This window comes from Cibotium barometz, chromosome 3 (genome assembly GCF_041138505.1).
Source record: "Cibotium barometz isolate CiBa-2024 chromosome 3, ASM4113850v1, whole genome shotgun sequence".
Classification (NCBI taxonomy): domain Eukaryota; kingdom Viridiplantae; phylum Streptophyta; class Polypodiopsida; order Cyatheales; family Cibotiaceae; genus Cibotium; species Cibotium barometz.
The window spans coordinates 45,018,221-45,090,309 of record NC_141048.1 but is presented as its reverse complement, the minus strand read 5'-3'; the positions used below and the strand labels follow the sequence as shown (position 1 = coordinate 45,090,309).

The 72,089-nt window shown below is 44.0% G+C and overlaps 3 protein-coding genes across 5 annotated transcripts; 1 reads left to right on the top strand and 2 right to left on the bottom strand.

The window, feature by feature from the left end:
• The first annotated feature begins 11,760 nt into the window (after positions 1 to 11,760).
• Positions 11,761 to 15,556, top strand: LOC147640127 (pentatricopeptide repeat-containing protein At1g03540-like). Its single transcript, XM_086777389.1, has one exon. The coding sequence runs from the start codon at positions 11,849 to 11,851 to the stop codon at positions 14,336 to 14,338; it is 2,490 nt and encodes an 829-aa protein (XP_086633515.1). The 5' UTR covers positions 11,761 to 11,848; the 3' UTR covers positions 14,339 to 15,556.
• An 11,026-nt stretch (positions 15,557 to 26,582) lies between these two features.
• LOC147640125 (uncharacterized) lies at positions 26,583 to 59,227 on the bottom strand. 3 transcript variants are annotated; one of them, XR_015262478.1, is made up of 3 exons: positions 57,895 to 59,227; positions 57,294 to 57,552; positions 26,915 to 27,047 (listed from the first exon to the last, which is right to left on the bottom strand). XR_015262478.1 is itself a non-coding variant. In XM_086777367.1 (2 exons), the coding sequence occupies exons 1-2, from the start codon at positions 59,179 to 59,181 to the stop codon at positions 26,667 to 26,669; spliced, it is 1,668 nt and encodes a 555-aa protein (XP_086633493.1). In that variant the 5' UTR covers positions 59,182 to 59,226; the 3' UTR covers positions 26,583 to 26,666. The 3 variants fall into 3 exon arrangements, 2 of the variants coding, with proteins under 2 accessions (XP_086633493.1, XP_086633503.1); XM_086777367.1 differs by lacking the exon at positions 57,294 to 57,552 and having other exon boundaries at positions 26,583 to 27,047; positions 57,895 to 59,226; XM_086777377.1 differs by lacking the exons at positions 26,915 to 27,047; positions 57,294 to 57,552 and adding an exon at positions 27,213 to 27,361.
• Positions 50,063 to 52,214, bottom strand: LOC147640126 (uncharacterized). Its single transcript, XM_086781804.1, has 2 exons — positions 50,737 to 52,214; positions 50,063 to 50,122 (listed from the first exon to the last, which is right to left on the bottom strand). Exons 1-2 carry the CDS (start codon positions 51,562 to 51,564, stop codon positions 50,063 to 50,065), a joined length of 888 nt encoding a protein of 295 aa, XP_086637930.1. The 5' UTR covers positions 51,565 to 52,214.
• Positions 59,228 to 72,089: the final 12,862 nt, after the last annotated feature.

Sequence of the window (72,089 nt, the reverse complement as noted above, 5' to 3'; positions counted from 1 at the left end):
TGGCTGCAATATTTTTTAGCAGCCCATGTTAATACTGATTCAGGGTGCACATCTGATGGATGGTGCTCCAGGCCATTGACTATATTCCTCCACTGAAGCGAGGGCCTGAGAGAGAATGTTCTGGGCCATGGTCATCAGCCCTTTGTTCATGTGCATCTGCTGGGTGGGGAGTTGCGCCTCCAGTTCTCCGGGTAGCTTGGGGCTGTGGCTTGGTCCTTCCTGCATTTTTTATGCCAAAGTTGCCACCCAAGGTCGAAGTTCGGGTGGTATGAAAAGCTTGGCCCCTATAGACATCTTGCTCTTTTGAGCTTCCTCTTCTCTCTTTTTCTGTTGTTCCCCTTGTTTCTTCTTTCTCTCTTCCTCCTCCTTCCTTCTCTTTTCTTCTTCCTCTTTTTCTTTTTCTCTTCTTCCAGCTTTTTCTTCTTCTCTGCTTTTGCAGTGGCTTCTTGCTTTTGTCTCTCCTCCAGTTGCCTTTTTATTTCTTCTTTGACTTTCTGCTTCTTTACTTGTTCCGAGTCAGGCAACTCTTCGTCTACTCTAAGCTTTCTCTTCTTGCTAGCCTTCGCAATTTTCTACCACTCCTCCTCATCATCTACATCATCTTCAAAAGAACTAAAGGTCACACTGGTGGGCTTTGCAGTATTGTCATTCCATGTAGGAGTCTCGAGAACTAATATCCATGGACACGGCAGCCTAAGCGATGGCCCTTAGGTAAGCATGCACCACCATTGGCTATTTTTCCTTGGCCCATGTGGCTGCTCTCTTTGCCAAATTCTCTTTGTAGATGGCCGCCCAGTTGATCTTTTCGCCTGCTTCTACTGCTCTGGAGCAGCCTATAGCTTTGGTTTGACATATCTTCCAGCTTCCCCATGAACATCACATTCTGCAAGAAGAAGATAAACTATTCTTATCGGGTCTCATCTTCCACATCCTTTACCTGTGCATGTTGCCTGTTTTTGGGATCTCTTCCTCCACCCTAGGCTTCATGTTTGTGTCCAGCGCTCTGTCCATCGACGACCCTAGTGTGTGTGGTGCACTACGAGATCTGAGATCTTTATGGGCTCCTTTCTCTCCACTTGCACATATTCGTTTCCAGAAATTGATTAATAAGCTTGGCCCCATCCTTGGGGTCCTAGAGATCCTCCCACTGGCGATCCAATAGATTTTTGAAGCCACACTTCCTTGCCCACTCCTGGTGTTCTTTCTCCCTCACATCAAGGATCATCATAGGCTTGCAGAGGCTTTTCTCTATCGTCTTGTCTGGCCTTAGAGTTTACTGATCTTTGGCATGGCTTTGTCTTCTAAGAGAGCATTGTGAATTAGTGATAGAGGTGTGAGCAAGAAAGCGGGTTGAGAATGTGCTCGTTTTGGCTACTTGTGATCTTTTCTACGATGCTTTTTCCTTTTTCCTTCCTTTCTTAGAGTGTTGTTATTTTCGACTTCCCACTTCTCGATGTGATTTGACTCCTGATTCGTATCATCCCCATCGTCCTAGCGTAAAGGCATTAAAGTTTGCCCGTCGCCTCCCCGTCTTACCGTTGAATGTGGAGTTTTAATGATGTCGTGACAGGTGTCCTCCATGCAGTTACCTATGCTGACCTCGTGGCAATTTGCATTGCTCACGTGGATCTAGCATACATTTGGTTGCTTGCTTCTTTGTTGACCTGGCCTTGATTGGTTGTGGAATTGCGTTCTTTTGTGCGAACGGGCCACCCTTGTGGAATTCTTCCGTGTCTCTGTTGCTTCTTGGATTTTTCGTATCATTGTCCGCTAATGAGATTATACCACAATGAATGCTTCAGACCGGCTCCTTGTCCTCCGCTTGTTCTTCTTCTAGTGTAATTACCACCGGGTTGCCCATGTATTTTCTCATCCTGAAGTCGTTCTGTTTTGGGAAAAGGTATACCATCCAAGCTTTCTAATGTAAAGGCATTCTGACTAACTGAGTTTTTCACCATGAATGGTCCTATCCATCGGATTTTGAATTTTTTGAGGTGCGATCCCAAATTGGAGTTGTAGACCAATACCAGGTCTCCTTACTTAAAAATTTTATGCTTGAGATGCTTATCAATCCAGGCTTTTGTTCTTCACTGCACTATCTCTGCCTATAGAGAGCTAAGTTGTCTTTCTTCCTCTAAGACTAGGAGCTCCTATATTCTGTGCTCCCAGGATTTCTCCATTGGTAGCTTTTCTTGGATGGTCACTCTCAGACTGGGCCCCACAAATTCCATGGACATTATTGCCTCCAGTCCATAAACTAGTTTAAATGGTGTTTGCCCCGTTGTTTTGAGAATTTGTAAAATGTGCGAAATGCCCATAGGGCAACATCTAGCTTTTGGTCCCAATCATTTTTGTTGGTATTTATAATCTTCTTTAGAATTTTGGTCAAAACCTTGTTGTTGGTAGATTCCGCCTTGCCATTGCACTATGGGTAATAGGTTGAGGACTTCTTGTGATTGATGAGGTACCTTTCCATCAACCCTTTCATCACCATGTTCATGAAATGGGTGCCCTAGTGACTATTTCCACCGGCAATCCATGCCTAGCAATAATGTCCTTGAAAAGGAACTTTACCACCTCTTTTGCGGAATCGCTCTTTACAACTTTAGCTTCCGGGCACTTGGTGAACTTCATGAATGGGAACAGCGGTAGTATGGGCAAGATGGGCAATATATCAGAATCACGGGGTGGACTCATCCCCATTGACAGACATCACTTTGCTTTGCTTCGCTATTGGCATCCCTCATGACCATTGGCCACCATAGGCTTGCTTGCAAAATTTCTCTTCCCATGTGTCCTCTGGTAATGCCACAGTATGCTTCTCTTAATACTGCTTGCTACTCATGATCCGGGACACACTTGCATAGGATCTGGTCTATGTCTCTTTTGTAGAGCTGCCTAGAAATCATAGTGAAGTTTCTGGTCCTTAAAGCAATCCTTTTCTTTCTGTCAAGTGTGTAACCTTCTGAGAATGTTCCATCCTCTAGAAACTGCATCATATCATAATACTAATTCTCTCCCACTTCTGCAGCCCCTACTATGAATAGGTTAGTATCTGGGAGTTGGTCATCCACTCCATCTAGAGTAGGTTCTCTGGAATCCAATTTGAACAAAAAGCCCACCACCGCATTTTCTTTTTACAGGCATGTGCTGGATGGTGAACTCAAACTCTTGTAGTAGGAGCATCCACCTTGCCATCTTCCTCACCAGAAAAGCTGTGTTCACCAGATAAATCAAGGCCTGATGGTCCACATGGAAAACAAACTTGTTTCCCAAGAGGTAGTGTTGGAACTTGTTCAGAGCATAAATCATTAAGAGAGCTTTCCACTCTTTTGTGATGTACTTCCTTTCTGCCCTTGTGAGGGCTTTGCTAGCATAATGAATGGGTTGCATACACCCCTCTTGCTTCTCATGCATCAGTGCATTGCCCACTTCTTTGTCTGAACCATCTACATATACATGGAATATTTCATTCCAGGGTGGTTATCATTGGTGCAATTGACACCATTCTATTTAGCCATTCGAATGCTTTTTGACACTCCGGATTCCATTCATACTTTGCATCTTTCTTGGTAAATGCATACAGCTAAATATTTTAAAAATCTAGCACGCCACTTAACCTTACCAAGGAACCTCTCTAGTTGCTTAATATTATGAGGAGTGGACATTTTGGATATAGCCTCTGCTTTAGCAAGATCTATGACCAATCCTTGGGCTAACACTATGTGTCCTAACAGTGTTCCGGATCTTATTGCAAATGCACACTTGGCTAGATTTAGCTTAAGCCTTGTATCTATGCATCTCTGCAGACATGGCCTCAAATGATAGATGTGCTTTGTCTTATCACCAGACACACTGAAGTCATCTACAAAAGCTTTCATGAAGTCTGTCAAGTAATCATAGAAAATCTCTTACACCATTCTCGGTGCATTTGTCAAGCCAAACATCATGATAGTCACCACACGAAGACACCCCATTCAATGATGAAGATTGTTTTCTCCATGTCTTCTGGCACCATTTTTACCTAGTTGTACCCACTGAATCGATCCAGAAATGAGTACATTTCCTTCCCAGTTACCTTGTCCAGCAAAGAGTCTGTAAACGGAAGTGGAAAGGGATCCGAGGTAGTTGCGAGGCATTTAGCTTGCAATAATCCAAACAGATTTTGATCTTCATGTTCTTTTTGGGCACTACCACAATTGGGAATATCCAAGCAGCTTTCTCTAATGGCACAATGAAACCTACTCTTAGTAGTCTGTCAATTTCTTCTTTGACTTGTTTGGCATAGTTAGGGTTCATTCTGTACCTCTGCTGTTGTCTGCTGACTGGTATGGCTTCTTCTCTTAAATTGATGATGTGCGCTGGAAGAATTTAGGGTCAATGCCCTCCATGTAGTCATACGACCAAGAAAAGACATCTTGCTATTCTTTCAGTAAGGACACCAACTCTTGCTTGAACGCTTCTTTCATTTCTAAACTATTCTTTACAGGCCTTTCTTCTTTTTCATCTCCCAGATTTACCTCTTATAATTTGTTCGGGTTTACTTTTGCGGCATTTTCATTCTGGTTCTCTTTTTGTTTATGCACCCAGTCACGGATCTCTTGAATTTCTTCCTCTTGTTCCAAATTTCAGGCCCATTCAATCTCTTCCGAGACTTTCTCCTACATGGTTTTGCTCAATTTTGTTCTCCTTGATCCCTCTAGTTTTGTGGAAACTGATTCTTTTTTCATTTCTTTGGCTGCTTCTTCCACGTTTTCATCTTTTGATTTTGCATAGTGTCCCATCACTTCATCCATATGCAGGATGTACAAGTGCACCAAGTCAGGATGTTCGTGTGGCGTATTCTGTCTTCTTTATCATCATCAAAGCCTTCTGACATATTGAATGTCTCCACATGCACTGGAATTTGAGCATCTGTTATTGATCCCCTTACATCAAAAAGATCAACATAGACTTTTGCTTCCCCTTTTTACTTTCTTGGCTACACATACATATGTGTGTGTGTGTGTGTGTGTGTATACATATATACATATATGTACATATATATATACATACATATACATACTATAAAGATAGTTTTAAAAATCTATATATCCTTACTTTGTCAAAACATAAGCATACAAGCAATTAAACTTTTGCCTATGCACATAATCTCAATCGAAAAAGTTTTTTTCCATGTTTTTTTTAAAAATCGCATGTGTTTATATATACGTTGTTGCATACATGCACATATCATATCTCCCTACATATGTTATATATCTTGCTACATATGTATGTATGTATGTATGGCATGCTATCTTAGAGAGATGATTATATGGCATGCTAAGAGTATATATTGTTCCCTCTTTGCAACTACGAGGTATCTACATGTAAATGTTATATGCTATATGTTATATGTTGACTAAGATTTAAAAACATTTTTGGAGAGCCTTAAGATGTTCATTCAAATAATGTCTCACACTGGAAGTATGAAAAGAATATCAAACTTACATCAGTCATACATGCCTTTATTGTATGTTCTTCTATTTCCAAGGGGGTGAGGATGGTTGGCATGTTGGTATTCCTCTTCGTGGTGCCAATAGACAAGGTTTGAATGAGGATACAAAGATAGTGACTTAACAGCAATACTATGCATTTAGATTCCAGATGATACAAATGCATGTCTTCTACATGATGGAAGACTATTGCAACAGTACATGGTTGGTGCATATAGTAGCATGGAAGAATCAAGGTTAGCATGGATATGTCATAGTCAGCCAACTTTGCGTGCTATCAAGAACTTGCAAGGTGAGTATAAGTGAAGATGTAAGAACAATCTTTGGTGGTGCTATTGGACGTAGGATAGTTTTGCCATCTTCTTATACTAGGGGCCTCAATTTATGCATCAATTGTATCAAGATTCACTGGGAAATTATGAGGAAGCTGGGTGAGCCATACCTCTTTATTACTTTTACTTGCAATCCTAAATGGGATGAAATATCCAATGCTCTATTATGTAGGTAGACTGCACAAGATCGTCCTGACTTGTTGACTGCACATATTGATTAAAAAAAGGCTTTTTTGGCAAGGTTGTGGGGTTTGTTTCGGCTATTGAGTTTCAAAAATGGGGTCTGCCACATGTGCATGTATTGTTGATATTAGAAAATGAATGCAAGGCATCCCAAATTGTAGACTACAATAAACAGGTATGTGCTGAACTTCCTAAAATAAGGTGATGTTTTTCGAGTTGCACAATATTATTAGTCATTGTAATATTCATGGACCATGTGGGGCACAAAATATGAAGTCTCCTTGCATGGTTAATGAAAGTTTAAAGTGTCATTATCCTCAAAATTTCTCTGAAACAACTATTTTAGATACAATGTGTATCCAACTTACATGCAATGATATGATGGTAATAGCATACAAGTGAAGGGACATAGAATGGATAGCCATTGGGTTCTGCCATACAATCCTTTTCTCTCAATGAGATAAGGTTAGCCAGTACTTAGATGCTCAGGATGTGTCTGTGTCAAAGGTATGCTAGCGTATATAACAATATGATATGCATAAAGAAAAGTCGAATATATAAAGGTTGCAAGTTCATTTTCCTATGCAAAATAATGACATATTCAATGACCATGCTGATCTTCATGATGTAATTAATCGAGAAGCAAACCAAAAAACTACGTGCTCACAGAATGGTTTATTGCAAACCAATTGCACGCTGTGCAAATAGCTTGCTATACATGGATTTTCCATGCAACTGGGTGTGGAACAAAGGTTCAAGAACTTGGAGAAGAAGACAAAGGGGGAATATATGTTTTGTGAGCCCGTATATCCTGGTCAAATTTGGAACAAGCTTTCTGATGAATTTTGTGAGAATTTCTCTCATGGTTTACAATCAAGATGTAATAATGTTAGTTCTTACCAAAAATAAAGCTTTGGTACACTTACAAGGCCTTCTTCGCTAGCATGGAAAACGTCTTAATGACTTTGAAGGGTGCCCCTTCCTGATAGATCTAGTGTTGCCACATAACCAATGGTTTATTGATGGAAGAGATAATGTTTGAGCTTGTACAACAGGCTCTTAACAATTGTCAGCAAAGAGCATATGATATTATTCTCAAATCTATTTCTAAGAATAATGGTGGTGTTTTTTTTCTTAATAGTCATGGTGGTTCTGGAAAAACCTATCTTTATAATGCCTTGCTATCTCAACTATGTGGAAAGAATCATGTTTCTTTGGTATGTACATCTTCTGGTATAGTGCATTGTTACTATCAAATGGACATATTGCTCACTCATGATTCAAAATTCCATTAGTTTTGAATTCATCTTGCACATGTAGTATCAAGATGAACAACCCTTTAGAAGATGTACTAAAACTAGCTAAATTAATAATTTGGTATAAGGTGCCTATGACACATCTTCATGCATTTGAAGCACTAGACAAGACACTTAAAGACGTAACGCAAATTGATAGGATTTTTTTGTGGTAAAATCATGCTCTTAGGTGGTGACTTTAGGCAAATCTTACCAATTGTGCTTAAGGGATCACGCAAGGATATAGACGATGTAACATTATGTTGCTCATATATATGGAGATACGTTAATTTTCTAAAGCTCAACCAAAATGTGTATCTATCAGAGTGCTTTTGATCGCATTGAATAAGAATTCAGTAAATGGATTCTAGACATTGGAAATGTTACAATAGATAGGTCAAATAATGAAGGTATGGTGGTAATTCCACAACGAATGCTGCTTGATGGAAGCTCTTGGTAGAGTTTTCTTGAATGGATTTACAGAGATCTTATCCCGAAACCATGAGGTTGATGAGATCAACAATCTTGCCTTGAGTGTAATGTGGTTGGACAAGAAAGGGAGTAACTTAGTGCTGATTGAATGGCTTCTTCTAAACATAACAATCTTTTGTATACAGTTGAGTACCTAAATAATTTAAATTTGGGTGGTGGTTATCCTCCCCATCGCTTGCTTTTGAAAATAAATGCCCTTATTATCTTGCTGCGCAATTTGGATCCCTGGCGAGGACTATGTAATGGGACGAGACTAATATGCAAGCAATTTCACAAAACAATGATAAAAGCAGAAATTATCACGGGCACTCACATTGGTGAAAGGGTCTTTATCCCAAGGATAGCATTCAACCAACTACGCTTGAGCATCCTTTTGATATAAGGTTTGGGTGGTGGTTATCCTCCCCGTCGCTTGCTTTTGAAAATAAATGCCCTTATTATCTTGCTGCGCAATTTGGATCCCCGGTGAGGACTATGTAATGGGACGAGATTAATATGCAAGCAATTTCACAAAACAATGATAAAAGCGAAAATTATCACGGGCACTCACATTGGTGAAAGGGTCTTTATCCCAAAGATAGCATTCAACCAACTACGCTTGAGCATCCTTTTGATATAAGGTTTGGGTGGTGGTTATCCTCCCCATCGCTTGCTTTTGAAAATAAATGCCCTTATTATCTTGCTGCTGCGCAATTTGGATCCCCGACGAGGACTATGTAATGGGACGAGACTAATATGCAAGCAATTTCACAAAACAATGATAAAAGCAGAAATTATCACGGGCACTCACATTGGTGAAAGGGTCTTTATCCCAAAGATAGCATTCAACCAACTACGCTTGAGCATCCTTTTGATATAAGGAGGAGATAATTTGCACTAAGGCTAGCATTCGGTATGACTATAAATAAGTCTCAACAAGGACAGAAATTGAGTGTCTTGGGGCTTTACTTGGGTACCCAAGTTTTTACGCATGGAGAGTTATATGTTGTTATGTCACATGTTAGATCATCAAATGCAGTGAAAGTGTATCTGAGAGATAATGTGGATAATGAAAGTAGCAATGCAACTTTGGATGGAGTCTATACAATCAATGTTATGTACAAAGAGGTTTTGGATATGGCATCCAAATGAATACAAATGACACATGTCCCCAAAAGGTAGTGAATATGATATTGACACCTTTCCTTGCAATTGCTTTGGACTACTCATGGAGATCTTTATATGTGGCATCAACTTATGTTGTTAAAGTAAGTAAATCCAAGGTAAATGATTGCAAAGATATTATAACTTAAATACCCAAGATATTCTTTTCACTTATTAGCTCACCCAACAATTAATAAATTAATTATCGTAACAAAAGATTTGTTTTGACCTAGACTTATTCGTTATTATGTTATATGAGACAATTTTCATTAGGAGAAGTATGACCAATTTCTTTAGATTCATCACCGACACCGACACTATTGTTCTCGGGGCGATAACATTTTTCAAATGTATGTATTATTCTTAATTTTGGTTTGATAGCACATCTCAAGCTAAAAATATAGCCCCGTGTAGATCCTCAAATATGGAGAGCCCCTATTGCCACTCAGCTAGTTGAGGTTCTTGAAATTGTTGTCGGGGCTAGGTTAATTAAAAAGTATGGTTACTGTACAAGAAGGCATGCATAATTTTATGATGGAAGATATTGAAGTTTGTGTTTACAAAGACATTCCAAGTGAGCACGTGTTTGCAATGGTTCTCTTTGAGATTATAGATGACAATGAAGAGTGTCAATTTACTTGCCATGGCTATTACATGGTCGATGCTACTATGAGGACACGCAGACATCAATGGCAATTTTAATTTGATGTAACCTACTTGGATTAATCTCCTTTGGACGAATGGCAAGTGGTTGGCTGTGGAGTATATCAAGACCTTAAATATACATTTTTAGGCCCACAATCATTACCTGGAATGAACAATAACAAAAAAAAAGGTATACTAGTATTTCATCCCTATGAAAGTGAAAATATTTTAATATTCAATGAATTTATGTTAAGATTTTTAATGCATGATGTGATATTTGTGAATTGTGAAGTAGAGCATCACAAGGTTCTTCAAAAAGATTTAAAAGGGGTTTACTACCTCCACGTAAACTATTTAGAAGTAGAATAATTTCTTCAAAGGGCAATGCCTCCTACAAAACTAAATGATCTTCTTCTTTGACGTCTTTAGTTTTTTATTCTAATACAAGACATAAATTTATTTAAAATATAGATGTTTATGTATCAATTTAAAGGAGATCAAATTGTCTCTTTCAAGCACACACCCACACAGTTTTCTACATATTGGTTAACACATAAGAGAAGTTTAGAAGATTTTCCTTTTAATGGTGAGTGATATTACGTAGAATGTCATTGACAAGGAGAACATTTACCTTTATATTTGGTGAACGGGTAAGATATCCCAAGTAATGGTTATCTAAATTAGTAATTATGGTTATCTAAATTAGTAATTATGGTTCTCATTGTTTGCTATCCTCTAATTAATCTTTATTGTTCATATTATAGATCCTCCTTCTTAAGAGGGGCAAGCAAGTGTGATAAAAAGAAGTAAAGTGTAATATATATATATATATATATGCATTTACTTATGAACTTAGAGAGAGAGAGAGAGATTTTTCTATGTGTTGATTGACATATGAGAGAATTTTAGGAGGGTTTTCTATTTAACGAGAACACTAAGGATGTCATCAACAAGGTGAACGTTCACATTTCTATTTGGTGAGGGACAACAAATCCAAGGTATTAATTAATCAAATTAATCATTCTTTCATATTATTTGCTACAGTATATTATTTGCTACAGTATGGTTCTCATTGTTTTCTATAAGCTAATAATCCTTATTGTTTATATATTATAGATCCTCCTATGTGGGAAGAGCAAGCAAGTGCATCATTGTTAATCGATCTCTTAGAGTGTACAAGTGTTTTACGGTATGAAAATTTACATTCTACACATTTATTTTTTGGTATATGTCAACACTTTTTTGTGTATTTTTTTAGTGATTTATTTTTTAAACAAGGAATATCTTTATTCTTTTGAACCAAGATTGTTGTTAGGGTTGTATGGACGAGACCTTTGGATAAAAAGATTTGGCATCCTTGGACTATACAATTTGGGCCTGTAAATCATCGCTGATCAGCTCCATGTTATTGTCATGTTTATGGACTACCGAGGGCCTGCAAACATAAATCTTCAATGTATGGGCTCTGGATAATATGGTGCCTTTGGATTCAAGATTTATAGGCCTATCGCGTCGCCTATACATACACCTCCCTTAGCTAGTAGTAAGGTTTAAATTTCAATAAATTTTTTCATCCTAAATATTAAAGTCTTACAATCGTTAACATTAATTTTCTTGAAATATTGGTTGGGTAGGTCCACATGATGATTACACGCCTCCAAGGAGAAGGCACCCGCTTGCTTGAAGACTCTTCTGAAGGTTCGTCACAACACTTTTCTTAACGAGATGAACAAAAGTAAAGAGCTACATAAATATGACTTATAAATTTACTTATTTGCTGGTCAATGATGATGGAGCTCTATGGAGTGTTTTGTGCTATTTAAAAACTTGACACTATTTAATGTGGCTCATGAGGAATGATATTTTTGGTTATTTTTTTGGCTACATTTTTTTGAGACGATTTATTCAAGTAATCATAATTAGTGACATAGAGATAACAAATATGTGAATATGCTATTGGAGGTTGTTCTTGCTCGAGTGTTGAGAAGTTTGTGCAAAGATGAGTAGTTGACAGCAGAGGAAAACAAGTATTCTAAGTCTCATTCAATTCACTTAAATAATGTTTGTGTATCTATGTAATTACAATGTAGGCATGTATGTGTTTTTATGCATGTAAGAGTATCTCTTGCCCGAGGGATAGAACATCATTAAGAGGTTTCTTATGTGATTAGATCATGTTAACCCAACTTAGTGCAGATTTAGATTAGAGACATTTTCATTTCGTGTGCTGGTTGATGGCTGTGCTCTCAAAGCCAACGCCTCTATGGGGGCACTACACCTTCCTCGCCGTTTTGCAAGCAGTTCAACAACAGGCAGGAAGAAGCATCATTCTCTCACAGCGAGCAGCAGGCACTACAGCACGTGGGATGCTCTCTCCTCCGACAACAGGCATAGCAAGAGAAGCCCTAAAATCCCTCAGAACTCAAGAGTGCCGCCATGGCTGGACGATCCGAATAAGCCTGCGTGGGTAGACGCTCTGATAGCTACCCTAGATGGTGCCAATCATCAGCAAATGGCCGGCCGCCCAGGTACGCCCTACAAATCCTCTGCGGTATTAGGTCATGAACTCCAAACCCTATGTGCGCACGGACAACTGCACAGAGCCATGGATGTCCTTTCACACATGGAGGACCATGGCATCATGCCATGTGAAAATGACTATCACTACCTCTTGAAAGCTTGCAGCAAAAAGAAAGCCCTGGCCCAGACCAAACAAGTGCATGCACATTTGGTCCGTTATAGGTGTGAACTCTCAACCTTCCTTGGTGAATACCTAGTCATCACCCTGGTCAAGTGTGGCGGGCTTGAAGATGCTCTTCAGTTATTTGAGAGTTTGCCCCGTAGGACTGTTTACTCTTGGACCGCCGTGATTACTGCTTATGCTGATTCTGGTAAAGGTCAAAAAGCCCTAGAATTGTATCGGTCCATGAGAGACGAAGATGTAGAGGCCAATGAGTTCACCTTTGTAAGCCTCCTCAAGGCATGCGGTAGCATACGTAACTTGAAAGTGGGCAAGGCGTTGCATGCTGATGCCAGAAGAAAAGGTTTTGATTCTGACGTCTTTGTCGGTAGCACCCTTGTGAGCATGTATGGAAAATGTGGGGACATTACGGAAGCGGAGAATGTGTTTGTTGGGTTGTTGCATCGCAATGTTGTGTCCTGGAATGCAATGCTCTCGGCGTATGTTGATCAAGGTCAAGAAGAAAGGGCCTTAGAACTGTATGAGCAAATGAAGCAGGAGGGCTTGAGTTCCAAAGAGGCCACCTTTGTTATCGCCCTCCAAGCATGCTCATTGCTTGCAGAGAAGGAAGCAGCTGTTGTTGTGAAAGGGCAAACAATTAAAGAGCAGTCTTTAAAAATTGGCAAAGGTTTACATGCTGATCTCAAGAGGATGGACTTCCAATCACATGCTTTCGTTGGTAGCTCCCTTGTCAATATGTATGGCAAATGTGGGGGCATTGTGGAAGCAGAGGATGTTTTCCGTGGATTGTCTCAACATGATGTTGTGTCATGGACTTCATTGCTGTCAGCATATGTCATGCAAGGTCAAGGAGAGAAAGTTCTAAAGCTCTATGGACAAATGCAAGACGAAGGAACAAGCCCTGATGAGCAAACTTTCGTAATGGCCCTTCAAGCATGTTGCATTGTTGCAGACAAGGAAGAAGCTACCATAGTGGAAGGTCAAACAATCAAAATACAGTCTTTGAGAGCTGGCCGGTCATTACATGCTGATGCCCGGAGGAAGCGCTTTGATTCAAATGTCTTTGTTGCTAGCTCCCTTGTCACTATGTACAGTAAATGTGGGGACATTGTGGAAGCTGAGAACGTGTTCAGTGGTCTGACACAGCGTGACAATGTGGCATGGAATGCAATGCTCTCAGCATATGTTGACCAGGGACAAGGAGAGAAAGCCTTAAAGCTGTATAAACAAATGCAAGGGGAAGATGTAAGCTTGGGCGACGTCACACTTGTCTGCGTCTTGCAAGCCTGCAGTGAGACGGGGAATGTGGATGTCTGTGGAGAGATTCATTTCAGTATCATCACTGCAGGATGTCATCTGAGTCTTCTCCTTGCAGCTCTCATTCATGCTTATGGGAGCTGTGCAAGCATGGTGGATGCACAGGCAGTTTTCGATGCATTGCATAAGCCTGATATGGTTATCTGGAGTACATTGATTGCTGGTTATTGCAGAGAAGGAAACTCTGCAGTAATCTTGCATAAGTTTGAGGCTATGCAGCTGGCTGGTATCAAGCCAGATAGAGTCACATTTCTGTCCCTTCTCTCAGCTTGCAGTCATGATGGCCTTGTGGACAAAGGAGTTGAGTATTTTGAACTGATGAGCAGGGACTATGGCTTATCTTCAGAGGTTAAGCATTTTGTCAGCTTGTTTGACCTTCTTGGGCGTGCAGGAGACTTCAGAAGGTTGAAAGGCATGCTGTCAAGAATGCATGTGCAACCTGATGTGGCTCTTTGGTTGTGTTTGCTGGCTGCATGTCGAACTCATGGCAATGTGGAGATGGGAAAATTTGCATTTGATTGTGCAGTCCAGCTACAGCCCAAGGAGGCTGCTGCATATGTCTTGATGTCTAACATCTATGCGGATGCTGGGATGTTTGACTCTGCCAGCCAGGTGGATACGTCTAGGCAGAAAGTAGGTGCGTGGGGAAATCCTGGTCAAAGGTGGTTGGAGGTGCACTCATTTATGACACTACAGTGCAATATTCCACAGCTGGAACACCTTATGGCCAGCTAAAGAGGGGGATAACTTCTAGACAAGAAGGGGCTCAGAAAGCTTGACTGCACATGGTGGAAGACTGCCAGCTAGAGCCTAGGGTAGAGGGGCCAATAAAGTGGCACCTCCAAAACGATGGCAGATGTACCTTCATCTTTGTTGGGATGTACAGCCATCATCGCACTCTCCCAAGTGTTACATTTTTGCTGACGTGCCCTCCCAGGATTTGCTGAATTCATGACCCAAAACTGGACTTTGTGCACCTTTTTGTCCCCTCTTGCCCACCATTAAATTGGGTCACTGTGCTGAAAGAGCTACATGTGTCAGTTTGGAAATTTGGGTAGATAGCAATAGCAATCTTTTCCATACTTATCCCATCAATCTCCTGTAAAAAAAGGTTTGAAATCAGCTGTGAAAACTAGGTCTTCAACAGCCCGCACTCCACAGGAACATCTCTGTGGCCTGGTACAAGCATACAACTGTTGAAGAAATGCCAACATTTCACCTTCACGGAAGAAGCTCCTTTTGGCTCTTCAGATAAATGGACCATAGCTTTTGGGCTGCCTAAATGTGTTCACCTTTTAGACCATTTCTTGTGAAGGTAAAGATTGCGGATAAAAAATGGACAGATGCCCTTGAAAACCTTATACGCTCTTACCATGCCAGGGTCAAACCTTGGCCTGCACCTTTTGGAGCCAGGCTTCTCCATCCTAAACTTTCGAACCACATTCCAAAGCTGTTTTTATACCTAGAAGCCTTTTTGGCCCAATCTTCATTCTTATTGTGGCTGTTGGCAATGCCACAAAGACCAATTTCGTAGGCACAGGAGTCAGGACACATTATGGATTTTCAAGTACCTAGCCCTTCTATGAAGGTGAATTTTTCAACCACACTTCTTGTGAAGGCTTAACCCCCCTTTGAAGGACATGGCATTAAAGCTTAGAAGAGTGACAAATGGGCCATTATTGATGATGGTCCACGCTGGAAGGGGAGAATTGCCAATTTAAACAAGGCATGTTGCAACCATTCCTCCCCTTTCTCTGTTACCACTCTGTAGGGCTAGTGTGGATTGTTTTTAAGCATGGTTATTATACCAGCTTCCAAGCATTCATAACAAGGCATTGTAGTAGCCAGTAAAGGCTGTTGAACACTTTCCAGGGCGAGTGGATTGCAACTCCCCCATCTGTTGAACGTTTTAAAAAGACAATGTTGAATGCTTCCCAGGGCGAGTGGATTTCTGAGCTTATTACTTTTATTCTGCTTAACATTAACAAAGGATGTGTACTGATGAATCTTCTTTGACAGGAGATGTCAACAAGGAGTTGTGAAACACAGGAATCTCTCTCTCTCTCTCTCAGACAAACAACATTGTGCACCCTATGTATTTGGAGGCCTTGTTTTTTTCTTCCTAAGCAAGATGGAGGCTTGAAAGATGTGGTCACCTTTTAACAAGCTAACAGGCCGCATAAATGTGGTCTTTTTGACTTGTAGTAGGCTCATGGCAATAAATTTGGAGGGTTGCAAAATGGGTGTTCTCATCTTGTAAAAGTGGCTTGTTCTAGCTTAGAGTAGGGTTTGTTGTTTTAACTTAGAGTAGGCCTTGTTTAGTCTTTTCTTTCTCGCTCTAGCTTAATATAGACTTAGTTTGGTTCTTTCCTATGTTTTGTGATTCTTTGTTGTTATACCTTATGTCAAATCCCCACGGATCTCCTCGTGATCGTTCTTGGTACGAGACTCGAATCCTGCAAACAAACGAATAAACAACAAGGGGGTGCAGGCCTAACTCACCTCCCAACCATGACAGCCGTGGGCGAGCCCACAGTCTTGGCTGTCCCCACCGAGCCACGAGCTGAGCTAACTAGGTTGACGTACCAACCAATCTCCTCCTCGCGACGTCCCATACCGCCACGAAGCTGCCCTCGCGGGCCTCGACATTGCTGCCGGCCTCGGCTGCATAAAGCAAGTGCACGTCTGCACTAGATCCAGGCTCCAAGACCATAGAGCTCTCACAAACTCGCGAGACTCTCTATATATCAATAACTAACCTTGGCCACCCTTTTATAGACTCTTGGCCGGTCATCGGGCGTCCACACTTGGCCGCCCGTTCGTCCATACTTGGGTGCCCGTCCGTTAGTATATCCCTAACTCAGCTCATCAATCAGCCTACCTAGCTCCAAGCTTCCCCAAGCCTCGAAACTAGTGTTGCGTGCGTGTAGCACACGGTAGATACACACTGTGCACATGACATACTCCCCTTCCTCTAAGAGCTCACTCCTGAGCTCACTAAAAGCCAGGGTAATCTCTTTAAAGAGTAGTCAATGTCTCCCATGTAGCGTCCTCCTCAACACGATCCTTCCACTTGATCTTGTATTCCGTGATAAGCGTATTACGCAATCTTCTTTCACGAAATCCAAGAATCTTTTCAGGTTCGTGCGGAACAAATGTCATGTCTTTGACATCTATAATTTCTTGAGGAGTAACTAACTGATCTGTTCCACCCAGTGTTTCCTTAAGTCTACTAACATGAAATACAGGATGAACTTTCACATGAGAAGGCAAATCCAATTCATATGCAACTGAACTAATCCGTCTGTAATACGAAATGGTCCACAGTATCTAGGAGATAATTTCGAAGATCGATCTCTTCGTAAAGTCTCAGAATCTTTCGGAACTCGCAAATACACCATTGTTCCTTCAAAGAACTCTCTGGGTGAACGATGTCTATTAGAATAAAACCTGTCTCAGTCTTGAGCACTTCTAATAGATTCCTTCGTAACTTGTAACATTTCTTGCATATCTTGCAAAAAATTACGGGCTGCATCATGCTGAAGTCTTAAGAATCCTATTGTAACAAGTGATCTAGGTTGAAAACCATACATAAGCATGAAAGGACTAAACCTTGTACTCGTATGCTTAGTACTGTTATATGCAAATTCTAATATAGGAAGATAATCCTCCCATGAATCTGTCTTTTGGATACATATGCTCGAAGCATATCCTCCAACATCTGATTCACTCTTTCAGTCTGGCCATCAGATTGAGGATGATCTGAGGAACTTAAATTCAAAGTTGTTTCCAACTTCTCAAAAACAAGTTTTCAAAAATCGCTCGTAAACTTAAGAGTCCCTATCACTGACTATGTCCTGCGGTAACCCGTACAGTCTAAACAATTGCTCGATAAACTGCCGTGCTAATTGCGTAGCTGTAATAGTCTTCCGGGTCGGTAAAAATTGTCGAGCGATCTACCACAACCCAAATAGAATCGTGGCCTTGATGTGTTCTTGGCAATCCGGTAATAAAATCCATGGAAATACTTTCCCATTTATTACCTGGGATTTGCAAAGGATGCAACAACCCAACTTGTCTAAAGCGTTCGGCTTTATTTGCCTGACAAATCTGACACTTGAGAACATAATCTTCTACATACCCTTTCATCGTTGGCTAATAAAAAGTGTGTTTCACTAACGATAGTGTCCTGTGTATCCCAAGGTGTCCAACAGAAGTGGCGTCGTGACACTCCTTAAGAATCTTGGACCTAATGTCTGGGATCTGTGGTACACAAATTTTGTCATTACGGACCGAATCATCCACTGGCCTCCTGCAGCCTGAATGGTAGACTGCTCACTCATTGAGTCTTGGTCAATCAATGAGCTCCCGTCCTGGATCTTCTGCCAAAATGGACCAAAATAACTATCAGTCCTGCAAAGCCCTCTCAATGGCTGAAATAAATCAGTAGAAATCTCGGTGAACGACAAAGAATTCACCTCTCTAATTCGACTAAGCGCATCTGCAACACTATTCATGGACCCTTTCCGATAACGGATCTCAAAATCAAAATCTTGCATTAACTTTGCCCAACGAGCTTTTCTTCCTCTCAAATCATCCACATCACACACATACTTGATTGACTGATGATCAGTCAATACCACAAACTTGGAGCCATATAAATAATGTCTCCAAACCTTGAGAGCATGGATCACAGCATAAAGCTCCTTCTCAAGGGTTGGCCAACGAGACTGAGTGTCGTGTAGCTTTTTACTTTCAAAAGCAACCGGTCTACCATCTTGAAATAGAGCAGCCCCGATAGCATAGTCACTGGCATCAGTTTCAAGAACATAAGGCCGACTAGGATCGGGTAATGCTAAGATAGGTGCTTCCTTGACTTTATCTTTCAAAAGTCTGAAGACCATATCCAAATCGTTATTCCAAGTGATAGGTTGATTTGACTTACGTCCACGACCTTTCAATAAGTCAGTCTCATCGATAGTGTGAGCTGAGAGTACTCCCGTACAGATTTTCGAAGAAAAATAACAAAATCGAGAAAAGAACGAAGTTGTTTCACTGTTCACAGTATAGGCCAGTCCAGAACCTTCTGAACTCGGTCATAGTCAATGCTCAATCCATCTCGAGTGATCTTGTGTCCCAAGTAAATGATGTCAGTCATAAAGAACTCACATTTACTTAACTTAGCATATAGTCGATTCTGTCTTAAAATACATAAGACAATCGTGAGGTGTGTGACATGATCCTCAAGAGAGTACGACTATATATCAAAATATCATCCAGGAACACCACCACAAATTTCCCCAAATGTTCACGAAAAAGATCGTTCATCATTTACTGGAAAGTGGCTGGAGCATTGGTTAATCCAAAAGGTAATACGAGAAACTCGTAATAGCCATACCTAGTCCGAAAGGCGGTTCTTTCGACATGCCTTTCATGAATACGTATCTGGTGATAGCCAGTACGTAAATCTATCTTCGTGAAATATTTCGCTCCTGCTAACCGGTCAATCAGGTCATCTGATCTCGGGAGAGGATAACGGTTCTTAATGGTCAGCTTGTTCAATCTCTTGTAATCTATACACATTCTCCAGGTATTGTCTTTCTTTCTCCTAAGCAACACAGGTGCACCCCAAGGTGATTTACTTGGACGGATCTGGCCCATCCTCATATAATCTTGGAGTTGTTTAGCCAACTCATCTTCCTCAGCTTGGCTCATCCTGTAAGGTGGAATACTGACAGGATGAGCACCAGGGATCAAGTCAATACGATGATCTACTGCCCGTTCAGGTGATAAACCTGATGGCAGTTTCTTAGGAAATACGTCTTGAAACCAATCAAGTATCTTCTGTAATTCTTTTCTTTCAAACACACTTAATTCATTTACATCCAAGGAAGAGATGAGAAAAGAAGAAAGTGGAATCAATACACAATGGAAAGCGGTATACAAAGAAGAATCCATTATATTTCCAAAATCAATTGTATTCACAAGAGGTCCCTGAGAGGGATAAATACAATTACCTAAAATACTATACTGGGTGTCCTTATGCTGAAAAGAAAAAATGTGACTAGACCAATCTATGTGGACTTGAAGAGTCTTAAACCACTCAATCCCTAATAACAAGTCTATATTTTCTAGATGCATTACATAGCATTCCAGACTTTGTAGTCCTGAATCTGGATTGGAAGCATCTCCACCTTTCGATCCCATACTTGCCTTCCCGCAGGTAAGCGTACCTCTATAGGTATGATCGCTGGGTGTCGTATCAAGACTCAATTTCTGCACAAGTTTGTAGTTAACAAAGTTGTGTGAGCTGCCAGGGTCTAAAAGAATGTGAATTTTATGGCCATGCACTTCTCCATAAACTCGGAGAAGATCATGCAAGCCAAATACTTTAGAATTGAACAGACAATCAGAACAAGTACTAGGGCGAGAAAGTACAGTAATTGACGTATCTGTCAAAGACAACTGGTTAGCTGCCTCTATCTTGGGTCATGCGTTTATCTTGGTACCCTTTTGCTTTGGGCACTCGTTACGCATGTGTCCTTTTTCTTCGCAGATAAAACGTCCTTCCTTCTTGAGCTTTAAAGTCCTAAGGAGTCCTTTCTTCTTCGCTGGTGTCGAACTTGAATGCTTCGAAGGTTGAAGAAGCCCACTTAAGGGGTTTATATAGCCTGCCCCAAAAGCTTCTTGAGCTTTTGCTTTTGTGTTTATATATATATATATATATATATATATATATATATATATATATAAGAGTTCTGTTTTCTTAAAAAAAAAGAAAAAAAACACATTGAATCTTAGGGACCCTCCACTTTTGTAAAAAAAAAGTTTAATAAAAACCAAAAAAAACAAAACGCCGTGTCGAGTTGGGCGCTTGCATTTGCTTTTTTTTTTTGGTCCCGTCGAGAATAGCATCATCGCCACCTCACCTGTCGGCTGCTGTCGTCACATGTGTCTGTCGGTACCATCGCGCCAGCTTGCGCCTGCGTCAGCCTCACGTAGGCCTAGCCACAAGGCGGCGTAGGCCAACCGGCCTGGCCTAGGCACCTGCCCGCCTAGCCTAGGCGCCTACGTGGGCCTGGCTTGGGCGCCTGTCCGCTTGGCCTAGGCTGCATAAGCTTGGTTGCCTGGCCACCTGGCTATGCAAGCCCATGCGCCCGCCTGCAGGGTCGCCTATTATTACAGAGGCCTGCCCGGCCTGCCAGCTTCCTTCTGATAGCCAAACGTCAACACCCGCCAGAGCACAAACCTGCCAGCATATCCACCTTCTCACGCGCATGCTCTCTCTCACTCGTTCAACGAAAAGCTAACCTGCTTTTTCTGTTTTCTCTCTCTACAGTTCGTGCAACTGCACAAACGAATCTCTCCTCTTCTTTGCAAAGCAAACGACCCCACTTAGACTACCACCTCCCATCAACATGGGTTTCTTTGATGAAGAAAAACACATACTGAATCTGAAAACAGCAGTATGCATAGAAAAAACAGCAAGCTTTTTAACACATACCTTTCTTCGACCTCATCTTCTCTACTTACCGACTTGCTCGTTCACGAGGTATGCTCTGATACTACTGTCAAATCCCCACAGATCTCCTCGTGATCGTTCTTGGTATACGAGACTCGAATCCTACAAACAAACGAATAAACAACAAGGGGTTGCAGGCCTGATTCACCTCCCAACCATGACAGCCGTGGGCGAGCCCACAGTCTTGGCTGTCCCCACCGAGCCACGAGCTGAGCTAACTAGGTTGACGTACCGACCAATCTCCTCCTCGTGACGTCCCATACCGCCACGAAGCTGCCCTCGTGGGCCTCGAGATTGCTGCCGGCCTCGGCTGCATAAAGCAGGTGCACGTCTGCACTAGATCCAGGCTCCAATACCATAGAGCTCTCACAAACTCGCGAGACTCTCTATATATCAATAACTAACCTTGGCCACCCTTTTATAGGCTCTTGGCCGGTCATCAGGCATCCACACTTGGACGCTCGCCCATCCCATACTTGGGTGCCCGCCCGTTAGTATATCCCTAACTCAGCTCGTCAATCAGCCTGCCTAGCTCCAAGCTTCCCCAAGCCTCGAAACTAGTCTTGCGTGCGTGTAGCACACGGTAGATACACACTGTGCACATGACACCTTAGAGCAAACTTTGAGTGCTAGTCTCTATCATGGCTGAGTATACCCATCACCTTCGGAGAGTGATAGAAACCCAGTTCGCTGGTTTTATAAAGCGTGTTCTTTTGGACTAACCTTAAACATACCTGCACCTACTCTCGGGCATTGATAACGTGAGTAGGGATGTCATAGCTTATTGTCCACGCTATGCATGATAGAGTTGATGAACCCACGCTTTATATTCGGACAGACATTGGAGTTGATGAACCTACACTTTATATTCGGACAGACATTGGAGTTGATGAACCTACACTTTATATTCGGACAGACATTGGAGTTAATGGTTGCACTTTTGAGTCAAAGTCTTTTTAAAGTTTAGCTTAATGTTTGGTTATGGATCTTAGTGCTTTAGGTTTAGAGTTTATAGTTCTCTGTTTTGCTATTTTGTGTTGTTGTTTAGTATCTCAGTTCAAAAGATTTAAGTTCTTATTAAGAATAAGTGTGTGTATACTTTTGTGTTTTTTTTATTTTTTATTTTTTAAAGTTTCTTTCATTCATGTAATTGTTTTGTTTTGTTTTCTTGTTTTTTGTTTTTTGTTTTTTTTATTTGTTTGTTTTTGTTTTTTGTTTTTTTTTGTTAATGTCTTAATTAAAAATCTTCGTTTGATATTATCTTTTAATTTCCTCTCCTTAGTAGCTAGGTTTGTTGGTTTATTTATTTTTGATCTTTCAAATGCTTTGTTAGTTTATTTATTTTTTATCTTTCAAATGCTTTGTTTTTGTCTTTGTCCTTCTTCTCTATTATTTCTTTTTAAAATCTCTCAATTCGTGAGTTCAGATTTTTTTGACCTTATGAAGGTATATATATATATTGCTTTAGTGGACACATGCTTGGATGTCTTGCAGTCATGTTCTTCATGGTTTTCATGCATGTTGGGGTTTTGTATATGTGTATCAAATTAGCTAATTTGCAATTGTGTGCATTCGCTTGAGCTATTTCCCACTTCTCCTTGGAATATTATACCCTTTTAAAGACATGCCCATTTCTACCTGCAATATCATACCCTTTTTCAAGGGTATGCTTACAAACTTAGAAAGTATTAATTATTGGCTCAAAGACAAGCTGGAGACAAGGATTCAATGTGCCCTTACATACATAGGGATGTTATTTTTAGAATTGAAGCTTATAAGACTAGATTCAATTCACTTATCAAAGTAGAGCTTAGCAGACGAGATTTGTTTGGACATGGTTCCATGAGAAGCTTGCTACCATTGTCTTTTTAAGAAGCTATCTTGAAAAGAGAGATCACGTCTAGTGAGTTCCAATCTTTCTTGGAATAAAAGTGAGCCTTTGCTCATAAGAGTGCCAAGATTTAAGCCATTCCTTGAGATAGTGGGTGTATATAGATACAAACTTCATGGGCGAGCACACTTGGAATGGATTGACGTCACTATAAAAATTGCATCATATCACATGAGTGCACATGAGAGGGTTACTTATAATTTTTACATTTACATGAGATAATTTATTTATTGGCTTTTAAGGTTTAACTTATAATAGGGGTGTTAAATATTCACCTTGCAAGAATATTCACTGCAAGAATGGAAAACTTACAATAGATGATAGGTGCATCCTCGAAACATGTAAGATTCAAGGTTTATTAGCTTTTAAGGTTTAACTTATAATAGGGGTGTTAAATATTCACCTTGCAAGAATGGAAAACTTACAATAGATGATAGGTGCATCCTCGAAACATGTAAGAGACTTGTTTTTATGCTTCCTTTCCACATGCAATGGATACTATTTTTGTTACCTTCTATAGGCATGTGATATGGGAGTTTTGTTAGAAGTGATGCCCCTAGGACTAGCAACATTGTTTAAGCTATCGCCCACTATCAAATGCCTATAAAAATGTTGTATATTCTAGATGACGTCGTACATATATTAGGGATGTGAAAAATAGGGAGTATAACACATACAACCTTTAGATGGGTTGGGAATTGTGTACATCTTCTGAGGCCACACTAATAATCTCTTTTTGAAAATGCTAAGGTTTGTCTAATAGTCAAAAGATTATGTTTTTGGTTAAGAAATCTACTAATGGAGGTGTGATTATTTCCTATGCTATTAATATGTATAAGGGTCAAAAAGATTTAAGGAAAACTCTATTTTTGGTAAAGAAATCTACTGAAGGTGGAGGCGTGACTAGTTTCTATGTGCATGTGTTAAATTTCACAACAGCAATAGACAAGCCTAGGCATTTTCAAAAGAGATTACCTTGAAATGTGGTTTTAGAATAGGAAAGGATCTAAAAGAGATTTTTCATGCATAATATATTAACATTCAAGTTAGCATGATACACCTTAATACATGCAAGCCCTTGCATACAATGATCGATTTGCGGGTTGGAGGTTAAAGTGGTAATCTTTATCAAGGCACAGCATCTGCAGAGGTATCATGTGCGTGCTTCCTAAGTCCTCTTCCTCAAGGGTTCTCTTGTAAAGATAGTATAATGTTGGGTTTCCCAGGCACACAATTTCCTCTCCATCAGGGGTAGGCTAAGATACCTCTACACAAGGCTAAGGGCTTGGCTCCTTCTAACATGGTAGAAGCACTTTCAGCAAAACAGATGAGATGAAATTAATGCTCATCCCTCATTGGTTTAGTCTCTAAAATACTTAATAAATTCGATTGTTTTCAGCTACAAAAACTAACCAATCACGGAGTTACATGTATTTACACCTTAACCTATGAGGTTTTTCACATGGGACAACTCTTTACCAACAACCTTTGCAAAATAATTTCATCGTAACACAGACATCACAAACTACCTCAATTAGGGTTTGGGAAAAGATGGGTTCGTTTTATCTTGGAGCTTGCTCAACTTGTGGAGATCCTCCCTATAGAAGGAAAAATGTCATCTCCATTTTTTCAAGAAATAGTAGTAATTGTGGATGAACGTATGAAGAAAATGCTTGTTCAATTTACCTTTTCAAAACCCATGATGAAAAGGATTCATGTCAGGTTCACTCAAAAAAAAAAATCCTAAACAGTCACCAAAATTGGGAACCCCCCATGAAGTCTACAATCCAGGGCTTTTTTTGAACTTTGCAAAGACTTTGTCAATGGATAGATTGATGTTGGACTCTCTTTTTTTTTGGACCATAGCTACCTACATCAAAAGCTTTCTTCTCCTTCTTGGTGTTGAGCTCCCTAACGATTGATTCTTAGAGTTGGAGCATTTATTCTTATTGTCAATGAACAGTCTTTACGCATAAGAAACATAGTCGGTTGAAAACAAAGCCCTCTCACCTTTTTGCATGACTGCAACACTTGCCATATCTCATATTAAAGTGCATGAATGCAATCTGCATGCGCAAAGATGCTTTTCACGGACATGTCTGAATCTCCATGCTTAGGCATCTTTTTGTCACTCCACTCAAGTTCGATTTGTCATACGATCTTTCTTTAGGCCACATGGGTAGCATGCATAGAGGGGAGGCCTTCAATCAGACCCCCTCTTCTCCTGTTTTTTTTTATAGAAGGTTTATTATTATTATTATTTTCTGAATTGGTTGAAAATTTGAAAGTACACTACTCACACAAACTAGTTACCATAAGTTGCACAAGGGGAGATTTGACCCCATCACCTAGGGACTCTCAAAGTCCTTCATTAGCACTGCACTAACACGTGATTGGGAAAAGAGGTGTCCATGCACACACACCAAGAGAGGGGGGTCCAATCGAATTCGGGTCGTCCACAAGGCGTTGGGCTATTGTCCCCGCCCCCGTTTGACCGCTTCTTTGTCAGCACTTCATTTGCCAATCGAGGTTGAAATTTCCTACCTATTCAATAGCGCTCATTTTTTAGTCTAAGATGTGTTGCTTGTGTTGGGGCGGGCTGCTGACTTGTGTCCCTATCATCAACAATGTTAAACATTTTTACAAGAAGAAAAGGTTGTGAACTTCTAAAACGAGTTGAATGTATATTCCCTTGGTGTGCAAAGGTGGCCATTGTTAATGAACCACTTGTATTGTGACTTGAAGGACTAGTATGATAGGAGTATGGGGCAAAAACCTTCCTCGTTTGGTCTATCAAGCTATCGTTGGCCCTTGATTTATTAGAGATGGGTTGGCATTTCTAATCTACCATGACTTCTTTTGATGGCATTTCTCTTTGGACTCTAAAAGTCTATAATTGGAGGTTTTCCCTCGTAACTTATCCATGTATAAACATGATTATCCCAAATGAAGTTTTCGTGCCTGTCCATGTTTGAAGACCCAAATGACAATTCATAGCATACAAGTGTCAATCATGTTCTATCACTTGACAATTGCACTTTGCATCTTACATACGTCTAACACAAAATTGTTGAATTTCATCAACTGTTAAAAAATAGAAAAATTTCTTGTCTCTCCTATTTCTTCAAAAGAGAGGTGACTATTGCAGGGGTCATGAAAGAACTTTAACCTTCGAAAAACCTAAAAGTTTCTTCTTTTGAATATGTCCTATTCTTGAGTTGGTTTGATATTGCATCAGAAATCCCCAAAAGAGCACATTCTTGCACATCTTAGTATAGCTTGCACCATCCCTAATCTCCTTTAATCCTTCCATATACGATTTAGTAATGGAAGAACAAAAGCGAGGAGAGAGAGAACATTTAACAAAGGTTCTGGTGCATTTCCCAAGCAGTTAATTACTCATAATTGAAGTAGAAACTTCCTTCTATGGCATTCATATTTGGTGCATTTCCCAAGCAATTAATTACTCATAATTGAAGTAAAAACTTTTCCTTCTATGGCATTCATATCGCACACCAAACAGCACACACCATATTACGATGACATAAGAAAACTTAGCTTGCAAGAGAACAAATGCATTGCATTATAAGGATATCAAAGACTAAACTTATTTGCTATGCTACCAGGAGGGACCAAAAAACAGCCAATGCTTATATCTTATACTTCAACCTCAACTTCCAAGAATCTTCCTCCTCCCCACCGACAATGTTGGTTTCATGCCTATAGGCTATTACAACATCTGCTCCAAAGGCCGGCCTCCCATCAATAACTAGATGGAGTAGCAGTACCAGCTCATCTTGCTTAGGATTGTAAGGATCTTCACCTCCAGCATCCATTGTTTTCGTATCAATCATTGCTGTTTTGCTTCCAAGCCTAAAGTTATCAGCTTCAAAATCGAAATTCATAGTTAAGCTAAGCAGTCTGGTCACATCCATCCCTCTCATGGATGAGAAAAGCATTTGTTGACTTATCAAATGCACATCATCATCTTCACTTGGCACATCATCTTGATTTTGCTTGCCTTCACTAACCTGTAAAGAAAGAACCCCTCTCAAAAACAAGTAAACCCAACTGCTGAAAGCGGCAAGGCAAGACTTAGACCAAGTACAAAATTAAATAAATTTACAATTTTCTTCAGCGACCAGTATTCCTGCCTTCGTTCCTAATAGTAAAGCATAGACTCGGTAAGAGGGGTGCTTGCCATGCAAGAGAGGTTGCTTCGCGAGTGATGTGCAAAACAACTACCAAGGTTCTTTACAAACATGTGATTTCATGATTTGGATGCCCATTGAAATTAGTCCAGATCTCATTGCATGAGGTTGTTGCCTTTCTATTGGCAAAATTCCTTGTACAAGAGAACAACCAAGCAAAGATCACAAATAAGATGCTACAAGCTATATTGACCAAATTGGTAAAAGCCAGCTGGAATGATTATGAAAAAAAGCTTTCATGCCTGCCACACAGCATATAACGTTGCAACAGATAACACCTCCTTTAATCTTGCATTTGGATTCAAAGTGGTTAGTTATGTGTGGAAGCTTGTGGAACCTTCTACCTGACATGCAGAGAACATTCACAAATCTGAAATTATGCAAGAGTGAAAGGAGAGAGAGAGAGAGAGAGAGAGAGCACGAGAGAATCGTACACAGGATTAGGTCTCAATATCCCCCCACCCATAGGTGTATTTGCTTGTATTGCGGTATGAAGTAAACAACTGACCTGCAGGGCTGTAATTCCCTGTATGTGCTGACCAAAGCCACTAGCAGATGCTGGAGTTTGGAGCTGGACGCTGGCCGCCTTCCATAGCAACTGCTGGACAGTAGGATGATGCACGTTTTTCTGCCCACAGGCTGAAAGCACCTGCATTTAGCTTCACGCTGACTCGAGACTGCTTCTGGGCCTTGTTGTCTTGCATTGATGGCTGAGGTCTGCCTCTGGCAGGGGTATCAACCATAGCACCCTTTTGTAGGGGCTATGGGATGGCCAACTGCTGCAAAGCAGGCCGACTTAGAGCTTTGCTAGTCATGGAGGAATAAATCCCCTTTTAGCCGATTCAGATTGGGTGCCCACCTCTATGGGCCATGGGCGCCTGCCCATGGGCATCCTAAAAGGCCATAAGGCTGCCCAAAGCTCCCATACATGGAAACAACCATGTCCCCTGCATATGAGGTGTTACTAGTACACTACAGAGAAGTTTGCACACACCAAGATGCTGCGTTTGACTTTGACCTGAAAATGGGCACCCGACCAAAAGCCCTAATAAGTGCCCAAGACGACCTGACAATGTTACAACATACAAGAGTGTTACAATCAGTGTTCTGGAAACATTTTTGAGTGAACCTGACATGAATCCTTCTCACCATGGGTTGACGAGAAAAAGGCAATTTTGAACAAGCATTTTCTTCATAGTTTCATCCAATTACTACTACTTTTTTGAAAAATTGGAGGCGGCTTTTTCCTCCTCCTTTGAAGACAGAGGCGGATTTTTCAAAAGTTGAGCAGGCTCCAAGATGAAGCGAACCCATCTTAACTTACAATGGTATTCGGGATACAGAACATGCACGACTCTGACCCTAACTTCCCCTTTGGCAGTACTCTGGCAACTTGTCCTTGAACAAGGGCTCACAAAATGCCTCGTGTCCGAGCTTAGGGCCTTGCACTTGTGTTGGTGTAGTGTGTCCACGACACCTAAGTGTCTGATGCACATGACATGTTATGCCCATGGAATGTGGTTCAACAAAGAATTATTGTTGAGGAACGTGATGCCAAAGCATAGTATTAGGAGATTTCCACAAAATGGATAGACCGGAGGCCCTCCATTATCTTAAGGTTTTGGGGTCTAGATGGCTAGACCACTTTGTGGAAACCTCCAAGTTAAGCGCACATTGGGATGAACACAACTGGGATGAGTGATCTCCCAGGACTCAGCCAATTTCCAACATGGTATCAGAGCCATGTGTTAAAGTGTAACCTCTGAGCCACTAAAGAGTAGCCAAGTTGAGTCTTTGAGCCAAAAAATATGGGCAAGTTCAACCTTTGAGCTAAGAAAAAGTGGACAAGTTGGCACCAAGGGGGAGTGTTGAGGAAAGTGGTGCCAAAGCGTAGCACTAGGAGATTTCCACAAAATGGATAGACTGGAGGTCCTCCACTGTAACACGCGGAAGCTCTAGGGGTCTTCTTTCAGCCCTAAACACTCCTGGAAACATGCTGATGCAAAACGCAGACATGAAGAGAGAGTAGAGAGAGAGAGAGATATGCTGGAAAATTCAGTATATTAGTATGGTACAAAAAGTACAAAAAGGTACTCAGTCCACAGCCCTAGGCTGTCTTCATGAAAAGGGTGATAAACACCAAAATTCTGGTCCCTACTTGGACCCTAAGGATCCAATCCCTAAAGGACTGAATGAATAAAACTATGAGCACACTTTGCTATTTATAGTCTCTTAATCTTAATGGAGAGCTGGCCGACTGTTGTCGGCCAGCTGACTGGACAATAATTCATGGCTCTTGATGCGCATGTAGTCGCCTGTGTCTTGGTTCAGCTGACAACCTCCTGTAGTGCAGCCGACAGCTTCTTGCTTGATTCTGGTACAGCCGACAAGCCTTCCTCTTCAAGCCCTCCAGCCTTGCTCCAACTCCTACACTGCCAAACAGCACTCTGTGCTCCATGTCCTAGTCCTAATACTCTTTTTCTTGGCTGCCCCTTCTGGATTTAGCCCTGAAAATGTCCATGGCATTTATCATGCACATGGCATCCCCCTCTGCTAAACTTGATGACGGGATTCCAACCTGCTCTTGGATGACTGTCATCATCCCAAATCTTTTCCCGAAGTCCCTCTGTCATCCTTCCATCCCTGGCAACCCTTTTCTCTGAAAGCCCGGCACGGTCTCCAAAACCACTCTGCCTCTGAATAAGATCAATGCATCTGTTCCCTCCAGTCCCCAATCCATTCTTGCCCTGACTCTGAACACGGTCTTGGTCTTCATTCTTGAGAAATGAGTCTGGCACTCTCACATCACCCCTTGGAGGTTAATCCTCCCTTGGGACCGTTGCCCGAGAACCTATCTGGCTCACAGGACTGCCATCCCCTCTAGCTTTGTCGAACACCACCAACAAACCTCCTAGGAGCTCTTCCCGATCTTGCGTTCCCTGCCTTGGGCTTCGTATCCGTGTACTTTCCTGTATCTTGGACCTGTACACCATCATATGGGACTGAATCAGTGTTTAGCTTTGCTAAGCCTGATGCTCTGATACCAATGTAACACGCGGAAGCTCTAGGGGTCTTCTTTCAGCCCTAAACACTCCTGGAAACATGCTGATGCAAAACGCAGACATGAAGAGAGAGTAGAGAGAGAGAGAGAGAGAGAGAGAGATATGCTGGAAAATTCAGTATATTAATATGGTACAAAAAGTACAAAAAGGTACTCAGTCCACAGCCCTAGGCTATCTTCATGAAAAGGGTGATAAACACCAAAATTTTGGTCCCTACTTGGACCCTAAGGATCCAATCCCTAAAGGACTGAATGAATAAAACTATGAGCACACTTTGCTATTTATAGTCTCTTAATCTTAATGCAGAGCTGGCCGACTGCTGTCGACCAGCTGACTGGACAATAATTCATGGCTCTTGATGCGCATGTAGTCACCTGTGTCTTGGTTCAACCGACAACCTCCTGTAGTGCAGCCGACAGCTTCTTGCATGATTCTGGTACAGCCGACAGGCCTTCCTCTTCAAGCCCTCCAGCCTTGCTCCAATTCCTACACTGCCAAACAGCACTCTGTGCTCCATGTCCTAGTCCTAATACTCTTTTTCTTGGCTGCCCCTTCGGGATTCAGCCCTAAAAATGTCCATGGCATTTATCATGCACATGACATCCCCCTCTACTAAACTTGATGACGGGATTCCAACCTGCTCTTGGATGACTGTCATCATCCCAAATCTTTTCCCGAAGTCCCTCTGTCATCCTTCCACCCCTGGCAACCCTTTTCTCTGAAAGCCCGGCACGGTTTCCAAAACCACTCTGCCTCTGAATAAGATCAATGCATCTGTTCTCTCCAGTCCCCAATCCATTCTTGCCCTAACTCTGAACACGGTCTTGGTCTTCATTCTTGAGAAATCAGTCTGGCACTCTCACATCACCCCTTGGAGGTTAATCCTCCCTTGGGATCATTGCCCGAGAACCTATCTGGCTCACAGGACTACCATCCCCTCTGGCTTTGTGGAACACCACCAACAAACCTCCTGGGAGCTCTTCCTGATCTTGCGTTCCTTGCCTTGGGCTTCGTATCTGTGTACTTTCCTGTACCTTGGACCTGTACACCATCATATGGGACTGAATCAGTGTTTAGCTTTGCTGGGCCTGATGATATAATACCAATGTAACACACGGAAGCTCTGGGGGTCTTCTTTCAGCCCTAAACACTCTTGGAAACATGCTGATGTAAAACACAGACATGAAGAGAAGAGTAGAGAGAGAGATGCTGGAAAATTCAGTATATTAGTATGGTACAAAAAGTACAAAAAGGTACTCAATCCACAGTCCTAGGCTGTCTTCATGAAAAGGGTGAAAAACACCAAAATTCTGGTCCCTACTTGGACCCTAAGGATCCAATCCCTAAAGGACTGAATGAATAAAACTATGAGCACACTTGGCTATTTATAGTCTCTTAATCTTAATGGAGAGCTGGCCGACTGCTGTCGGCCAGCTGCCTGGACAATAATTCATGGCTCTTGATGCGCATGTAGTCGCATGTGTCTTGGTTCAGCCAACAGCCCCCTGTAGTGCAGCCGACAGCTTCTTGCTTGATTCTTGTACAGCCGACAGGCCTTCCTCTTCAAGCCCTCCAACCTTGCTCCAATTCCTACACTGCCAAACAGCACTCTGTGCTCCATGTCCTAGTCCTAATACTCTTTTTCTTGGCTGCCCCTTCTGGATTTAGCCCTGAAAATGTCCATGGCATTTATCATGCACATGACATCCCCCTCTGCTAAACTTGATGACGGGATTCCAACCTGCTCTTGGATTACTGTCATCATCCCAAATCTTTTCCCGAAGTCCCTCTGTCATCCTTCCATCCTTGGCAACCCTTTTCTTTGAAAGCCCACGGTCTCCAAAACCACTCTGCCTCTGAATAAGATCAATGCATCTCTTCCCTCCAGTCCTCAATCCATTCTTGCCCTAACTCTGAACACGGTCTTCGTCTTCATTCTTGAGAAATGAGTCTGGCACTCTCACAGCACCCCTTGGAGGTTAATCCTCCCTTGGGACCGTTGCCGAGAACCTATCTGGCTCACAGGACTGCTGTCCCCTCTGGCTTTGTGGAACACCACCAACAAACCTCCTGGGAGCTCTACCCGATCTTGCGTTCCTTGCTTCAGGCTTCGTATCCGTGTACTTTCCTGTACCTTGGACCTGTACACCATCATATGGGACTGAATCAGTGTTTAGCTTTGCTGAGCCTGATGCTCTGATACCAATGTCACACGCGGAAGCTCTGGGGGTCTTCTTTCAGCCCTAAACACTCCTGGAAACATGCTGATGCAAAACGCAGACATGAAGAGAGAGTAGAGAGAGAGAGATATGCTGGAAAATTCAGTATATTAATATGGTACAAAAAGTACAAAAAGGTACTCAGTCCACAGCCCTAGGCTGTCTTCATGAAAAGGGTGATAAACACCAAAATTCTGGTCCCTACTTGGACCCTAAGGATCCAATCCCTAAAGGTTTGAATGAATAAAACTATGAGCACACTTTGCTATTTATAGTCTCTTAATCTTAATGGAGAGCTGGCCGACAATAGTCGGCCAGCTCACTGGACAATAATTCATGGCCCTTGATGCGCATGTAGTCGCCTGTGTCTTGGTTCAGCCAACAGCCTCCTGTAGTGCAGCCGACAGCTTCTTGCTTGATTCTGGTACAGCCGACAGGCCTTCCTCTTCAAGCCCTCCAGCCTTGCTCCAATTCCTACACTGCCAAACAGCACTCTGTGCTCCATGTCCTAGTCCTAATACTCTTTTTCTTGCTGCCCCTTCTGGATTTAGCCCTGAAAATGTCCATGGCATTTATCATGCACATGACATACCTCTGGCCTCTTACATAACTTCTACTGACTTCTAGGATGATGTAATGATGAATGACTTGAATGACCTGCTGAAAACGCTGAGTATGCTTATGTATATGCTAAGGTGCTGGTCGGCCAGCAGGACTGCTTACGGTTAGATCTGGACATGAATATTCCTGAAATATTTATATATATGCCTGCGTTGACTTTCTGTTGTCCAATGTGGCTGGCCTTCAACTTGGTTGCTGCCGACTGTTGCCTAGGCTCTTTCTAGTTGCCGACTGATGCTTGTTGGCTGCCCTCCATGCTAGTGGTGATGATGATGATGTTGCTAATGCTTCTGATGCTAATAATGTTGATGATGGTAATGATGCTGAGGATGATACTGATGCTGATGCTATTGCTGATGGTGATGCTCTTACTGCTAATGATGCCCTAAACGCTGACTTAATCAGGGGTTCTACTCTTCATGTTGAGGATTATCCATGGCACGGACGTACACGTGACATCCCCTCTTGCTAAACTTGATGACGGGGTGGATACTCTGTCATCCATGATCCTTCCTCCCTGGACTTCTAACTTTGACTTGCTACTTCAGACTCTAACTTTGACTCTGATATTTTTGTCTAAACACCTTCCACTTCTGATCTCCACTTCCAAGTCTTCCTGAGTAACTGAGCATCTGTTCCACTATTGTCCCCATGCCTACTGTCCCTTGCTCTTAACACAGCAGCAGGTCACCTATTACAACCGTGTTTTTCCCTCTGGACAACAAGCAGGTGGGCACGAGCACGGGATGGACAATGTGAACAGGCATCAAGTTGGATATAAAAAGGAAACCCATATATGGTGGCCAGCCCAAGTGTGAAAGGGGACAAAAGGGATTTTATTGTTTATAAGGTTTTTAAACCTTTGATGGCTTAAAATATTATTATATTTATGGCATGCGTTTTTTCCATCTACTTTTGGCGTTTTTGAGAAAAGCGCATCGTATCTTTATAAAGCGAAGGGTGGCAAGCTGAAGAGAGCAGATCGCCAGGTGGTGGTCATCGTTGGGTAGAGGTGGTCGCCATTTGGTCTACAGCGAGTGCCGGGTGCTGCAACGCTTGGGCTGCAGGCGGCTGGTCCTGCTACGCATGGTCTACAAGTGGTGAGCGCTGTTGTGCGCATAAACAGGGGGAATCACTGCTAAACAGAGGCCGCCAACCACTGTATAACCTCTTTCTTTCATTACAAGGGCCCGGTGTGTTTTTCTCTTCTGTGTGCCATGGAAGTACGAGAGACTCTGAAGCAGGAGAACAAGCTACGGATACACAGGACGATGTTTATGGGAGAGATGGTGTGATTTCTCTTCGTGATGAACTTATGTGTTCAGGGATTTGCTTTCAGGTTCTCTATTTTTCTCTCGCTTGGTGCTATGGAAAACAACCTTGGTTTTTGGCACCGTGATTGGATGGTGCATATATGTGGATTTTTCTCATGGAAACAGGACATTGGTTTTTCGAGAAGAAACAGGACTTTGGTATCGAGGATACAAGCCTATGGTTTATGGGATATAGGTCTATGGTTTATCACATACAGGTCTTTGGTTTCATGTGGAAAGCATGTCTCTGGATTCATGTGGACAAGTTCTAGTCTTCTCGAGGTTACATGCAAGCTGTGACTATAGGAAGGACATGTGGTTTGGTACAGCCCTACTACTGTTTGGGAAAGGGTTTGTGGGATCCATGGTAGAGATGGAGAAGACCTTTTCAAGCAGGGAGGTGTTGTACAGGTGTGTCTTCTCTATGGAATGCTTTGCTGTAATAACGAGAGTTCTTATTTGGAAGTCCTGGGTGAAAAGCTTTGAGGGATCCTATTGGTAGAGGATTCTATGAGTTGTAATATGTACTCAAATTTTGTTCAAGTAAAGAAATACCGCAAGGGGCGCCACTGCGTTTTGGGGCCAATCGGTGTCCTTGTACTATCTGCAAGAGCACTCTAGCTCCCCCTGTTTGTTTCTTTTTCCAGGTTCCCATGGGTGATGAAGTGTTTTATGTGCGAGTGTTTGTTTCACTGCCCGTCAGATTTCTAAAGGCCGGTTTCATGGTTCCATCGCCGAGATATCGTCGACTTTCTCAAGGAGGCGAGCCCATGGTTGTCACATCAAAAGCTTCTACATGAGGAACGTGGAAAGGAAGTACAGGAGACATTGCAGGATTGTGTGTCTTTGCCTATATGAGGTGAAGAGCAAAAGCTAAAGATGAAGCTCAGGAGAAAAGACACCAAGGATAGGAAGTAGTCAGCCAGGAACAAGAAGCAGTTGAAGTGGTATGGTGCAAAACATGGGTTGAAGGCTATGACTTTCGACATTTTGTCACCAGTGGTATCTTCACGGAGGCTTCATGGGGTTCGGAAGGCAGTTTCTTTCTATGTTTAGCAATGGTGATCTACTATGCTTCATTGGGGACTTGTACTTACCACTTGGGTGGAGTGCAAGAAGGTTTTGGGTGCCTATGGATGTATCAGTTGAGGCTCACACGACGAAAGTAGAGGAACTTGATGAGGTTCTTATTCCCGAGCAGATATACTGGCACATAAGGAAAGAAAGGTACAAGGTGAAGTTTCCCGGTGCTATCTTGTGAAGTTCAAGAACTATTCACCGATGGATGCGAAGTGAATGGAGGAGGGTGACTTAGCAGATTCACCTCAAGTAGTTGGAGCCAACTCTTGCGACGGCTCATTCAGGTTCAGCGGAGCATGGGTCTGGAGCATTGCCGGATGCTCAAAAGGGGGGGTAGCACCTCCGCTCCCTTGTTTATAGACAGGCTCAGTTTTTCATCTAGGAGTCGCTTGGTGACATCTTTGTATTCACCCGAGGTACTGGAGGCTGACAGTACATCTGCTTATGGGACTTCTATGATATTGTGTACTAGTCACATGAGATGATGCTATTTCTGGAGTTGGTTTCCTTTGGAATGGCATGGTTTGGTTTAGCTCAGAGTTTGCAGCAACCTAAGTTAACACTTCGAGACTCTATAGAGGGCATAAGTCTTGCGAGCAGTCCTAGAGTTGGTTTGGTTCATGGATATATGGATCGAACTCTATTTGTGCATGTATGCATACACTTTTTGAGGTATTATTGTATTCTGGTGCCATTGGATCCTGGTACCATTGAGAATACATGGGTAATCCTCTGGATGTGTCAGGATGAGATGCATGTATGTTGGTATGATACATCAAGTACTTTATTATGTTCATCATTGGGTGTGATTCCTGCGGGATAGCCATGAGACATTTGTGGAAAGTACTTAGTGGATGTACTGTTTGGATGCATTGAGTGCTTTCATATGCATAATGCTCATGTTGTACCTCGAGTCGTGGATGCCCATGGGTGTAAGGCTTGCGAACAACCCTGAGACTATTATATTGGAGTAGGTAGAGCATCTTGAGGAGCATATTGTTTGCGAATGCAAATATGTGTCATGCATATGTTTGTCATATGTAGAATGATGCATGGTTTTGTTTTTGGCTAACACAAGTTACGTGTTTCCACTTGGTTTTAGACTTATGCTGCAGGTTTTGAAGGAACAAGCAAGAGTTGTTTGTCACTTCGATGTGACAGTGTGGCCTTACTGTTCACGATGATTGTTTCATCACCCAGATGCACTGGAGGGACATTACTTTGGTCATATGGGGAATCTTTCTTCATTGGATGCTTACTGTGTTATTGAGTGCAATCGAGGACACTTGCTATTTTTCAAGAGGGGAGTGTGTTACCACCCTGTGTTTTTCCCTCTAGACAACAAGTAGGTGGGCACGGGCACGGACATGGGATGGACAGTGTGAACAGGCATCAAGTTGGATATGAAAAGGAAACCCATATATGGTGGCCAGCCCAAGTGTGAAAGGGGACAAAAGGGATTTTATTGTTTATAAGGTTTTTAAACCTTTGATGGCTCAAAATATTATTATATTTATGGCATGCATTTTTGCCATCTATTTTTGGCGTTTTTGAGAAAAGTGCATCGTATCTTAATAAAGCGAAGGGTGGCAAGCTGAATAGAGCAGATCGCCAAGTGGTGGTCATCGTTGGGCAGAGGTGGTCGCCATTTGGTCTACAGCGAGTGCCGGGTACTGCAGCGCTTGGGCTACAGGCGGCTGGCCCTGCTGCGCATGGTCTACAGGTGGTGAGCGCTGTTGTGCACATATGGCTACAGGCGCTACTGCTTACACGGCTTCAGGGCGCTGCTGCGCAGGACTGCACACGGTTGCTGCGCACATGGGCTACCAGGCGGCTGCTGCGTACATGTGGTACAGTCAGACAGGCGGCTGCGCCTATGGGCTGCAGCCAGAAAAGGGGCACCAGGCGGCTGGGCTACAGCCAGCAACGGGCAGCCAGTCGGGCAGCCAGCAACGGGCGAAACAGGGGGGGGGGGGGCGCTGCTGAACAGAGGCCGCCAACCACTGTATAACCTCTTCCTTTCATTACAAGGGCCCGGTGTGTTTTTCTCTTCTGTGTGCCATGGAAGTACGAGAGACTCTGAAGCAGGAGAACAAGCTACAAATACACAGCACGATGTTTATGGGAGAGATGGTGTGATTTCTCTTCGTGATGAACTTATATGTGTTCAGGGATTTGCTTACAGGTTCTCTATTTTTCTCTCGCTTGGTGCTATGGAAAACAACCTTGGTTTTTGGCACCGTGATTGGATGGTGCATATATGTGGATTTTTCTCATGGAAACAAGACATTGGTTTTTTGAGAAGTAGCAGGACTTTGGTATCGAGCATACAGGCCTATGGTTTATGGGATACAGGTCTATGGTTTATCAGATACAGGTCTTTGGTTTCATGTGGAAAGGATGTCTCTGGATTCATGTGGACAGGTTCTAGTCTTCTCGAGGTTACATGCAAGCTGTGACTATAGGAAGGACATGTGGTTTGGTACAGCCCTACTGCTGTTCGGGAAAGGGTTTGTGGGATCCATGGTAGAGATGGAGAAGACCTTTTCAAGCAGGGAGGTGTTGCACAGGTGTGTCTTCTCTATGGAATGCTTTGCTGTAATAACAAGAGTTCTTATTTGGAAGTCCTAGGTGAAAAGCTTCAAGGGATCCTATTGGTAGAGGATTCTACGAGTTGTAATATGTACTCAAATTTTGTTCAAGTAAAGAAATACCGCAAGGGGCGCCACTGCGTTTTGGGACTGATCGTTGTCCTTGTACTATTTGCAGGAGCACTCTAGCTCCCCCTATTTGTTTCTTTTTCCAAGTTCCCATGGGTGATGAAGTGTTTTATGTGCGAGTGTTTGTTTCACCGCCCGTCAGATTTCTAAAGGCCGGTTTGATCACCTACCGGAACTAATCATGCCTGTTGCTAGGCCTTTTGAACTAATCCGAGAGCTTAATGATGGACTGGTTCTACATACATACCCTCAAGGAATGCTTCCTCTAGCTTCGCATGTTTTGCAGACCACTCCATCTTCTACCCTGCTACATTCTTCTGATGGATCTGTGCACCTCCTTCGGACTTATGCTTAGTGGCTAAGCCTGAATGCTCTGATACTGATGTTGCATGCACGAAAGCCCCGCCCGTTAGTTTATCCCTAACTCAACTCGCCAATCAGCTTGCCTAGCTCCAAGCTTCCCCAAACCTCGAAGCTAGTCTTGTGTGCATGTAGCACATGGTAGATACACACTGTGCACATGACACACTCCCCTTCCTCTAAGAGCTCACTCCTGAGCTCACTAAAAAGCCAGGGTAATCTCTCTGAAGAGTAGTCAATGTCTCCCATGTAGTGTCCTCCTCAACAGGATCCTTCCACTTGATCTTGTATTCGGTGATAAGCGTATTACACAATCTTCTTTCACAAAATCCAAGAATCTTTTCAGGTTCGTGTGGAACAAATGTCATGTCTTCGACATCTATGATTTCTTGAGGAGTAACTAACTGGTCTGTTCCAACCAGTACTTCTTTAAGTCTATTGACATGAAATACAGGATGAACTTTCACATGAGAAGACAAATCCAATTCATATGCTACTGAACCAATCCGTCGTGTAATACGAAATGGTCCACAATATCTAGGGGATAATTTCGGATATCGACTTGTCCATGAAGTCTCGGAATCTTTCGGAACTCGCAAATACACCATCGTTCCTTCAGAGAACTCTCTGGGTGAATGATGTCTATTAGAATCTGTCTCGGTCTTAAGCACTTCTAATAGATTCCTTCGCAACTTGTAACATTTCTTGCATATCTTGCAAAAAATTACGTGCTGCATCATGTTGAAGTCCTGAGAATCCCACTGTAACAAGTGATCTAGGTTGAAAACCATACATAAGCATGAAAGGACTAAAACCTGTACTCGTATGCTTAGTACTGTTATAAGCAAATTCTAAGTTCTAACATAGGAAGATAATCCTCCAAAGAGCTCTGTCTTTTGGATACATATGCTCGAAGCATATCTTCCAAAATCTAATTCACTCTTTCAGTCTGGCCATCAGATTGAGGATGATCTGAGGAACTCAAATTCAAAGTTGTTTCAAACTTCTCAAAAACAAGTTTCCAAAAATCACTCGTAAACTTAGAGTCCCTATCACTAACTATGTCCTGCGGTGCTGAAGCTACCACCCCTCCCTGCTCGCGCTACCTGCACACCTGCGCCCTCCGCCTTCCTGCCTGTTCGTCCCCTCGCGCCCCCCCTCAGTCCTCACGCCTCCCCTTGCCCCCCCCCCCCCCCCCCCTCCCCCTTCTTTCACTTTTGCGCCCCCCTCCCTCGCTGCGCTGCCCGCCATTTGCCCCCCCCCCCCCCCCCCCCCCCCCGCCTGCCTTCGCTGCTGCGCCCCCCTCTCTCGCTACACTGCCCGCCGCCCATCCTCCCCTCCCTTCTTTCGCGCCCTCCTCCCCTCTGCAGCGCCCGAACCCCCCCCCCCTCCGCCAGCTCTTTCTCCATCCCACTGATCGTTGTCCTTGTACTATTTGCAGGAGCACTCTAGCTCCCCCTATTTGTTTCTTTTTCCAAGTTCCCATGGGTGATGAAGTGTTTTATGTGCGAGTGTTTGTTTCACCGCCCGTCAGATTTCTAAAGGCCGGTTTGATCACCTACCGGAACTAATCATGCCTGTTGCTAGGCTTTTGAACTAATCCGAGAGCTTAATGATGGACTGGTTCTACATACATACCCTCAAGGAATGCTTCCTCTAGCTTCGCATGTTTTGCAGACCACTCCATCTTCTACCTGCTACATTCTTCTGATGGATCTGTGCACCTCCTTCGGACTTATGCTTAGTGGCTAAGCCTGAATGCTCTGATACTGATGTTGCATGCACGAAGCCCCGCCCGTTAGTTTATCCCTAACTCAACTCGCCAATCAGCTTGCCTAGCTCCAAGCTTCCCCAAACCTCGAAGCTAGTCTTGTGTGCATGTAGCACATGGTAGATACACACTGTGCACATGACACACTCCCCTTCCTCTAAGAGCTCACTCCTGAGCTCACTAAAAAGCCAGGGTAATCTCTCTGAAGAGTAGGTCAATGTCTCCCATGTAGTGTCCTCCTCAACAGGATCCTTCCACTTGATCTTGTATTCGGTGTGATAAGCGTATTACACAATCTTCTTTCACAAAAATCCAAGAATCTTTTCAGGTTCGTGTGGAACAAATGTCATGTCTTCGACATCTATGATTCTTGAGGAGTAACTAACTGGTCTGTTCCAACCAGTACTTCTTTAAGTCTATTGACATGAAATACAGGATGAACTTTCACATGAGAAGACAAATCCAATTCATATGCTACTGAACCAATCCGTCGTGTAATACGAAATGGTCCACAATATCTAGGGGATAATTTCGGATATCGACTTGTCCATGAAGTCTCGGAATCTTTCAGAACTCGCAAATACACCATCGTTCCTTCAGAGAACTCTCTGGGTGAATGATGTCTATTAGAATCTGTCTCGGTCTTAAGCACTTCTAATAGATTCCTTCGCAACTTGTAACATTTCTTGCATATCTTGCAAAAAATTACGTGCTGCATCATGTTGAAGTCCTGAGAATCCCACTGTAACAAGTGATCTAGGTTGAAAACCATACATAAGCATGAAAGGACTAAAACCTGTACTCGTATGCTTAGTACTGTTATAAGCAAAATTCTAAGTTCTAACATAGGAAGATAATCCTCCAAAGAGCTCTGTCTTTTGGATACATATGCTCGAAGCATATCTTCCAAAATCTAATTCACTCTTTCAGTCTGGCCATCAGATTGAGGATGATCTGAGGAACTCAAATTCAAAGTTGTTTCAAACTTCTCAAAAACAAGTTTCCAAAAATCACTCGTAAACTTAGAGTCCCTATCACTAACTATGTCCTGCGGTGCTGAAGCTACCACCCCTCCTGCTCGCGCTACCTGCACACCTGCGCCCTCCGCCTTCCTGCCTGTTCGTCCCCTCGCGCCCCCCTCAGTCCTCACGCCTCCCCTTGCCCCCCCCCCCCCCCCCCGCCTGCTTTCGCTTTTGCGCCCCCCTCCCTCGCTGCGCTGCCCGCCATTTGCCCCCCCCCCCCCCCCCCCCCCCCCCCCCGCCTGCCTTCGCTGCTGCGCCCCCTCTCTCGCTACACTGCCCGCCGCCCATCCTCCCCTCCCTTCTTTCGCGCCCTCCTCCCCTCTGCAGCGCCCGAACCCCCCCCTCCGCCAGCTCTTTCTCCATCCCACCCCTCTTGAGCGAGCTCGCCCCCGCCCCCCCCCCCCCCCCCCCCCCCCCCCCCCCTTGGGCTTCTCCTTCGCCGCTTCACCCCCCCTCCCTTTTTCTTGCTGACTTCCGCCCCCAGGGGGGTTTTGTCTTTTTTTCTCCGGCCTTCGTCTTCCGCCTCTCCGTGTGCAGCTCGGTTCTTGCATGATCTCCGCTTTCGCCTCGCCTTCGCCATAGCTTCAGACTCTGATGGAGGCTCCTCCCGCCCCGCCTCAGAGGGACTCCCCGCAGCCCCCTCGCCCGCCCCTGAGGACACCCCCATCAGGCTTTCTCTTTCGCCAGAAGAGGAAGCGAGCCTCACCGCAGAGGTGGAACGCCTCCAGGCTCATTCCACCATCTGCCGTCTAGTCGGCACTCGCCCCAGCAGAGGGGAGATCCGGGATCTTCTCCAGGCCCGCCTTCTTGCAGATGTGGGCAAGATCCTGGACGTACAGCTACTGGGCCGTGGACATTACCAGATCGAGTTCGAGACCACCCAGAGCGTGGCCAAGGCCCTTGCCATGAGTCCCCTTGACATCAGGGGTGCTCGGGCTTTCTTCAGACCTTGGCAGCATGGCTTTGACCCAGCAGCGGCTGAGCAGGGAGAGCGCCTTTTTCATGTTACAGTTTGCTTCCCTGGACTCCGCCGAGAGTATCTTCCGCTACTCTCTAGGCTAGGAGCATTGGTGGGCTCGGTACTAGAGACTGGCCCCACAGCAGCTTCAGTGGTGGCCAAAGCAGCTAGGCTACCTTCGGTCAGAGTTTTGGTGTCTGACATCTCCTCCCTTCCTAAGGTCATTCAGCTACCTAGGATAGGGGGGGGATGGATTGATCAGAGAGTGGAGTTCTCGGGGCTCCCGAACCAGTGCTTCATTTGCAGCAGGTCGGTCATCTGGCCAAGGCCTGCCCTCGCAGGAGACCCCGACCCTCACCACAGCAGCAAGCCCCTGATGGCCCGCCCACAGATGCGGCTCGGCAGGCTGCCTCCGGGACACCTGCTCAGGCCACAGAGACCTCGGAGTGGCAGCCTGGACAGGGGCGCCGCCGAGGGAGACAGCCACAGCAGCACGCCCAGAGACCGCTGCAACAGCAGCCACAGTCTCAGCCTCACTGGGTTCCCGTGAGGAACAGCTTTGCTCCCCTCCAGGAGGAGACCCCTGCGGCGATGACTGAGGACCAGGGAGATGCCAGCACCCCCTCCTTCACCCCCCCACCCCCGTCCCCTCCCACCGCCTCGCTTCCACCCTCGCCTCCTCCCGTCCCCGCTCTGGTTTCGGCAGCGGCTCCCTCTCCACCCCCCTCGCTCCCCCCTCCCCCCCCCCCGCCCGCCTCACCTTCCGAGAGGCCCTGGCAGTCCCGTGGCGTTCACCTGCAGTCCGGAGGGCGCTGAGCACCGACCTCGCTCGAGCACCTCAGAGGAGGCCTACCATGCCGATTCGGGCTTCACGGATATCATCTATCCGCAGTCGGCTGAGTCGCCTCGGCATTAGACAGCGCTCGGAGGCTTTTGATTACGCCTTCACACGGCTTTTTGGAGCAGAGGGCCCCCATGAGCCAGCACCCATCCGAGTTCATGTAGTGATACCTCCGGCCCGCGGGGAGGAGGCACTAGATTCAGCGGTGGCCTTCTCGTTCCCTCTTTGTGGCCCTTGTGACCGGAGTGGACTCTAGAGCTCGCTCTTAGTACTTTGAAGACTCAGGCAGTTGAGTTTTCTCATCATGTGAGCGATCTGGAGGTGACATGTGATTAGGCAGACTATGGAGTTGGCTCATTTTTTCTTGGATCTCGGGAGTGTGGATGCCTCAGGGATTCGTCATTTGGTCGTTCGCTTAGTGGCAGATTTAGCACGCGACCCTGGATATGTATGTATACACGAGGTTGCTCTGTCAGAGCGGGAGGCAGTCGCCATGGGCCACAGCCACTGGCGCCTGATCCGTGATTCTTGCAGTATACCGGGTGGGCAGATTCGCAGCCGCTCGGATGGGGACTACTCTCCATCCAAGCCGCTTGCGAAGGCCCGCCGTACGGCTGAGACAGCATCCACCTCAGCAGGTCATCCATGAGGATCATCTCATGGAATGTACAGGGCCTTGGCGGAGCACATTTTATACGCTATCGTGGTTGCTTGAGGCAGGAGCTTCAGAGATGCCTGGTTGGTGGCAGCATTGATATTTTGATGATGCAGGAGCACCACTTGGGTGAGAGCAGGATCCGGAGATATGGTTCGGTGATGCCTGGTAGATGGGACACCTTTTGGTCTGCAAGTTTGGTCCTTTGGGTGGACAGGGAGGAGTATGCATGGTCATTGCAGATGTATGGCGGCAGGCCATTGTGGATCGAGGGATCATTGTGCCTGGTAGAGCACAGTATGCCATTCTGAGGATGCATGATGAGCTATTGGGCGTGCTCAATGTCTATGCGCCCAATCATGCTAGTGCCAGAGCAGAGTTCTGGACTCAGGTTACGGATGCATTGCCAGAGGCCGCACATTGGTGTGTCGGGGAGACTTCAACATGCTTGAGGACCAGCCGATAGGGTGGGAGGCAGTCATGTTACAGTGCACGGCACGGAGCTTGCAGCTTGGGACCGGTTTTGCATGTCACTGAGGATCACTGATGTATGGCAGCATGGGGCCTTCTCCCGTTCTCAGGACAGTCTTAGTTTCTCTCGGTCGGATCGCCGGCAGGGAGGGACTAATCTATCATGGATTGATCGCTTTTATGTGGGCGACTAGTTAGGGGAGCGGGGGGCTCCGTCGGCATTCTCGCTGGCACCTCATTTTCAGATCATGCGCCAGTTATCTTGACACTGGAGGAGGCATACGATAGAGTTGATTGGGGTTTCTTAGAGGGCACTATGCTTCGCCTGACTTTGAGCCAGGATGGATCAGAGGGATGGCGGCTCTGTATTCCACAGCTCGTAGCCAGGTGTTGATTGCAGGAGGACGAGGGCCGAGTTTTGAGCTGACCAGATCAGTCCGTCAAGGGTGTCCCCTCGCCCCTTTTCTTTTTCTCTTCTTTGCGGAGGCTATGAGCATGTATTTGACGGCAGAGGAGGTTGGTTTGAGAGGACTCTAGCTCCCAGTCCGGGGGGAGGACCTGCTCGATGCTGAGTTTACAGACGACACGGGCTTATTTTTGCATGGCCAAGAGGCCAATCTTCTTCGGGCAGAGCAGTCGCTCCAGGTTTTTAGTGCAGCTTCGGGAGCATTGATCAATTGGCGCAAGACAGTGGCCTTTTGGATCAATAGTGCTCCCACTCCGGCATGGAGCCCGGACCCCGGTTTTAGATGGATTCCTCCTGGCACAGCAGTGCGGTATTTGGGATGCCAGATTGGACTAGATTTGTCACCTGAGTAGCAGATTGCCCCGCTTCTTCTGAGTATTCGGAAGAAGCTTTTGTATTGGAGTACAGCTCGACTATCCTTGGCTGGGAGGGTGGTGGTGGCAAATCAGGTGCTGTTAGCGACCATGTGGTGCATTACGTCTTGCTGGATCTTCTCGAGCTCTTGCATCAGCCAGGTACAGAGGCTGATCAGGAACTTTCTTTGGTCTGGGCGGGACGGTCAGCCAGCCCGGGCAAAGGTTGCATGGGCAGTTAATTACACTTCCGCTGGCTCAGGGAGGCTTGGGCATTATAGATCCAGTCGATCAGAGTAGAGCCTTATTGGGGAAGCTTATTGTTCAGGGGCTGCTTCCAGGCGCTGAGCCTTGGAAAGAGCTTCTCTTGCAGCGGCTGCAGGCTCGGGCTCTCCCAGCAAGGGGCACTTGGGCACCAGAGATTCGCTGGATCTTCATAGAGATGAGGAGGACAGGCCTCAGTAGAGGATGGGAGGACAGATTTGCTTTGAGCATCCTCAGAGCTTGGGAGCTGCTGCGACCGGGGCTCTCTCAGCGACCTCCTTCTTGTGTTGAGGAGCGGGCCAGACAGCTGCTCATCTGGAGCCCAGCGGTGCGCATAGAGCAGGGTCATATGCTGGGTTCTCGGCCTCGTCTAGCCTGGGGACCTTTAGCGGCAGGCCCAGCATGTAGTTTCGGAGACTAGCAGGCCTTCTGCAGTCTACCAGAGGAGATCCAAGTGGAGAGGCTGAGTCACTTCAGAGGGGGGTTGATTATGAGGGATGATATTCAGGAGGCACTCACAGAGGAGTGGTTCACGCCTTTCGAGCTAGTGGCCCCACGGTGGATGGGAGCCTTTACACAGTTGGAGATCCTGATTGCTGTCAGAGCTTGCGCTGAGGATGGCAGATGCCTCTACTATGAGATTCAAGATGAGGGCAGACTTCAGAGAGTGGAGGTGTAGTCGCCTCTGGTTGCAGAGTGCACCTTTCAGAGGATACGGGTAGTGGCTGCCGCTTCTCGGAAGTGGCATATTGACCCCGACCCTACAGATGTGCTCCCGGATTGGCGCATATGGGCATATGCAGCGCGCCCCTTGGCCCAGCTACAGTGGGACCCTGGGGAGTACGAGTGGCATGATCCTTATGCATCCCTTGAGGCCACAGAGATCACCTTTTTCCAGTATACTGTTCGGCTGGGGCGGCATATTTTGGCGGCGAGGAGGATGGTCTCTCCAGCTCTGCAGCGGGGCATTGGCGGCTACAGGGACTCTCACAGGAGTTCCTGGAGGATTTTTGGGCTCGGCTCTGGGCTAGTCGACAGGCCCGCAGGATCTCGACTTCCCAGTGGTGGCTGGTCGCCCACAGGGGCTCAGCAGTTGGCACCTGGCTTGTTTACAGCGGTCTTTCGGCGGCCTGCGTCCGATGCAGCCACCCTATGGAGACACAGAGACATTGCCTTTGGGATTGCCCTCAGGCGCAGCAGATTTGGCTGCGGATGCTGCGTATTCTGGCCCCCTCTCTCCAGAGGGTATGTTTACGTGGGGTGCCGCTGCTTGGTCGACTTCATCAGGGCCTGCTATGGGCTATGAGATGGAGCAGGACAGTCAGGCCATCAGATTCATTAGGGGCCAGCCTCGCCTGGTTCCGGCACCGGATTTCTCGTCCGCCAGCTGGACACAGGAGAGGGATTTACAATGGGAGCTTCTCAGCAGCCTCACCATCTGGTTCACCTGGAGGGCCCGATGTTTCACGGCCTTTGAGGGGAGACTGGAGCCACCAGCAGAGACTGTACAGGGGATTTGGCAGGAGTTGATCCACACCCTGCGAGGACAGTATGACCGCATCCGGGGCGACTCGGATGAGGCGATCTTGCGACGCCAGGCCTTTCACACCACCTAGCGCAGCGGCCCCTTCTATACCTTACACACGGGATCCCCCCGTTGGCATTACAGGCCACCTGTTTGGCTCTTCCCCCCCCCTATTGTATGATTTAGCCCCTCAGTCCTTTGTACTGATGCTTGTATTTTGCAGCACCTAGGGAGAGTCTCCCAAACTGCCTTGCTGTATTCACTGCTCTGTTTCTCTTATGAGCAGGAGAGATCTTTTGTAGCCATACGGGCGTTTTTATATAACTAATGAAAGGATCTTTTCTCGGAAAAAAAAAAAACTATGTCTTGCGGTAGCCCGTACAGTCTAAACAATTGCTCGATAAACTGCCGTGCTAATTGCGTAGCTGTAATAGTCTTCCGGGTCGGTAAAAATCTAGCCATTTTTGTCAAGCGATCTACCACAACCCAAATAGAATCATGGCCTTGATGCGTTCTTGGCAATCCGGTAATAAAATCCATGGAAATACTTTCCCATTTATTACCTGGGATTTGCAAAGCATGCAACAACCCAGCCTGTCTAAGGCGTTCAGCTTTATTAGCTTGACAAACTTGACACTTGAGAGCATAATCTTCTACATACCCTTTCATCTTTGGCCAATAAAAAGTGTGTTTCACTAGCGATAGTGTCCTGTGTACCCTAGGGTGTCCAGCAGAAGGAGCGTCGTGACACTCCTTAAGAATCTTGGACGGAATGTCCGGGATCTGTGGTACACAAATTTTGTAATTACGAAATAGTAAACCATTCCAAATCATCCACTGGTCTCCTGCAACCTGAATGGTAGACTGCTCAGTCATTGAGTCTTGGTCAATCAATGAGCTCCCGTCCTGGATCTTCTGCCAAAATGGACCAAAATAACTATCAGTCCTGCACAGTGCAAAGCCCTCTCAATGACTGAAATAAGTCGGTAGAAATCTCGGTGAGCGACAAAGTATTCACCTCTCTAATTCGACTAAGCGCATCTGCAACACTATTCATGGACCCTTCTCGATAACGAATCTCAAAATCAAAATCTTGCATTAACCCACCCCAACGAGCTTTCCTTCCTCTCAAATCATCAGCATCACACATACTTGATTGACTGATGATCAGTCAATACCACAAACTTGGAGCCATATAAATAATGTCTCCAAACCATGAATCACAGCATAAAGCTCCTTCTCAAGGGTTGGCCAACGACATTGAGTGTCGTCTAGCTTTTTACTTTCAAAAGCAATAGGTCTACCATCTTGAAATAAAGAAGCCCCGATGGCATAGTTACTGGTATCAGTTTCAAGAACATAAGGCCGACTAGGACCAAGTAATGCTAAGATAGGTGCTTCCTTGACTTTATCTTTCAAAAGTCTAAAGGCCATATCCAAATTGTTATTCCAAGTGATAGGCTGATTTGACTTACGTCCACGACTTTTCAACAAGTCGGTCATCGGTAGTGTGAGCTGAGAGTACTCCCACACAGATTTCCGAAGAAAAACAACAAAACCGAGAAAAGAACGAAGTTGCTTCACTGTTCGCGGTATAGGCCAGTCCAGAACCTTCTTAACTCGGTCATAGTCAATGCTCAATCCATCTCTAGTGATCTTGTGTCCCAAGTAAATGATGTCTGTCATAAAAAACCCACATTTACTTAACTTAGCATATAGTCGATTTTGTCTTAAAATAGATAAGACAATCGTGAGGTGTCTAACATGATCCTCAAGAGTATGACTATATGTCAAAATATCATCCAAGAACACAACCACAAATTTCTCCAAATGTTCACGAAAAAGATCGTTCATCATTTGGTGGAAAGTGGCTGGAGCATTGATTAACCCAAAAGGTAATACGAGAAACTCGTAATGGCCATACCTAGTCCGAAAGGCGGTTCTTTCAACATGCCTTTCGTGAATACGTATCTCGTAATAGCCAGTACGTAAATCTATCTTCGTGAAATATTTCGCTCCTGCTAACCGGTCAATCAGGTAATCTGATCTAGGGAGAGGATGACGGTTCTTCATTGTCAGCTTGTTCAATCTCTTGTAACTATACACATTCTCCAGGTGTTATCCTTCTTTCTCCTAAGCAACACAGGTGCACCCCAAGGTGATTTACTTGGACGGATCCTCAAATAATCGTCGAGTTGTTTAGCCAACTCATCTTCCTCAGCTTGGCTCATCCGGTAAGGTGGAATACTAACAGGATGAGCACCAGGGATCAAGTCAATACAATGACCTACTACCACCCTTTCAGGTGGTAAACCCGATGGCAGTTTCTTAGGAAATACATCTTGAAACGTATCAAGTATCTTCTGTAATTCTTTGCTTTCAAATACACTTAATTCATTGACATCCATGGAAGGTATGAGAAATGAAGAAAGTGCAATCAATACACAATGGAAAGCGGTATACAAAGAAGAATCCATTATATTTCCAAAATCAACTATATTTACAAGAGGTCCCTGAGAGGGATGTATACAGTCACCTAAGATACTATACTGGGTGTTCCTATGTTGAAAAGAAAAAATATGACTAGACCAATCTATCTAGACTTGAAGAGTCTTAAACCACTCAATCCCTAATAACAAGTCTACATGTTCTAGGTGCATAATATAGCATTCCAGAATATCTTTGTAGTCTTGAATCCGGATTGGTAGCATCTCCACCTTTCGATCCCATACTTGCCGACCCGCAAGTAGGCGTACCTCATAGGTATGATCGATGGGTGTCGTATCAAGACCCAATTTCCGCACAAGTTTATAGTTAACAAAGTTGTGTGAGCTGCCAGGGTCTAGAAGAATGTGGATTCTATAGCCATTCACTTCTCCATAAACTCGGAGAAGATCATGCAAGCCAAAAACTTTAGAGTTGAACAAACAATCAGAACATGTACTAGGGTGAGAAAGTACAGTAGCTGACGTACCTGTCAAAGACAACTGGTTAGTTGCCTTTGGCTTGGGTCCTGTGTCGGTCTTTGCACCCCTTTTGCTTCGGGCACTCGTTACGCATGTGTCCTTTTTCTTCGCAGATAAAACAACGTCCCTCCTTCTTGAGCTTCAAAGCATAGTTTTTTCAAACGTCAATCAAACGTCAAACGCGAACGAGTATGAAAGTATGATACGAGTTTGATTCAAACCCTTGACCTGAATCAAACGCAACCCTAAATTTTTTAGCATTTTTTAAACAAATCCATATTTACTTGAACATTAAAACATCATAACATGAAGCACCTCAAAACTAGCAATTGAATTGAAGCAAATGAAAATTGAAAATTGAAATGCGCATTGTGCACTGCGCAAAGTTCAAACTGCAGTGTAGACTCTAGAGTGACTAGTGTAGAGTCTAGACTCTAGAGAACAAAAGCCAGCTGATACAAAATGATAAAGCCAGGGGAAAAAACCCCTCCTAAAGAAGGTGAAAAGTGCCCTGGCAACTACAGAACTAAACAACAAGGAAGGAAGGGGAGATGGTCATGACTCATACAAACTAGACTCTACGCGAGTCTTCACCTAAATGAATCATGATAGATCATTCTCTGAAATAGAGTCATCCTCCCCTTCTTCCTCCTCCTCCTCATCATCATCATCATCATCGTCATCATCATCATCATCATCATCATCATCATCATCATCATGCTCACCAAGGGAACTGGTGCCAACGATATCACTTCTGCTTGCCCCCGTATGCGATAATGAGGCTACAACATCCTCTTGCTCCTCTTCTTGTGTCTCTTGCAATGCAAGAAATCCATACACACCTGCACTACATAATCGGGGCCAATATCAAGGATTACATCTTTCAAGATGCCAAAAATATACTCGCCAGATTTGAACTCCCCACTTGTATCAACTGCTTTTAAGAAAACAGACCCATATATGGATGTAGCCATTACATTGATAATTGGCCTGCGCCTTGCATCTGACCATCCATCACAAACAATGCTGCATCCATATCTCTTCCACTTTTCTCTAATGTCTAGCAAGTCACGATCAACGCATTTGACTTCATCCACAAGCTCTTTTGTACGCAAGCTGTTATATGAGGGAGGCTTATAGCTTGGCCCAACTTGCCCAATTGCCTTCACCATGTCAAGAAAATATGGGCTTCTAACTTTCCAAAAAGGAACATCTTCCGCATAGAAGAAGCGACGAAGAGCAATGTTTGCCTCTTTTCGTGCTTGTACATCCCAAGCTTTAGCTAGAGCACCCTGTGTCTTTGACACCTTCTTTCTGCTCACGTGCTGTTGAGAGCTAGAAGGCCCAATACCACTTGCAACATTTGATGCATGTACATCGACACTACCATGAGAAGCCTCTCCCAAATCAGATACGCATGCATCAATGTTTGCCATGGAGTCTTGCACTCCACCCACATGCAATCTGCGACATACATCTTTTACATTTTGGGGTGCAGCATTACATTTTCCCACACCATGACCTGATAAACCAAGAATATGTGCCCTTATTCGCGATGGACCACCATCCCAAGTGTGCCCACAATATTTGCATCTACATGTAGTCTGGCCTTTTTCAGTTGTTTTCAAAATGGACACATGCTCCCATTCAGCTTTGCGCTTTCGTCCCATTTGCACAAGTTAAAACCCTGTTACCAACTTACCTGTATATTCGTCCCGAGTCCCGACTCCCACCTGCTGAGTCCCACCAGTGGAAGGTGCTTGCTGCTGCTTGCTGGCGAGTGGCAGTGCTGGGCCTTCAAATTTCAGTAGAGAAAGACTGCTGCTCGAGAATCGATGGGCTGTGTGCACTGTGTGCAGGGCTGACTCAGCCTGCTGTGCCTGCACAGTCACGCAAGAGAGAGAGATGGGCTGTGTGCACTGTGCAGGGCTGCCTCAGCCTGCTGTGCCTGCACAATCACGCAAGAGAGAGAGATGGGCTGCCCGGCTGTGTGCACTGTGCAGGGCTGCCTCAACCTGCTGTGCCTGCACAGTCGAGCAAGAGAGAGACTCGAGAGAGTCTAGACTCAAGACACGATGGGCGGGCAGATTCGTCACTCGAGAGAGAGTGGGCGCAACTTGCAAGAGAGATACGCTCGACTCCCTTGACACGATGGGCGGGGCGAAATAGAGAGAGACGGTGGGCGGGGGCGCAAGAGATGCGATGGGCGACGAAGCGTTAAAAAAAACCCCCAAAAAAGTCCACGTTTGAAATTTTTTTCAAACGTTTTTTTTTTCAAACGTTTGTAAACGTTTGCTTCGCGTATCAAACGCGTTTGAATGCAACTATGCTTCAAAGCCTTAAGGAGTCGTTTTTTCTTCGCTGGTGTCAAACTGGAATTCTTCGAAGGTTGGTCCGAAGACTTTTCTTCAGTCGTGTTAGCCATTGGTGCGGAGAACTTTCTTTTATGCTTGTTCCCCTGCTCGGTAACGGGTTTAGACTTGGAAGAGACCATTGTATCATCATAGATACAAGCTGAATGAATGGCCTTGTCCAAAGTTTTACATTTGTTATTTTGAACCTGTAAACGGTACGAGTCGGGTAAACCGGCTACGAAGAACCCCAAAAGAGTTGTGGGATCCATCTTTGTAGCTTTCATCTGCAAGTCCCTAAATTTCTGGAGGTAGACCTCATAAGTGAGGTGCTGCGAGGTCATGGTCAAAGCAGTAAACCGGGCAACATCATAATCATCCTCTTTCTTAAGGAATTCCTTCTTGAAGACGTCTTCGAATTGTGCCCAAGTCGTTGGCTTAGGGTTGAGTTCCTTCCACCAAAGCAAAGCTTTGCCTGAGAGAAAACCTGCTGCTAACTGGATCTTTTTTCCATCATCATATGGATGAAATTGAAAATGGACTTGCCACTTATGTAGCCAAGTGTCCACGATCTCCTTGGTACGTTGCTTTTGCTCGCCCCCGAACTGTTCCGAAGTAATGTTGGGGCCTAAAGCAGAGGCCAAGGTATCCATACCCGAAAGAGTAGATAGGGTAGTGGTCAAAAGAGAGATGGAGTTCTGCAAGGCTTACATCTGCGCGGCAATTTGTGCCTGACCTTCCAAAGAAGCAGCTTCGAGAGCAACTTTAAACTCTTGGAAATCTGATTCAGACACACAATCGTCAAAAAGATCGACATCGGTATCTTCCGTAGCCGGCAAGCCTTCGCGTTCGATAAGGGGCTCCAACTCGGATTCTTGGGTGAAGAGAGCAAGTGGAGAGAAAATTCGATCTTGCACAAGAAAGTGCGAGAGAACTTGAGAGCTTGAAAACTTGAGAGATGTGTGCAAGAAGCCCACTTAAAGCGTTTATATAAGCTTTCCCAAAAGCAACTTGAGCTTTTGCTTTTGTGTTTATATATATATATATATATATATATATATATATATATATATATTCTGTTTTCTTTAAAAAACACCTTTAAACCTTAAGGGAATCTTTAAACTCTTTTTAAAAAAAAGTTTAATCTTTTTAAAAAAAAACGAAAGCAAGCTGAATTCGGCGTTTCAATGCTTTTACTGTTTTTTTTTTCTTCCCTCCTGGATTTAGCACCGCCGGCCTGCCTTGCTGCCGTCGCCTGCCTTGCTGCCTGCGCATGCCTTGCCCGGGTGTCCATGGGTGTCTACACTAGCCTGCACCTAGGCTTGGCCGCCTGCGCACGGCCGCATGCGTAGGCCTGACACATGCCGGCGTAGGCCTAGGTGCCTGCCAGCCTAGCCTAGGCGCTTGCCTGCGTAGGCCTGGGCGCCTGCCTGCGTAGGCCTGCGCCTACAACCACCGGCAGTACCAAACTGCACCCGGTCAACAGCACGCGACTAGCAGCACCCGACTGCGCATAGCCAGCGATCGCTTCTCGCGCTCTCTCTCTCTCTTTCTCTTACAAGCAAAAGCCAACGTGCTTTTTTTTCTCTCTCAACTGTTCATGCGACTGCACAAACACACCCAACCTTCTTCTTGCAAAGCAAAACAACCCTACTAAACCACTTACTCCCTCATCACGGGTTTCTTTGATGAAAAAAACAACATACTGTCTGAAAAACAGCAGCATGCATAAACAAAACAGCAAGCTTCTTGAACACATACCTATCTTCGACCTCATCTTCTCTACCTACCGACTTGCTCGTTCACAAGGCACGCTCTGATACCACTGTCAAATCACCAAAGGATCTCCTCGTAGAACGCTCCTGGTACGAGACTCGAAACCTGCAAACAAACCAAACAAACAAGAAGGGGGTGCAGGCCTGACTCACCTCCCAACCACGACAGCCGTGGGCAAGCCCACAGACTTAGCTGTCCCCACCGAGCCACGGGCTAAGCTAACTAGATGGACGTACCGACCAATCTCTACCTCGTGACGTCCCATATCACCACGAAGCTACCCTCACGGGCCTCGAGACTGCAGTCGGCCTCGGTTGCATAAAGCACGTGCACGTCTACACTAGATCCAGGCTCCTGACCATAGAGCTCTCACAAATCACGCGAGACTCTATATGACTAATGACTAACCTTGGCCACCCTTTTATAGGCTCTTGGCCGGTCATCAGGCGTCCACACTTGGGTGCCCGCTATCCATACTTGGGTGCCCGCCCATTAGTCTATCCCTAACTCAGCTCACCAATCAGCCTGCCTAGCTCCAAGCTTTCCCAAACCTCGAAGCTAGTCTTGTGTGCGTGTAGCACACGGTAGATACACGGACCTCAAGACTGTTGTCGTCCTCGGCTGCATAAAGCAAGTGCACGTCTGCACTAGATCCAGGCTCCTAACCATAGAGCTCTCACAAATCACGCGAGACTCTATATGACTAATGACTAACCTTGGCCACCCTTTTATAGGCTCTTGGCCGGTCATCGGGTGTCCACACTTGGCCGCCCGCCCGTCCATACTTAGGTGCCCGCCCGTTAGTCTATCCCTAACTCAGCTCGCCAATCAGCCTGCCTAGCTCCAAGCTTCCCCAAACCTCGAAGCTAGTCTTGTGTGCATGTAGCACACGGTAGATACACACTGTGCACATGACAAGCACCCCATGAGATGATTGTTGAAAGAAAAGTGATTTAACAACAATATCAAAGACAAGGATAATGTACACAAGGGAGATATGGTTCACATGTATAATACCAAAAAATGGAAATTCTTAGCTCGATAATAAAGGACTAGATCCCTTAGGGTCTCAAAAAGCATGCTCCAAGATGCAAGGTGCATCGAGACACTAGATGGAGTTGAGATGGAAGAATATGTCTATGCTACAAACCCTCATCAAGGACGGACTAGGATGTAGGTAAGTTTTTGTAGATACAGAAGCCAGTCAACTTAATGTCCTAAATAACCCACGTTACCTAGGACTATACTTAAACCAAACAAATGCATGTGTCAAATATATTTATGCTTACTATGTGGAGAGTATTGGTTGGTAGAACCTATGATTCACCCATTCAACACTTTGATTGAGTCAACGCCACCTTTGGGTGACAACGGCTAAAGAGACACTACAACAAATCGGCTCTTCCAAACACCAATGTGGACTGCCCACCTGTCCACATTACCTATCTAAGGGTTCCTAGCCAAGTCCACATATTTGTGTTTCAACACTCTTTTAACTTTTTCTTCATGGGGTTTTGATACCATGGTGGGCTACCCTTCTCATGCTTTATGTGTGGGTTATATTTGCTCCAGACCATTAGAAATCTTAATTATGCTTCAGCTCTCAAAAGCCAAGTATAGAAACAACATTCTCCACTTTAAGGACAGGATGTAACCTCAAATTGTGCAAGATTATGGACGGTAGTTGAAGCACACCCCCACGTTGGTCATGCTGCTAGCCTGACATTTGGATGATGGGCCATGGTGGTATTGGACACCAAGGTTTTAGTAATGTGCTGGGATGGTTGTGTCTAGCCTTAGGCTTCGGGGTGCTCCGGATGGAGCTATGGTTGGGTGGTGAGCCAACGGTATGTTGATTGCACGCCGATGCATTTATAGCATTCCTTGCACGCAACTCAACCTAGGTGTAACATGCGGAAGCTCTGGGGGTCTTCTTTCAGCCCTAAACACCACTGAGAACATGCTAATGCAAAAACGCAGACAGAAGGGAGAGAGAGAGAGAGAGAGAGAGAGAGAGACTAAAAATTCAGTATAATTTATATGGTACAAAAAGGTACCCTTCTACAGCCCTAGGCTGCCTTCATACAAAAGGTGAAACACCAAAATCTAGTCCTACTCTAAGGACCCTAAGGACCCATTCCATAAAGGAAAGAATGAATTACAATGATGAGCAAACTTGCTATTTATAGGCACTTTGGAACATTGGGATACTAGCCAACTGGCCTCTTTTTATCCATAAATGAGCGCCGTCTGGTCCTCATGCAGCCGACACCAATTCTCTGCTCCCGACAGCCTCCAACGCAACTGTCTCTTGTCTCACCCTCTCCAAGTCCAACACTGTCAAATAGCACTCTGTGCTCCATGTCCTAGTTCTAATCCCCTTTTTCTTGGCTGCCCCTTCTAGATTAGCTCTGAGAATGTACATGGGCAAGCATGCACATGACATCCCCCTCTGCTAAACTTGATGACGGGATTCCAACCTGCTCTTGGATGACTGTCATCATCCCACTCTATTCCTGGAGTCCCTCTGTCATCCATCCAACTCTAGCAACCCTTTTCACTGAAAACCCGGCCCGGTCTCCAAAACCACTCTGACTCTGAATAATATCGATGCATTTGTTCCCTCCAATCCCCAATCCATTCCTGCCCTGACTCTGAACACTGTCTTGGTCTTCATTCCCATTCCTGAGAAATGAGTCTAGCACTCTCACATCACCCCTTGGAGGATAATCCTCCCTTGGGACCGTTGCCCGAGAACCTATCTGGCTCACAAGACTGCCATCCCCTCTGGTTTTGTGGAACACCACCAACAAACCTCCTAGAAGCTCTTCCCGATTCGGTGTTCCTTGCCTTGGGCTTCGTATCCGTGTACTTTCCTGTACCTTGGACCTGTACACCATCATATGGGGCTGAATCAATGTTTAGCTTTGTTGTGCTTTGATACCAATGTAACACTCGGAAGCTCTGGGGGTCTTCTTTCAGCCCTAAACACCACTGAGAACATGCTGATGCAAAAACACAGACAGAAGGGAGAGTAGAGAGAGAGAGAGAGAGAGAGAGATATACTAGAAATTCAGTATAATTCATATGGTACAAAAAGGTACCCTTCTACAGCCCTAGGCTACCTTCATGCAAAAGGTGATAAACACCAAAATCTAGTCCTACTCTAAGGACCCTAAGGACCCATTCCATAAAGGAATGAATGAATTACAATGATGAGCAAACTTGCTATTTATAGGCACTTTGGAACATTGGGATGCTGGCCGACTGACCTCTTTTTATCCATAAATCAGCGCCATCTGGTCCTCATGCAGCCGACAGCAATTTTCTGCTCCCGACAGCCTCCAACGCAGCCGACAATCTCTTGTCTCAGCCTCTCCAAGTCCAACACTGTCAAATAGCACTCTGTGCTCCATGTCCTAGTTCTAATCCCCTTTTTCTTGGCTGCCCCTTCTGGATTAGCTCTGAGAATGTACATGGGCAAGCATGCACATGACACTAGGCCTGAGGCCCTGATGGGGGCTTGATCTCCTGGGAATCCTCCAAACAACAGACCCCCGGTTATGAAGAATCCACTCATTTATATGGATAGGCATAAAGAAAAAGTAAAAGAATCCCTATCCTTCATACATCAGCACCTACAGGCACATCCTGCCGAACCTCAGTAATAAAGCCAACATGTTATAACCTCAAAATCTCATAGCAATACTACACTCTAGAGTTAACCCTAACAGCCTCTTAGAAACTTTCTTTTAAGACCAAAACTGGAAAACTCAGCTCTAACACTGAATAGTCAACTATTCAAATGGTGGCAGCACTGATGTGCTAGACAGTTGAAAGTGCAAACAGAGTTTTAAAAAGCTATTGACTAACCTTCTCATGATTTGCCGTGGACCCATTTGTGTTAGCAGCATCGACTTCATAACGCTGTTCGTGAATCCCCAAAGAAACATGACCACCAAAGGCACCATGTGCATCAGCATGATCAACTTCACCAAGCTCTCTTTCTGCCTCCACTGTAGCATCGACAATGGCGGCACCATATGCATTAGCAGGGGCACCTTCCTCAGGCTGTGTCATTGCCTCCCCAGTAACATCAAAGCTAGATGTGCCATGTGCCGCATCAGGAGTGTCATCTTGGTCAAGCTGTGTTTCTGCCTTTACAGTAACACCAAGCAAAGGTGCAGCATGTGCAGCATCAGAAACATCATCTTCATCATGCTCAGTTTTTGCTTTCGAGGTAACATCAACAACAGGAGCACCATGTGCAGCATCAGCAGCCACGTCTTTATAATCATGCTGTGTTTCTGCATCCACAAACAAATGAGCACCGTGTGCAACATCATCTTCATTATGCTGTGGCTCTGCCACAGGAGAGGCAGTAAAATCTCGTTCGTCATCATCAAAGATGAGCAGAGGGGGGTCGTATGCATTAGCAGCAGCAGTAACATCATGCTCATCATCATCAAAGATGAGCAGATGGCCGTCATTAGCATCATCGTCATCAAGTTCATCATCATTAAAGATGCGCATATGGGTGTCATGTGCATCATTATCATCATCCTCGACATCAACATTGAGGTCGCCACCGACATCATGATATGTTTCTGCCTCAGGACTAACATGAATCATAGCATCACCATTGGACCTAGCATCCTGGGACGCGGTTTCTGTCTCAACAGGAGCTTTTCTCGGGTCCAGGAGGAACTCTCTGGGCAAGTAGACGGCATACCAATCGAGTGCCACAAAGTCAGGAACTTTGAGGGATGACTTGGGGGGTTTGGAGGTGAAGCCAGTGCCAGCACCCCGGGGCCTGGTCTGAACTTCCTGGTAGACCAGGACGCAGCCCCGCCCATGTTTCGTACACCCTTTGTGTGAAAGCTCCCTTATGCGGGTGGCCTTGGCAGGGTCAGAGCAGCATTTCTCGAACACTTCATCCCAGACAACCATGAGGTGCTCGTAGCTCCAGTCTCTTGCAGTAGAAGAGCCTCGACCCTTCTTCTTTTGCTTGGTGGAGGCCTCAGCGCCATGGAAGCTAAGGCGGGAGGGGAGGCGAAGGGGTAATGGAGTATACAGATGGCTGTATTTGGGCAAGAAAGAGCTTGTTAAGGGGCTTGCTATGGCTATGGAAGCTGAGCTTTGTAGTGCTAAGGCCACCATCGTATCGCTTTCCCATAGATAATGAGTCCTTTAGCTTTGAAGATCTCACTTTACATATATATTCAGGCTTCTTACAAAAATCTGAATTAATTAATCGATACCGAGCTCTTAATTAACGAATATTCTAAGGTTTAAAACTATATACTAAGTTAAATGCTCGGTCTAATTAACTAATATTCTAAGGTTTAAAACTATATATATTCAGGCTTCTTACAAAAATCTGAATTAATTAATCGATACCGAGCTCTTAATTAACTAATATTCTAAGGTTTAAAACTATATACTAAGTTAAATGCTCGGTCGACTAAGACATTCGCAGATTCACATCTGAGGCCACTGCCTCAAAAAAGGCGACGTCATCCCTTCTTTGCATTTTATCCCGACTGAAGGTGATTAAGATTTTTCCTGAATCGCCACACGTCAACATCCTAACGTTTTCAACTTTTGTTATCTATCCCATCATTCATATTACGGTTCCTTCTCCCTCTTTAATTAATGTAAAAAAAGAATTTGGTGCCCATGCATTCACTCAAAATTGTTCTAGGTTAAACTACCTTACACAACCTTAAGTGTGTACATAAGGTTATATATGTGGCACAATACATAGCATCCCGTGTGCACCCCTCCTAACCCATGCTACACTAACAAAGAGAGACCATAGGGCAGAGGAGCACAAAGCTTTTTTACCACACTTCCCTCCATACCCAATGCTACGTCAACAAAGAGAACCATAGAGCTTGGGAGATTATTATTTTTCTTTCCTTTTTGAGAGAGATAGGAGATGGTTTCCTATTCTTTTTTACCATGCCTCCCCCTTGATTCACATAAGATAAGATCATAGAGATGCCCTGCCTCACCCATGATGGGAGCTGTGCAGAACCCTATCCAAGTAGCTATGCACTATATAGGCCTTAAAGAGAGAGAGAGAGAGAGAGAGAGAGAGAGAGAGAGAGAGAGAGAGAGAGAGAGAGCATCGTCACTTCTCTACACATCAAAAGAAACATGTGAAGAGAAACTAGCATTGCAGACATGTGAAGAGTAGATTTCTTTCCAAAATAAAGACAACTTTATTTAAATTTTACATTAGGCTTAAAAGCATGCCAATGACATGACTATTAAGAACAAGAACTAGCTATCTACAACTAGTCAAATATGAGAAGAATGTCATGCATGTCAATAAAGAATGGAGTTTAAGGTGGGATCCTAGCATCACTATCTATCTGCAACTAGTCAAATATGAGAAGAATGCCATGCATGTCGATAAAGAATGGCGTTTGAGGTGGGATCCTAGCATAACTCTCCTAGCAAGGCAGTAAGATGCGAAAGAAGAATATGTGTGCTAAGAAGTGTTGCAAGTGTAGATTAGAGCCCAAAGAGAATATCTGGCACACCTTTTGGTGTTGCCCTAATCTCTCAGAGTTATGTGGACTCGGATGGGGAGCTGGGCTATGACTATTCTTGGGGATAGAATCTTGTGGTCTCATTGCTTTACTAGGTAAAGTGGTGGTGCCAGCATAGGAAAGCAAAATTATTCCAGGAATGATCAGGTTTACTAAATAAAAGGCATATTGTGTAATAAGGGCACACAGAGTATAGATATAGTGCATATTAAGGTTAAATGCAGTGTTTATACAAAGGGCACACAAAGCATAGATGTAGTTCATATTAAGGCTAAATACAAGACATGTTGTGCAATGTTTGTACACACAAATAAGTTAAATAGCTCTAGTAATGATGCATATATGCAAGCTCTCTCTCTCTTTACTACAATGTCTCTTTGTCACGTAGGCTGTAACGCCTCCGACGGCAGACCGGATGGCCAGACGGGGCTTTAGCGTCAACGCCTCGTCCGGAGCGCCGAGGACGTGGCCATCCAGGGTTCAGTGGGAGAGGACGCCCATGCGGAGTCATGGGCGGCCAGGCTAGTGTGGACGGCAGGCCACACACTATATAGCCTGGGGGATCTCGGATCGGAGCATCCCGGAGTAGCGACGCTTGTAGAGGCTCGCAGCGCAACACAAATTGACAGTCGACGACAGTCGTTCATCTCGCAGGAGACCGTAAGGGGGGTGACTATTCTCTCTCCACACTGCTCATTTATTAGCGTTTTTGTAATTTTCGAGTTCTCGCATTTTTCTTTGTGCAAGAATTAAAATATGTCTGCTAGGCGTAGTGTGTCTCCACCGCCTTCGACTTCTCTAGGGTTTTCAGGTCTCTTGTCCTCGGTCGCGGGTTTGCCCGATCGTTGTCCGATCCGGAGTGCGCTCATCGATCACGCGTGATCCGCTAGCGCCCTCCTCGTCTGTTGACCCCGCCTTAGGACCCAGCGAAACCCCAGCCGGCCGCAATAGCAGATGACCCCTTTCTGGCTGATGAGCCAAATGACATGAACACCGACGTCGCCGAGGGGTCTTGGAATATGACGACGACGATTATGACCTATTGGACCCTGCTGCTGACGTCTTGACAGAAACGGAGCTCTCTAGTGGACTTTTTAAATATCTTAATGCAAAACTGAACATATATGGGTAAAGTCCAGGCTGACTTAGTCACGATGCTACAGAGCATCTCCACACGATTAGATGCACTGACAGCCGCCTCGGCTAGTACTCCGACTCCTCGTGGTAGCCGAGCTCCTGCGGCACGGTGAGCGCAGCCTCGCCAGTGGTTGCAGGAGTACAAGCCGATGCGCCTGCGGGGCCGTCCGTAGAGACAGCTTCGTCGTTATTGAAAGACTTAAAGCCATCTAGTTTTGGTGGCGAGGAGAAGGAGAGAAACAAGGACTCGGTCAACATGTTTCTAGCGAAGTGGTCAAATTTGCACGCGCTTTGCGGACAGCAGCCTAGCTGGATACAGCCCGTAGTAGAGGCTAGTCTCTCATTAACCGGCAAAGCATACACGTGGTGGATGAGTTTGACAACTCGTCCTGCCACTTGGACGGAGTTTGAAACGATGTTTCGAAAAGAGTTTTTGCCTATTAATGAGGTGGAGAGAAAGCTGGGAGTTATGGGACAAGTACTCGATGGAGAACAAATCCCTGACTCAGTACATCTCAAACTATAGGGAGATAGTACTCAAGCTAAAGGGGATCGATGCATTCGAGACATTGCGAGGCTTTAAAAGAGGCCTTAAAGATGATTACCTTGAGTACGTAGAGCCCTTACAGCCTAAAGACTTAGCAGATACAATTAAGTATGTGCAAATATTCGATGACATCAAGCGCCGTAGTGCGTGTGGTGGTTCGAGCAGGGCCGAGGGTAGTGAGAAGAGGAGGTCGGGCCTTAAAAGAAAAGGGTTCCGCAGTGATAAGCAGGGAGATAGGATGGATTAGGAAGGACAGGGTGGTCATTGGTCTAAAAAACCGCGACCATCCACGAAGAAAAGAGACATCAAAGTCCAAAAGAAAGAGCACTATATTAAAGCGCGAAAGGAAAATCGTTGCTTTAATTGCAACGATGTAGGGCACACGAAGACTGAGTGTCCAAAGCCTAAAGCCAGCACGAGTGGCAACGAGCCTAAAAAAGATGGTAAATCCTTTAGCAGTTGCATACAATGCAGAGACTCCCTCTCAGTTCCGCAGAGTTCAGAGAGGTGACAGTGTGTCATTGTGATAAGCATCACGCTTGTTTAGTGACACCAGCAATGTGGCAGCCTACTGTAGGTCCACATGACATGGTGCGCATGTATGGCACCATAGGTGGCCGTAGAGTCACAGTTTTTATCGATGATGGAGCTAGCCACAACTTCTTGAACTACTCGTTAGTCAAGAAGTTGGGGTTGACTGAGACCCAGAGCGATCATGAGTATATTGTTGGCCTAGCCAACAGGTATGACAAAACGGTATGGAATACCATAGTATTGGGGGTCCCATTATCTATGCAGGACTACGAGGCTCCGCTTGACTTTCAGGTCATGCACTTAGCCAGAGCAGACGTATATCTAGGCAGGGAGTGGCTGTATGGCTTGGGCCCTAGTCTACTAGCTCGGAGTTACCTACATAATACGCTATGTTTTGAGCATGGAGGTAGAGTCATTACCCTCCAGGGCGATCGTACTGTCCCCGCCACACCACTTATTTCCTCCATGGAGCTGTGCACAGCGGTCCGCAGAGACCAGATAGCAGAGGTATATGCTTGTTATCCTCTTTTAAATTATGTTCCCGTAGATGAAACTGTAGATGATGTTTGCGTAGACAAACAAGGAAAACAAAATAGCCTTGGACGAGACCCACTGTTTGAAAACCCTGTTTGGCATGCATGCGATTCAAACAAGAAAAAATCCAAGGCGAAAGAGACATTAAAGAAAAAGTACGTAGATACTTTAATGAATTTATTAGAGGAATTTCAGGATGTTTTTCCTGATGATTTGCCAGATGGCTTACCACCATCTAGAGAAGTAGACCATGGCATCAAAGTTATGCTAGGATCAAAGCCTATAAGCAAACCTGCTTATAGATTAAGCCACTCCGAGGCACAGGAGGTGGAAACACAATTGACGGAATATTTGAACAAAGGCTTTATTCAGCGTAGTTCAAGTCCGTGGACATCGCCTATTCTTCTGGTAAAGAAGAAAGACGGATCTATGCGGATGTGCATAGACTATAGGGCTCTTAATCAGATAACGATTAAGAACAAGTATCCGATGCCACGCATGGATGAGTTATTTGATCAACTCTATGGATCGAGATACTTTACAAAAGTAGACCTGAGATCAGGGTAGCATCAGGTTAAAATTAAAGCAGAAGATGTTGTGAAGACAGCATTTAGGACCCGTTTCGGGCATTTTGAGTTTTTGGTTATGCCATTTGGGCTAACCAATGCTCCAGCGACGTTTATGACGCTGATGGACAGTATTTTACGTCTATATCTAGGAAAATTCGTAGTAGTTTTCCTAGATGATATTCTTGTCTACAGTAAGACACAAAAAGAACACATAGAGCATTTGCCTCTAGTGTTTGAGTTGTTGCAAGAGCACAAACTATTTGCAAAGAAGAGCAAATGTGAATTTTTTGAAACAGAAACTCACTACCTTGGCCATATTATATCTGCCGATGGTACGCGGATGGAGCCAGAAAAAGTAGAGGCTATTCTTAAATGGCCAATACCGAAGAATCTTGAGGAACTGCAGATTTTTCTTGGCATGTCGGGGTTCTACCAACACTATGTGAAGGACTACGCGAAGATCGCAGTCCCGTTGAACTGACCAGTTACGGTCAAAAACTAAAAATATTAGTTAGGGGGGAAGCCCAACCTTGAGCTTTGATAAGCTCAAGGTGACCGTATAGCAGCTACACCAGTTTTGACTATTGTTAATCCAAATGAGCCGTTTGTCTTGGAAACAGACGCTAATAATGAGGCCATTGGGACCGTACTTATGCAAAGGGGACACCCAATTGCATTTGAGAGTAAAAAGTTAGATTGTGCGCAGCGTAACTACTCGGCTTACGAGCGAGAGTTACTAGCAATAGTTCATGCACTGAAAAAGTGGAGACACTATTTATATGGTGCTTCTTTTATGGTCCGGACGGACCATGAAAGTCTGAAATGGCTTTCAAGTCAAAGTGAACTGAAGGGTAGAAAAGCTCGATGGGGGCGGAGATTCTACAAGAGTTTGACCTTCAAATACGTTACTAGAAAGGTAAGTATAACATGGTGGCAGATGCACTTAGTCGCATGCCACAGATTAATGAACTTAGTTTCACAGTCTTCAAGAATGATTTCTTAGAGTCACTACGTGGTTTATGTGAGCACGATCCATCTTTTACAGAGGTCTGGCGTGCTGTACGTGTACGCACTTCTGACGCGACCACCTCTCTCGTTGGCACGGATTGCTAGTCCGGAGAGACTGGCCGAAGGTGCAATGGGAAGGGAAGCGAGAGTTAGTCCGGAGAGACTAGCCGTGTCTTCTGGGTGGTATAGTTTGGAGCCGGAGAGCTCTGACGTAGGCCCTCACTCCCCTTTGACTGCCACGGCTTCAAAGGGGAGTGATAAACTTCGTCGGGCAGAGAAATATGCTAATTACTCCATTGACGACGGGTACTTACTCTACAAGGGTAAAGTATGTGTACCAACTATTGGTGACTTTCGGGCCCAAATTCTTAAAGAAAGTCATGATAGTCCAAGTGCGGATCATCTCGGGATTCAAAAGACCTATGCACTAGTAAAAAGATAGTTTTATTGGCCTAGTTTGTTTAAGGACGTCTAGACTTATGTGCTGAAATGCAGTAAGTGCCAGGTTAATAAACACAAACGTCTTAAGGTTGGAGGACTACTCCATCCGCTGGAGATTCCTCAAGGGAAATGGGAAAGCATTTCCATGGATTTCAGTACTGGTTTACCCAAGACGAGTCGAGGGAATGACTCGGTGTGGGTGGTAGTGGATAGGTTAACTAAAATGGCAAAGTTTAATTGCCACGAAGAAAACTGTTAAAACGCCAGAGTTGGCAAAACTCTTTATTGAACATCTCTACAAGCTATATGGCCTACCCGCAGATATAGTGTCGGATAGAGATAGAAAGTTCAACAGTCATTTTTGGAGGGAAGTCTTCAAAAAGTTGGATACTACTCTGAGTATGAGTACGGCAGATCATCCGGAGTCTGATGGTCAAACTGAAAGAGTTAACCAAATTCTAGAGGATATGTTGCATTCTTATGTTAGTAAGAAGCAATCTAATTGGGAAGAGTACTTGCCCTTACTGGAGTTTGCCTATAACAGCTCCAAACACTCAGCGAGACTGGATTTACACCATTCATGTTAATGTATGAATTCCAGCCGAGATCTCCGATGGCCTGCAGGCCTAGAAAAGGAGAAGATTCAATCTGTCAAGGATTTCCTTGAAGATATTAATGATATGCTCAGAGCCACACGTGAGAGCATTTGTAGCGCTCAGGATCACGCTAAAACTTATGCGGATAAAAGACGTAGAAAGGTGACCTTTGCAGAAGGTGACTTTGTATTCCTCAAGGTTCCTGCACAGTCAGAAACCATGAAAACAGGAAAGTGTGATAAACTTTCTCCGAGATATTGTGGTCCTTTTAAAATCCTTAAGAAGATTGGGGACGTACCATATAAACTTGAGTTACCGGAGAGTTCTCAAGTCCATCCTGTCTTCCATGTCAATAAACTGAAGAAATCAGTTCACGAGTTAGAGAACGCAGCTTCTCCAGAGATTTTGGTGGACTTGATAGAGCCACCAAAGATACCACATGAACCTGAAAAGATTCTAGAATATCGTGACAGACAAACCCGACATAAAGTGTACCAAGAGGTACTTGTTAAATGGACAGACAGGGATGAGGAGGCAGCTACTTGGGAACGCCGTAGTGCAATTTCCAAGAGGTTTCCCCAGTTTGTTTTCGAGGACGAAAACTCTTCTTAAGGGGGGGTAATGTCACGTAGGCTATAACGCCTGTGAGACGACGGCAGACCAGATGGCTAAACGGGGCTTTAGCGTCAACGCCTCGGCCGGAGCACCGAGGACGTGGCCATCCGCCGGGTTCAGTGGTGGGAGAGGATGCCCATGCGGAGTCATGGACGACCAGGCTAGTGTGGACGGCAGGCCACACACTATATAGCCTGGGGGATGAGGGGCAATCCTGATTCTTCCTCTATGGCTGGGTGGTGAGCCAGAGGCCGTCCCCTCCTATGGTAGCACCCGTAGTGGTGCTACGATGATCTAACACTCTTATTTGGTTTTTTCCTTAGTTTTGTGCATATAGACTGGGTACTGTAGCTTTGGGAGTTGGATTGTTGAGATCATGGTTTTATTGCTTCTTAATACTCATATGGATCCACACTATCATGTGATTGGGTCACATGATAGTGTGCCTCAATCATGTGATCGAGTCACGTTATCATATGTACTTCTCAACTGATGTTGGTGACTCTTATTTGTGCAATTAAATTTATAGAGCAACAACGATTTTTCAATGAAATGAATGATGTGAAGGTGAGCAATATGATGATAGTTTTCTTTGTTCTTGGTATTTTATTTAACGAATGATGCCCTTAATATTATTTATTTTTTTCTTTATTAAGTTTCTTAGGATCTTTATTCAAATGACTATGTGTGGCTAACTCGAGCATCATCGAATTAAAAAATGCTAGCTATCGCTATAGCATTGGACCAAGGAGAACAACATACAATAGATATAAATAGAACAACAAAGAAAAGAAAAGGAATGCCCTATGCTTCTCATCTTCAAAAAAGATAAGGGTTAAGATCTATGGAAAATCCCATAAGAGCTTGGTGGCATACGTACATGTAATGTTAAATTTTGCTTAGATCATGTTGTTGTTGAATTGTATGATGAAATGGTACAATAACGACGGTGGAACTGTGTTACCCTCCGATGAGCGCGTGTGATCCGAGTGATCGACCCTAGTTTTAGTGAGATGACTACTAGACCGAGGCCTTGACCCACCTTGGTGGTGGTCGTGGATGTGCTCCCGAGTACACCCTTGTGGAGGGGCAGGGGCATCTCACGAGACAAGAACACAAGCTAGCAACAACTGAGATGGATTAAGTAACAAAAAAAGTTTTATAGGAATGACTTTGTGTATATATGAACCTAGAAACAACTTATGATGATAGGGCGAAATTTTGAGAGAAGTGTGGGCATAGGGTGGTCTTGGTAAGCCTAGAACTTTCCTCGGTGTGATCAACTGGGAGGATACAAGCTAGCAATTGAGATGGATTAAGCAACAAGAAAAGTTTTACATGAATGACTCTATGGATATATGAAACGATGAATGAATATTTTTAACAAAAATATTAAGGGTATGTACATAAGAGGTATGTGTGCTTAATTTGTTCTCAGAGGAGTGTGTAAGTGAAAACAAAAGTGAATGGGTGCATGAATTCCGAAACATGATCTCTAAAACTAAAAATGGAAACTGGGATAGGTGGTAGGGTGGACTCGAGTGTGAATGGGTGCATTTTGAAGAGACACAGAGATTGAGTTTTGGTCATTCAATTAGGATATGAATCCCCTTAACAAGAAACCAAAAAAAAAGCCTCTTTGATAAGGTTTACCATATGAAATTAGATTAAAAAAAATCTAGCATCAAATATTTTGTTATATGCACATCACATTATGTGATATACTAGGAGGCTAACGCACCCTAGGCATGTGAGCATGGGAGCATGGGAACATGCTCTAGTGGGACTAGGGTTAGGCCCGCACCCTAGGCATGTGAGCATGGGAGCATGGGAACATGCTCTAGTGGGACTAGGGTTAGGCCTAACCCTAGTCCCACTAGAGCATGTGAGCATGGGAGCATGTTCCCATGCTCACATGCCTAGGGTGCGTTAGCCTCGGCCTAACCCTAGTCCCACTAGAGCATGTTCCCATGCCCCCATGCTCACACGCCTAGGGTGTGTTAGCCTCCTAGTATATGCACATAATGATACTTCATTTTATTTATGTGTGTACTCGGGGGTGGTCGGGGGTGGATGAGTATATGTCTGGTCCATGCATGTTTATGCATGGTTATTAGCTAGAGAGATTTTTAGGGTTTTAACATATTTAGAGAGAAAAAATGGTTTAGACCAATGCCCAAAGAAAAGAGGCACAAGTGGTGGTTGGGAGGCAGAGTCCACATTCAAGTCCGCATTCATGCTGAAAGGAATGAAAGGATCAAAGATACTTTTATTCTTGTAATGGTTTATGAGAATTTGATAGTAGTATAATATTATGTCCTACTCCTAGCTTTCCTAGGTTCCCTTCTTGATTATTGGAATAAATTTTAAATTGCCTTGTAAATATTGACCCTCTAGAAAAGTCATTAATCCTAGGATTTATCCTACTCGGTAGTAAGATTCTCATCATATCTTGATCCAAAGATGTACTATTTTTGAGGAGTAGATAGTTTTTGTCAAGAAGCAAAATATTTTAGTTTTGAGAATAGAAAAGTGTGTGTGTGTGTGTGTGTGTGTGTGTGGTTGTTGTGTGTTCTTAAAGTTTGCATATGTCTTGCATTATATTTCTCTTTTATGTGTGTGTGTGTGTGTGTGTGTGTGATTTATTTATGTTTGTGTTTATATATATGCATACATATATAATTTAAGTGTGTATAATTTATTTGTGTTGATATATATATTTATGTATATATCAATATGTATTTATGTACATTTGTATGTATGTATATATACATACATATACATATATATGTATATATATATTGTGTGTGTGTGTGTGTGTGAGTAAAAGAAAGGTAGGGTTTTTTTTTGTGTCTTAAGTTTTTTTGTTCGTTGGGAGGATTTTTGTGTGTTATCTTTGTAGAGTGCATTGTGCCATATGTTTTGTATAGTAGGTTTATAAGAATCCAAGTTGCACTTACACCTAGGGAGAGTGGATTAGTTATAGAAGCTCTCAAACACTCTCACACATCAAGAAAAAGGGTGTGTACTTATGTGTCTTTAATTAAACACACATGTACACACACAAAGGTTAAGCACCCAAATGTATAAGTCCAAACATCCATGTACACACACCATGTATATTCGCATTAGTATATTTGACACACATCGACGTATATAGTATTCAAACTTCTACTTACTTATATAATTGTAAGTATGATTGACAAATGGAAGAGGTGACTTGCATTTTTTTAACACATGAGAAGCACTCTTTCCTTTAAGAAAAGGGTGAATTTGGTTACCGAGTTTGAGTGCCGTTATTTTCATGTTCCAAGTGGGCCATGGCCGGTTTATGCTGTTAATTGGAACGATGTTTTCCAAATTACTATACTATTAGATTTAGATAAATTAGATGAAAATATTGCGCTCATGAATATTCAAGAAAGCTTGGGCTTGATTGATCGTTATGAAATAGACTATAATGTCCATGGTGATAGAGATCAAGCACGACAAGTATTCGATGAGGTTATCAAATGTGTCCCAAAGTATAAGCTCCTTAGAAAATAAATATGGTTGTGTTATTATTTAGTAACCATTGGTGGTAGATTGTATAAGTATTTTTTATTCTTTCTTACTATCTCTAAGTATAAAAAAGATCATGCTTGTTATTAATATATAGCTTGATTATGTTTAATGCAGATACATGTCATTAAATATCTTGAAGTTGATCTATGACAATAACAAATTGTTGGATACGCTCTTCTTTAAGGAGATGCCACAATTGGGCTTTTTTGGATATCATTATAGCCCAAAAGTTCTTGGATTTGATGGGTGGGATGATATTAATCCTCGATATATTTATATAGTCTTAGATCCTTATAGGCTAGATGACAATCTCATGCTCCTTTTTAATCAAAGAGGCATTGGGATTATTAGATGGCTTTTACATTGTGGGTAGTAGATGTAGGAGCTCCGAGGAAAAGCGCTTCATTTTTAGGGAAATATTGAAATGCATTCCATTGCAAAAGTTGGTAAAGATAATGTAAGAAGATTTAAGATTATTGATGGATGGGTCTTCTCTCTCTCTCTCTCTCTCTCTCTCTCTCTCTCTCTATACCAATACTTATTATTGCGCTTTATTTTGTATTTGGTGTGAAATATAGTTAAGAGAGGGTGAAAAAATTAGAGAGATCATAAGTTTGTTATTTTATGTGTCTTTGTATGTGAATGTGTAGAAGCAAGCACAAGGACGATTGAATCAAAGTTGGTGCTTTTGAGTATAATTCTCTCTTCAACTTGAGGTTAGTTCTTTTGATGCCGTTACTGTCTCTCTCAATTTTTTTTGTTAAAAAGGGATGCATAGAGTGAGGATTACCTAGAGAGAGAGAGAGAGAGAGAGAGAGAGTGGCGGAGAGAGGATTGTGTACATCAAGATACTTTTTTTATCTCTTTCTATCTTATGAGTATTTTGTTGTTAATAATTTGATTGTATCAGTGTAATATTGATATGTTAGAAACCTTTCATTTTTTGGACTTCTACCTTTGAGATTGTTCAGAATATATAATATACAAATTGTAGTAGCCTTGCATAATATATGCATTTACTATCTTTTATTATAATATAAACATTCTTAAAAAAGCAAAAAAAAACCTTTCATAGAGACAAATATATGTATCACGGTGTTCTTCTTTTTGTTGCGGTATACAGGTTACTAGGGTGGTTGGGTATATGTTGGCAAAGATACATAGAGATAATTGTAGAGCTTTAAGATATTAATTTTGGATTTCAGCAAATGGAGCTTCAAATGATAACAACCACTCCAAAGATGTAGTGGCTGTGGATGATTCTTGCAATGAAGAACTAGCTTTGTCTACGCTGCCTGAGTTTATGAATGTTCGAGCTGTAAAGCACCTTGCTTGGTCAAGGTCTCCATCTGGACAAACAAGCTCTAAATGTCTACAAACTATTGCGGATACATGCGACCGCACTGAGAAAAATTCGATTGCTTGCAAGGAGTACTTAGATGCCCTTTGGGATGAGATTCGTGGAAGTGGCAATCAAAGGGGAGATACGTTGAGAGATGAGTTGACTTATCCTCTACATCATGTCCATGACGGTAGTGGTTGCATGGAGGCAAACCAACTAGACATGATTTCTTTCATGGAGAACATGCATGTTCAAATTGGGGAATGTCTATGTGGATGTAATGGGCAATGTAAAGAACACGTAGATTCTCTAAAAGATCAAGTGCGTGCATTAGTCGTGGAGGTATTGAGTCTAAAGATATTTGTTAATCGAGTCAATGCAATTATGAAAAAGATGTACCGTGTTTTAGAAGCCAGGGTAGTTGCTTAGAGATTTTGTGAGAGGGATGATGTTTTTTTATCAAGGGTCAAATTGTGTTCCAACTTTTAGATTTGGCTCTTCATTTTGGCAATATATATGAAATTTTTATTTTTTCAAACTTAATACTTCTCTCTCAACGTGTTTCAACTCTGCCTTCCTTTATCTCTCTCTCTCTCTCTCTCTCTCTCTCTATATATATAT

What these genes read in the sequence shown, in the direction of transcription:
- LOC147640127 (XM_086777389.1), top strand. Translation starts at nt 11,849, where the DNA reads ATGGGGGCACTACACCTTCCTCGCCGTTTTGCAAGCAGTTCAACAACA.
- LOC147640126 (XM_086781804.1), bottom strand. Translation starts at nt 51,564, where the DNA reads ATGGGACGAAAGCGCAAAGCTGAATGGGAGCATGTGTCCATTTTGAAA. An exon ending in GCCCCGATTATGTAGTGCAG is followed by an intron (nt 50,123 to 50,736) that starts GTGTGTATGGAT and finishes CGTTTGATTCAG; the next exon opens with GTCAAGGGTTTGAATCAAAC.
- LOC147640125 (XM_086777367.1), bottom strand. Translation starts at nt 59,181, where the DNA reads ATGGTGGCCTTAGCACTACAAAGCTCAGCTTCCATAGCCATAGCAAGC. An exon ending in CCACGGCAAATCATGAGAAG is followed by an intron (nt 27,048 to 57,894) that starts GTTAGTCAATAG and finishes CTTTCTTTACAG; the next exon opens with GTTAGTGAAGGCAAGCAAAA.